This window comes from Paramacrobiotus metropolitanus, unplaced genomic scaffold (genome assembly GCF_019649055.1).
Source record: "Paramacrobiotus metropolitanus isolate TYO unplaced genomic scaffold, Prichtersi_v1.0 Parri_scaffold0000177, whole genome shotgun sequence".
Taxonomy (NCBI): domain Eukaryota; kingdom Metazoa; phylum Tardigrada; class Eutardigrada; order Parachela; family Macrobiotidae; genus Paramacrobiotus; species Paramacrobiotus metropolitanus.
This window is the reverse complement of record NW_026570397.1, coordinates 46,481-115,788: the sequence shown is the minus strand read 5'-3', so window position 1 is coordinate 115,788 and position 69,308 is coordinate 46,481. Positions and strand designations below refer to the sequence as shown.

General features: G+C 47.6%; 6 protein-coding genes across 11 annotated transcripts; 3 read left to right on the top strand and 3 right to left on the bottom strand.

Annotated features, from left to right (window-relative positions):
- Nucleotides 1-12,608: 12,608 nt before the first annotated feature.
- On the bottom strand, nt 12,609-15,421 carry LOC129600442 (uncharacterized). Its single transcript, XM_055498948.1, has 2 exons — nt 14,929-15,421; nt 12,609-14,235 (listed from the first exon to the last, which is right to left on the bottom strand). The coding sequence occupies exons 1-2, from the start codon at nt 15,337-15,339 to the stop codon at nt 14,086-14,088; spliced, it is 561 nt and encodes a 186-aa protein (XP_055354923.1). The 5' UTR covers nt 15,340-15,421; the 3' UTR covers nt 12,609-14,085.
- A 5,883-nt stretch (nt 15,422-21,304) lies between these two features.
- LOC129600434 (uncharacterized) lies at nt 21,305-29,566 on the top strand. Its single transcript, XM_055498940.1, has 10 exons — nt 21,305-21,824; nt 23,910-24,785; nt 24,859-27,188; nt 27,251-27,798; nt 27,864-28,015; nt 28,082-28,354; nt 28,421-28,499; nt 28,576-28,678; nt 28,740-28,892; nt 29,000-29,566. Exons 1-10 carry the CDS (start codon nt 21,743-21,745, stop codon nt 29,177-29,179), a joined length of 4,776 nt encoding a protein of 1,591 aa, XP_055354915.1. The 5' UTR covers nt 21,305-21,742; the 3' UTR covers nt 29,180-29,566.
- Nucleotides 29,567-30,270: 704 nt separating this feature from the next.
- On the bottom strand, nt 30,271-40,480 carry LOC129600440 (fatty acid synthase-like). The gene is made up of 10 exons (XM_055498945.1): nt 40,119-40,480; nt 39,606-39,758; nt 39,053-39,229; nt 38,886-38,941; nt 38,129-38,396; nt 37,788-38,018; nt 31,714-37,355; nt 31,120-31,419; nt 30,699-30,950; nt 30,271-30,640 (listed from the first exon to the last, which is right to left on the bottom strand). The coding sequence occupies exons 1-10, from the start codon at nt 40,279-40,281 to the stop codon at nt 30,518-30,520; spliced, it is 7,365 nt and encodes a 2,454-aa protein (XP_055354920.1). The 5' UTR covers nt 40,282-40,480; the 3' UTR covers nt 30,271-30,517.
- A 1,552-nt stretch (nt 40,481-42,032) lies between these two features.
- On the bottom strand, nt 42,033-47,137 carry LOC129600433 (uncharacterized). 2 transcript variants are annotated; one of them, XM_055498939.1, is made up of 4 exons: nt 47,120-47,137; nt 43,866-44,342; nt 43,174-43,502; nt 42,033-42,614 (listed from the first exon to the last, which is right to left on the bottom strand). In XM_055498939.1, the coding sequence occupies exons 2-4, from the start codon at nt 44,157-44,159 to the stop codon at nt 42,449-42,451; spliced, it is 789 nt and encodes a 262-aa protein (XP_055354914.1). In that variant the 5' UTR covers nt 44,160-44,342; nt 47,120-47,137; the 3' UTR covers nt 42,033-42,448. The 2 variants fall into 2 exon arrangements, with proteins under 2 accessions (XP_055354914.1, XP_055354913.1); XM_055498938.1 differs by lacking the exon at nt 47,120-47,137 and having other exon boundaries at nt 43,866-44,404.
- Nucleotides 47,138-51,347: 4,210 nt separating this feature from the next.
- LOC129600432 (serine protease 33-like) lies at nt 51,348-57,450 on the top strand. 4 transcript variants are annotated; one of them, XM_055498933.1, is made up of 7 exons: nt 51,348-51,903; nt 54,657-54,903; nt 55,480-55,788; nt 55,972-56,143; nt 56,205-56,637; nt 56,757-56,847; nt 56,970-57,450. In XM_055498933.1, exons 2-7 carry the CDS (start codon nt 54,744-54,746, stop codon nt 57,044-57,046), a joined length of 1,242 nt encoding a protein of 413 aa, XP_055354908.1. In that variant the 5' UTR covers nt 51,348-51,903; nt 54,657-54,743; the 3' UTR covers nt 57,047-57,450. The 4 variants fall into 4 exon arrangements, with proteins under 4 accessions (XP_055354908.1, XP_055354911.1, XP_055354912.1 ...); XM_055498936.1 differs by lacking the exon at nt 51,348-51,903 and adding an exon at nt 53,476-53,764; XM_055498937.1 differs by lacking the exon at nt 51,348-51,903 and adding an exon at nt 53,774-54,024.
- A 1,733-nt stretch (nt 57,451-59,183) lies between these two features.
- On the top strand, nt 59,184-68,907 carry LOC129600431 (uncharacterized protein ZK1073.1-like). 2 transcript variants are annotated; one of them, XM_055498931.1, is made up of 15 exons: nt 59,184-59,651; nt 64,502-64,552; nt 64,675-64,738; nt 65,109-65,226; nt 65,323-65,385; nt 66,437-66,497; nt 66,920-67,006; nt 67,107-67,178; nt 67,337-67,354; nt 67,487-67,602; nt 67,688-67,726; nt 67,794-67,845; nt 67,969-68,049; nt 68,194-68,245; nt 68,307-68,907. In XM_055498931.1, exons 1-15 carry the CDS (start codon nt 59,628-59,630, stop codon nt 68,444-68,446), a joined length of 1,038 nt encoding a protein of 345 aa, XP_055354906.1. In that variant the 5' UTR covers nt 59,184-59,627; the 3' UTR covers nt 68,447-68,907. The 2 variants fall into 2 exon arrangements, with proteins under 2 accessions (XP_055354906.1, XP_055354907.1); XM_055498932.1 differs by lacking the exon at nt 67,337-67,354 and having other exon boundaries at nt 59,187-59,651.
- Nucleotides 68,908-69,308: the final 401 nt, after the last annotated feature.

Genomic DNA, 69,308 nt, shown 5'->3' with positions numbered 1-69,308 from the left:
GACTTGAGATAAGTCCACATTTACTGCGACGTTATTTCGCTTTTTACCTTTCCTCAACGAATTAGTATTATAACTCGATTCGATCATATTATTCTGAACATTATTTCTTTCCGTAAACTCTTGATCTGCCAACCCGTTTTGGTTTTCGAACGACCAACCATCATTCTGTTGCTCGTTATCGGAATTATTTACATTAATTACCGGTTGAAAATTTTCCTGGTAATTATTACCCACAACTGTCGGTTCAACGGCGCTCGGATCTGCCTGATAATCATCATTTTCTTCACCCTGTTGCTCATTATCGCAATTTTCGAAATTATTATCATTTCCTGACTGATCCTCATAAGTAATAATTCCCTGAGGACTGCTGCCTAGATTGGCCTGAACATCATTTTCTAAATCTGCGTGATGACCGCCACTTTCATCGCTAAAAACTGCCCATTATCGAACACGGTAAAACTCTGACCCAAATTAATTTCCACTTTCTCAAAGTCACGCATTACTTGAATTAACTCATGCTGATTAACAATTTTCCTCAGAAACAATTTTTCATACCAGTCAAGCTTGTTCGGGTTCAATCCCTCTAACAAAATACTGACTCTCTCCTCCTGTGATAATTTCAATTCTTCAAACCACAGTATAAAACTGTCCACGTAACTGTCCACTGTGTCATTTTCACTGAATTTTCGAGCTGACATTTCTCGCCTTATTTCTTGCGACGTGAACGAGTCATTAAAATGTTCCAAAATTTCTTTCTTATAAAAATTTTCCCAAGATTCATTTGGTTTATCTCTTATCAAATTTTGGAACCACACAACTGCATTGCCTTCCAGAGCGGCTAATACTTGGCGACATGTCATATTATCATTCCAGCCATTACAAGTACGACACTGTTCGACTTGTAAAAGCCATTTCCGTACTGAACCAGAATTTCATTATTTCATTACGATCAGAACAATTTTTATTTACACTCTGTATCAGTTTCATTATTTCCGAAAATTCACCAGTATCTGCAGTTCCATTTACCTGCTGTAAAACATGGTCATCACGTGACCTTCTTACCTGATTCGGACGATTTCCGTCTTCGACTGCATTATTGTGCTGTGCTGCGTTATGACCGACCTGTGTCCTTTGCTGATTTATCCGCTCGATTGCTTCATTATTTTTCACTTGAAATCTTACTTCCTTGACCTGGGTCTCAATACCCGGTACTGACCGATTCGGTTGTTCTCCGTACTGCTTAGGTACATTCTCCCTTTCAACGGGTGATCCCAACTGGCCAACCGGGAGAGTTTCACCCCCGCAAACTTTACCACCACCGTCCGGAGAAAATTCACCCCCGCAAACTTGATATGCGCCGGTACTTCCATTAAATGGAGTTCTTACAGAGTTTGACTGCGACGTATTACTTACGTTCATGGCCTTGAAGCCTCCTGGCGAACTGCAGTTATTAATCGTAACATCTGACTGCCTGGTGTTTTCAGATATCGGCGGCCGACTACACATTATGTTAGCCGTGCTCACAGGTTTTTCTGCTTCGAAGGATTTCTCCTTACTGAAACACGACACTTGGCCAGTAACCGTGCTGTAATTAAGCCGATTACTTAGCTCTTCGAAAATATACTGTGACTTTCCCATGTATTCGTGCATTGCTTGCACTTTGTCCTGAATCTCTTTTGAAAACCCGTCTTTCCGAACACATTCCTCATGCAATCTTTCATTTTCTTTAATGGCCTCACTTAACTTTTCCTTCAAGAATACTCTGGCCTGCTCTGCCCTACTTACATTTCTATTTAACTGTTCAATTTCTCGTGCATTTCGCTCATTTTCTTTGAATGCTGCAAGCAAAGTTGCTTGGTGCACTTGCATCAGCTTTTCATTTTCCGCTTTTAACTGTTGCATCTGTTCTGTTACGAATTTCAATTCAGAATCAATTTCCAAATAACTTTCCATTATTTCTGAAAAGTTACTTTTATCAAGCTCTAATTTCTTATTAATTTGTTCTGTTAGTTCACATTTCTCTGATACAGCTTTCAGCTTTTCATCCATTAATTTGAAATCTGCTACCAATCCCGAAAATTTCTGTTTTACGACGTTCAATTCCCCGTGCAGTATGCTGTTTTCATACTTTTCACGGCTTAATGTTTCGTTTAACCTTCTTATTTCGTTTTGGGAGTCAGTTTGTTGCTGTCGTAGGATAGGAAAGTGCCTTGTACAGCGTATTAGAGTACCGGCATTTTCTGTGACTGCAGATCTCACGTCTTGTTCGGACTGCAAAGTTTGCAATTTCTGTACCACTTTAAACACTTCTTGTGGGAATTCTGTCGGTAATGGGCTGGCGCCCTTTTCCTGAATAATTTGTGATAAATCAGACGACCATTTATCTGTGTCATTTCTCGGTAAATCAACATCCAATAAGGAGTGACTACCATAAATTACCTGCCTCGATTCGTACCGCATAGAGGGTTTTGAACTTGCGCCAGCACCGCTTTGCGGTGCTTCCTTATTCAACCAAGAGTAACTATCGAAATTAGTTTCATTGACCTCGAAAATACTTTCCTCTGACGACTGGGGTCTGCCCCATATCAAATCATCGAAATTCAAATCATCATCCTTGTCAATGGGTTTAGTGCCATTGACGGATGTATAAACATCGCTCCTTTCTGAACTACTGATTTTATTCTGACTTAATGCACTGCTTACCGCTGATAATTGCGACGACAACGTATTATTCCATCCTGAACACGAAATGTTACCGCCTGAACTTGAATCATCCGACTGCCATATATTCTGACCGACATTTACACCACCACTCCGGGCGTTTGTTACTGTCGACCAATTTACTTTTTCACCAAAATTATTCACTTGGGAGATTACAAGCTGCCCATCTGAGTTTCCCACTGGTGGAATTACCACTTGTGGAGTTACCGAATTATTCGGGTTTACCACATTATATGGATTTACCACCGGCACTGACCAACCAGTTACTGACTGCATACGCTGAGAGGAAGGATTCATAATTTGTGCGCCAATGGAAGAACCGTTTGACAGGTCTACCAGAGGAGCCTTATTTACCCCGGAACTACCGCTAGTTACCGTGACACTATTAAAATGCCTATCTGACATAACCGCTGTGTTCTGAGACTTACTCTGCCTTAATGCCATTCTGACTTTTACTTCCTCCAGGTGTGAATCAAACTGCTGATTGGCCCGAGATTTTTTCGTATCAGGGTCTGCGACCGACATTTTGTTCGTTTCAGGCAACCGCGGCTGTACCGTACCGTTTAAACGGGTTTTGGTAAGCAAAAGTTGCTCTGTTCCAACTGGTTGATTACACAACCAGTTTGTATTACCCACCGACCGATTACAGCGATACCGTACCACTAAGTGGATTAAGTACACCGCAACGATCTGCTTCGTATTACCGCTTCACACGCACCTTCGCGTGCAAAAGCTACTTGTATTATTTCGTTTATGCTACTGACCTTTAAGGTTTCAGAAGCTTCACTTCGTATTTCAGTGCTACTGCTACATACCGTACCACTAAGTGGATTAAGTAGGAGCAATTGCACCGTTCCCACTGGATGACGAATCACCCAGTTTGTATTACCCAAGGGCTGACAGGACAACTGACAGAACCGTTTCGTTTGAACCCACCAGACGAAAAGCACTGCTTAACGCTGGTTTCGTATTTCGTTGTTACAGCATACACTTAAGTATGCATGTACAACTTGCTTTCGTTACGTTTCAATTTACCACAGCTGACCTTTCAGGTTTCAGCTGTTTACTGTATTTTACCGCTAGTTACACACTGTGGCTGAATTCCGCCTATCAGTGATACCGCGTTAACACAACACGAGACGGTTATATCCGCTCTGTTGATTTTACCGAAATTCGAGAATTTTCAAAATCGTAGAGTAGTGGCTTTTCCACTAACTCGAGAATTTTCAGAATCGTAGAGTAGTGGCTTTTCCACTAACTCGAGAATTTTCAAAATCGTGGAGTAGTGGCTATTCCACTAACTCAGATACGAAAGTTCAATGTTTTGCAAGGTTTCGATTTAAAGAACGGCTAAATCTCTGCGAATTTTCGCACGTTTTACTTACAAATTCCACTCAGCGTTTCCTTGCTGATATTGCCGTTCGTTTCACGAGATCACAACTGACCTTTAAGGTTTCAGTTGTCCAAATCCAATCGTTGATTTATCGTAGCCAACCTTTGTGGTTTTTCGGCTACTGTACGGTTACTTTAACCAAATTTCACTGTTAAAATGATGCTGCAAATTCACACACACTGGCGGCTTGTCGGCCCACGAATACCACACAGAATAATCAAATGATAATCAGTTAAGTTTTAGAATTATTAGTACAGCTTTCGCTTCAAGGGAGGCCTATGCTGTACGGTCCCCTATAGCCACCCTGTGCCTCAAGGACACTAGTACCTTAAGGGCACACCAGATCAAATGATCAGAAAAGAAAGTGGGATTATTTCACCCGAAGAGAGAAAGATGAGAGACAGATGCCCGGGGGCTTGGGCTAGGGAAGAGGCCCTCGGTCAGTTTTGTGGGATTACAATACCCTTACTCTGACCTGGACCAATTTTCGTTCGATCTTTTCCTTTCCCTCTTCATACCAGATCAACGTAATCTTCTACCATCTTCCGTAACAGTTTGAGACAGAGTCGCTCTATCCGACCGGACGTGGTCGGACAAGTGGATACAGTACCCACTTCACTGTGTTAGGTCTTTCATTCACGTCATGGCGCCATGACGTGAATGAAAAAAAAAACACAAAAAGAGAGCCATGACGTGAATGAAAGACCTAACACAGTGAAGTGGGTGCTGTATCCACTTGTCCGACTACGTCCAGTCGGATAGAGCGACTCTGTCTCAAACTGTTACGGAAGATGGTAGAAGATTACGTTGATCTGGTATGAAGAGGAAAGGAAAAAAGAAGAAGAGTCCGGGTCCTGCAAACACGAGAAATACACACGACGGAGAAGTATACGTTACCTGTCCGACGCTAGATGTTAGCAGAAGCGATAAGAGATATCCATCAACCTGGCGCTACAGGGCATGAAGATGATGATGAGACCGAAAGGTCACGGCAAATCAAGTGGGATCAAATGGGTAACCTGTTACGTCACGAGATTATCCGAAGATGATAATGCACGTCGACGAGATAGAGGAATGACCCCTGACAATAGGTGAAAGGTCACCCAGAGGTCAGTTTGAACAGCCTCACTTGGAAAGAGAAGACCAGAGCAAAAGCCTGAAGTTAATCAGATCGAGTAACAAGACTCTACTTTTGTTGGGATTACAACTCTTGACATTTGTGTGGGCGACGAGCGCCTTATATAGCCCTGGGCACCGCAAGTGCTGGCTCTTCGTACGCGCAGGTACGGGTCTGAGAACAATAGGGATCTAAACTCTAGCCAATAAGAGACATCTGAGGACACGTGGACTAATCACACCGCTGCATCACTACACGTGGACTAATGAGAACATGGGGTCGACTAATACACTAGAACAATAGGTTGAACTACGTCATCGAAGCGCGGTCACGTCGAAATGGCAAGTCGCGGTCAAAGTTCTCTGCTGGGGATTTCTGAGAAGTCGATACTCGGAGTCGCGGTCATGACTCGCGTAGAAGTTGTAGTAAAGCCTAGGCCTTAGTTGTAAGGGTAGAAGTAGTAAAGTAGTACCGATGTGTACTAAGGGACGCCAGTACACGTCATAACATTCAGCTCCGGCTCCTCGCAGTTACGGTACTGTCGGTACATACCGTAAGCCGGATATACTTTGATGCAGTCAGATAATAACGACCAACGTTAACGTTTGAAGGAGTTAAAATTAGTAAACAACGATTGCTTTCGATCATTTTTTCAAAAAAAGCAGTTGGTAACAAGTTAATTTCGTCCAGAAATTTTATTTGCATTGTATTTATTGTGCTTTAATGTCATGTTAACTGTCATAGCAATGAAAAGATTATGGCAACCCCGCCCCCCATTAACACGACTGCCTCTGCCCCCTAAATACAACATTGCCCCTGTGGGCAGTTGTTCTTTATAAAACACACCCCGTCATAGCATACAAAACCGGTAGAACCGTGCGTGCATTTTATAGATAGCTTTTACTGTAGCAATAATGTCCATTGGGTCACCGTTTATCACAGTTGTTTTTCATTGGTAACGCTATGGTATAGCTGGTGGCGGTTTTTCAAAGGTCAAGGATTGACCCAAAAATCAGCTTTCTGTGGTAGGTCCCCCATGTCACCACTCTCGCCGAAGAATTTTTGTTTTGACGATGGTGGCAGGGAGGACCAATGTCCGGGGGGAATGGGGGGATATTTTTGCCGGTCACACAGGTACTTTTCTCATACGGTCCACATCTTATCAGAAATTTCATCCTCGGTATCAGCCGTAGTGCAGTGGCTTTGCTATATGCTGCTGCAGTCAGACAGCTCCAGGGTCTCTTTTAGAGCACAGCCCCCAGTGCCCGGGGGTTTTTGAATAAACCGACTTCAGATTCGGAATCAGCGAATTTTTTTAATCTAAAAAAACTATCCCCCCTTGAAATCGGAAGTGTCGCCCCTGAGGGGTCTAGCGCCCCACATGCGACTGCCTCCCCGAGCGGTCGCAATGGCGCTCTTGGGGGAACGCTCTTTTTTGTGGTTTCTTGACTTGTTCTAACTAAATCGATAGCGCTGATTCTGAATCTGCAATCAGAAAAATTACGGTTTATTTAAAAACCCCCGGGCACTGGGGGCTGTGCTCTAAAAAAGTCCCTGGACAGCTCTAAAGGTGTTTATTGAGCATGATTATTTAATTTGTTGTAAAATTTGTTAAAAATTTGTTCACGGTGATACCTAACTGACATATATCGGGCTTTACAAGCTCTGCTCCATCACACGCGGGCAGTTGCCAAAACAATTTAACTAGAAAAATGCACTTTTGCGTGCATTGACAGACCGGAGCGTGACTTAAGAAAATGTCCGCTGCAGTGACGGCACAGTTCGCACAAGTACAGAATATCGTGGGCGTACGTAAAGAAATTATTTTTCTTTTAGTGCGAACTTCCAAATTTGCTGGTAGCTGAATGTACTTAAGAAATAACGTTTGGAAGAAACGTTCAAAAAGGCTCAAAATCTAAGTTTGCGGTAGAACTTCAGGGTATAATGAATGAATTTCATTATACACTGAAGTGTATCTTCAGTGTATGAATTTCAGTGTATAATTACGTTTTAATAACGGAAATGACCTGGTACGTTTCACCAAATACGGGTGCATGAACGAAAACTTTTGCTCTCCTGCACTCCTAAAAGCTTATTTGTATCGTTTTATTGTCTTCGGTAGCCAAATGATCTGTTTACTACGACGTGGAAACCGTTTGTGCGCAAAGCATTCGGTTGGGGAGTTATGACTAAAATAAAATTTTGAAGATTTCTGAAGCAAGAAGGTGAACCAAAAGCCTCATTATAGACCGATCTCCTTTTTTTGCCCAAGATCGCACATAAGTCTAAAGATCGTTTTAGTACGAAACCAAACTTCCATGAAGTTTTTCGAGTTTGAAACCGAAATTTTGAAATACGTTTTAAAATCGAAAAAAAGCCAAAATTCCGGCTCAGTGTCAAAACAATCTTCATGTTTTTATGCATTTTTGTGCAAAATGTGAGAGATCGCTGTAAAATAAGATTCTTATTACACCTGCTTCCGTTTAACATTTTGGAATATTATCTCAGCCATAACTCACCAAAAGGCAGAATGTTGCGCGCACAACTGGTTTTTATGCCAATGTACTTATACAACTTATTTCGCTACACATTGTCATAAAACAGCGCAAACAGGTGTTTTGAAGTGAGCGAAAGTTAATGTTTTTGTTCTTTTACCCGAGTTTGGCACAATTTATCGGGTCAATTCTCTTTAGTAAAACCGCGGGTTTCTCTGTTTTCACGAAGCGACGGCGGAGGGGGAGACTAATGCTTAGGCTATAACGCCAGTTGGTACAACTTAACAAGCGGACAGAAAAAAACTCCAGCACTGCAAAGGCCCCGCAACAACACGGCAGGCAGCAAAAGCATCGTAGCGGTTAAATGCGATGACGTAGCATTATTTTGCAATAAACTTCCGTACGGACAGGGTTTAAAGTTGCAGTACCGTTGCGTATCATATATACATAATGCGTCGCACCAGCCAAAAAGCGCAGCGCGATAACTGCGTCGATGACGTCGCAGTGATCAGCTGATTGACTTTGTTTGACTTTAATAAGCCCGCAAAAACACCGCAGTGAGCAGTGGCATTGTAGTGTAAATGCGCTGATAGCGCTATTTCGTAACGATTTTCTGTAAAGTAACGAAACCTAAAGTTGCAGTACCGCTGTGTATGCACCCTGTTCGCGGGAAACACAATGACGTCATACGCCAGGGCAGCGGTGACGTCATAGCGGTCAGCTGTATGACGTCATAGTGTTACTTCCGTAACAAACTTTCGTAACGAACTTCCGTAACGAGTTTTCGTAACGGACAGAAATCAACGAATGCGTTTGTTTTGAATATAGAGGACCTTCGCTACGCTCCGGTCGAAAATACTTATGTGCATCGTTAGGTTTTTCTCTTTGCATGTTTATGGTGTAACTTTTTAATGCGGATTCAGGAATACTAAAATTTGAATCTTTTGATGTGTCGGTAACTGCCTAAGGGGAGATTAAGGGGAAGGGGTAGTGGTCATTTTTACCGTGCGTATAAATCCTGCTCTAAAACCGTCATCAAACACAGATTACTAAAGATTAAACTTATCGAAGTGGTTATTCTGCCGCAGTGTTTGCGGCTAAGTAGCGAGTTGGCTATTTTGCCACACCGTTATTGCAGCCCGTCTCGCCGCGCACTTTTAATGAGCTCTGTAAGGTAAAGTGACGGAAGTTCTGTAAAACAGGGGGATTGTTTGTTTTGGTCAGATTGCATGTAACTAGCAGGTTCTTATGAACCTGCTGGCTACATGTCAACCTACGAGTTTTGCTCGGGTGAAACCATAAAATACAGCGCTACAACCATCAGGCCCGGTGCAAATCGCTCCAGATGGGCATTTTCATGCTGCTTGTTTTCGTGGTGTTCCGCCAGCTGTTCTGGGATACCGCCACGTGATTTTATGTTCATCATCACTTCGAAGCACTGCTCCGGCGTTTCTTGCCCCAGCGGTAGATTTGGTTGCTCATCTGCGGTGTAGCGTCAGCCTGCTTGCATTTCGCAAATCGGTAGCCAAATCATCCAGTCATTCATTGACGGGCTTGCTTTCTTCACGCTCGAAGGTCGAATGGTTCTTGTAGCACTCGATTGCGAAGCCGGAAAAGGCTTCATTCCGGTTTATTCATGACGGCTACATCCAGTTGGCCGTTCTGCACATAAAACCGTCGGATAGATTTACCTATCAATTTACGTCAGCTCGGTCATCACGTTTTGGAAAGGATACCGGGAATGGCACAGCCGGCAACGGCACAGCCGGGAACGGCACAGCCGCTATCGCCGTCGTCCTGTATACACGAGCGCCTAATTTCCCAAGCTGCTGTTGCTTATAAAGAGGAGCACCCATGGATCCTGGCTGCACCGTTGGCGGCGGATGCTGAGTCGAAGACGGCAGCAGCTAGCGCATTGGGGGCATTCTCTGATGGTTTCCGCCAGGATCCCCAAAGCAACCACCCCGGATATTCCAGTTGCCGATTTGATTATTCGATTTGCTAACGTAGTGTCAAATCCGATCGACATCGGCCCGGCCTCTCAGTTTCTCTTTCCGGTCGTGTCGTTGGTCTCAGTCGGCATCGGCCTGGTCATCCCGTCGACCAGGGCGCTTCGCGCCCCGGCGATTCTCGCCGGGACAGCTGTCCGGCATGATGCAATACTGAAGGATGAAATCTGGACAGCTGATCGGCCGGATGTATCAGCAGGCCGTAATGCACACGGGCTTATTGCAGCATGGACAGCAACCCGGCTAAGTCGGAGCGCTGCCTCTTTGACGGTCAGTGCGATGAACACGGTCGACTCGACCATAGATTTTTCGAGCTTTTCTTGGTACGCGTCCCTTCTTTCGTTTCCGTCCGAAGCTGTCGCTGTAGCGTCTCTAACGCTTCGGTTCTTTTGCTGCACTCCTGCCTAAGGCAGACCCCCTCGTTCACGAAAGTGTCCGCCCGTTTTTGGAGTCGGTTGGTAACTTCTGCCATGTCCGCATTCTCCGTTTTCAGGGTGTTAATTGTCGCATCCTTTTCCGCCCAGCTTGCCTTCATGCGGTCGGTCTTGTACCGGGCGGCTGATGAGCCGATAGCTGGACTCACAGATGCGCCGATTGTCTGTCTGTCGTGCCATGAACCTGGTCCGGCGGCCCGCTAAGTTTCTGGAACTGCTGTCCTACCGGCGTCTGAAATACCCGCTCGTTCGGGGCGAATTTTGACCGCCTTTGGTGTCGATTTCGGGCTGCCGTCTACTAGAGACAGTGATACAAATCCGGCTCGAACAGTGTCGCCCGGCGACGGTATGGTCGACTCGCCCGTCAATCGATCGACTGAGCTCTCGGTTGAACTCTGCCGAGTGACCGTTGATGTAAGCTGGTCCGCTCCATCCGGGCCGGGTGATCTGGGAGCCGTGCCGGGTTACGATCCACCCACTACGGTTTCCGCTATTCGTTTCTCCAGATTGTGGGTTCACCGGCTCGGCTTGGTCCGCGGTGTCCACCGGGACGCCCGGTTTACCGAGCGGGCGCGTTTGTGATGCTCGCCCTTCTTTAGGTTGCTGTCCATGCGTGTCCGTAGGGTGTTCCATCCGTTTAAGTGCGGTCTAACTAAAGTGTCAGCTGGCTACAAACGTGTGTAACCGTCCAAAACGACCGCCGGTCATTTAGACGGTTACAGACGCGCATTACGCAAATGTCGCAATGAATGACTAATATCAGTCTGGTGTTAGTTCGTTATGGCTGACAAAAAAATTGCCCGCACTGGTTGTCAGTGCGGGCAATCTGATGCCGAGGAAACCAATAACTAGTGCGGCAGTTTAAGGGAATGTGTTGGCAGAGATGCCCCTTATTACCGAGTGTCTCTTATTATAATTATCCATTTCCCGTCCGTAGTGCGGCAAAATGGCTAACGAGCTGTTTTAACGCAGTGTGCGGTAAAATAGCCAATAAGTTATTTCGCCCACCATAGTGCGGCAAAATAGCCAACTGGCTATTCCGGCGCAGTGTGCTCCAAAATAGTCTGAGGGCAATTTAGACCCCTATTGTGATACTGCGGCAAAATAGCCATAGCCTAAAAGGCTTTATTAGTAGCGCTCACCATCAAACACGGCTGTAGATCTGCGACATTACAACCAAAACCATAATCTCTGACACATGAAAAAAATTTCCAATAGCTTCACGTTATTCATGATTCATGCATTTTCATGTTGCAGCTTATCGTGAGACGTACCGATAATTGTGGCAGCTGATGTTGTGCTTGTGTTGAGTTGTACGAGATTATCGTGGATTATCGAGATTTGGCTGAAATATCTACTCAAGAGAAGATATTTTGATTCGCGATATTGTCGAGATTGTGGGTGTGTGCACAGACGGCACGAATCGTGCATCACTGAAAAATAAGCCAGTCACAACGGTTATCCTTATCGCAGTTTTTTAGTCACAGATTCTTGTCCGTTGAAAATCTCGAAATTCTTCAGTGGTGAGCGCTAATATTGTTAATTATGCCGTTAATCTTAAGGCCGCGCAAAACGCAACCTAACTATTACCATTCCTTAGCAAATACAGCACCGCTGAAGCATTCTCTTTAAGCGAACAATAAGTAATGACAATGATGCAGCTCCCATGGAGTCCAGGTAGAGGAACCAAAAGCAACCCCTGCCGTCACTTTTCCAGGATCCATCACAGTGGAAACTTCCGACGGACGATATGTCGATGCAAGCATTCAGGGCCTCTCCGACAGCAAAAGACAGGAACAGAACACCATCTGGACAACACCCTTGCAGCAATGTAGCGAATTTATTCCAGATCGTCAGCAATACGGCGAAGATGGCGGATATAGACGATTTCCCCAAAAACTCGCAAAATATGGTGACTTTGCGGAAATTTCTAGAGTTTCACCTCGTCTATGAGCTTTCAGCAAAAACTTAAATTTTGCAATTAAAGATTGCGTTACCTAGAATGAGTTCTTTGTGTGAACACTTTTTCCTCTAGCCAACACACTTTAAGGCATCTTGTTTTTGGCAACCAATCAGCCGGACTGGTATGGGGCAAAATAGCCGAAGGCCTGAAAGGAAATCCACCCCCAGACCGGGGCTGAATAGCCGTCTGGCTGCTCATACGGAGAACTGGGGTAAAATAGCCAATAGGTTATCCAACCCCAGACTGGGGCAAAATAGCCAACCAGCTGCTCCGCCCCCATTAGGCAGTACTGGGGCTAAATAGCCTTAGACTTTTCTTAACCATCAAAAACCAGCCATGGTCCAATTTGATGAGAATCACTAGAGGGCACAACTCAAAACGTCTTCGCAGTCCGAGCTTAGACAGGCAAAATACAGCCATAACCAGTGATCCACCCCCATAGCATTGCTTGCCAAAGTTGCCATCACCTGTTATAGCTCGGCAACTTACCGAAACTGCAACGCGTCGGAAACGCAGAAAATCATGGATCACAAAATCAAAAAGGCGAATATGACGACATTTCACGTAATACGCGTTCCCGTTTACCTGAGGCCTAGACTCCAACTCTGACTCTGACTCTGATTCTGACCACTCAAACTCTGACTCTGACTACTCAAAGTCGGACTCTGACCGCTCAAAGTCTGACTCTGACTCTGAAGGTTTCTTAGGTTTCTTAATAGGTTTCTTAGGTTTCTTAGGTTTCTTAAGTTATTCTTAGGTTATTCAGTCAGAGCCAGACTTTGAGTAGTCAGAGTCAGAGTTTGAGCGGTCAGAGTCAGAGCTTGAGCGCGGGCCAGCACCGGGAGGCGCCCATCGTTTCCACCGCCGACTGGCGTGATTCCCTGTGCCGCCGGACCGTCGCCGATGCGAAGTTTCATCACCGGGAACATGACACTGGGATCGGCGATCTGGTTGTCGGCGGCGATCTTCAGGAAATCGACCCCGTAGTTCTGCCCGATGGCGTACAGGGTATCTCCCGGCTGCACCACCTGGATCTTCTCCCGACCGCCGGCGTTAGGGTGTCCGCTCCATGTAGGCGGCACACTTCTGGTGGCGGTCGGACTGCCCCAGATTGCAAACTTCATCCCGGGATGGATCAGCGTCGGGTGGTGGTGTGTATGCTGCAGGGATGTTATGGTGGCTGGCGATCTGCTGGAACGTCGTCCCGAATTTCGGCCCGATTTCCCACAGAGAATCCTCAGGTTTTACTACATACGTCGTCTCCCCGCCGGTCGGACTCTGGCGACTGGTATTGCCGCCCGGATTCTGTCCGCTAGCACTACCGCCCGCGGGCGCAACCGTTTCCGTTCCGTCCTGTCGCCGAAGATGGCCTGCGAGGCGTCGCGGTAATTGTAGATGTGCGTCTGCTGAATGTAGCCGCGGCCGTAGTAGCAGTCGCCGCCCTCGTAGCCCTTGCCGGCGCACCCGCCGATCTCGGCGACGTACTGCAGGCCCTCGCTCTCGTGGTAGATGTTGGCCGGGAAGAGCGCCAGTTCCGCGCGACTGCCGATGTCCGCTTCTTGGACAGCCTGCAGCAGGAAAGGGGACTACTCCGGTCGAACCGGTCCGGTCGAACTCCGCCGCGCTGATCAGGTTGGAGCTGGACATCGCTGCCGTGCGTCGCGGCAATGCTGATAATCACAGGAGTGGCACTAACCGTCGACTAATTTCTTCCCTTTACACTTCTCATACCGCACGCGAAACAAAACATGCTAGCCCTTTGCACGGTGTTTACTTTCCGGCAAGAAAAAATAAACTGGTCCACTCTGTAGTCTGACCAGTAATCATTTAACAAAAAAATGCCAAGCGCAGTGCTTCGCGAACGTCTGGGAGACAGCTGGTTGACTGCAAGCGAGATACTGTTTAGATACTCCGGTCCAAAGTTGAGCAAGGTAGGACGGTGGCTCGCGCTTTTCAGTCGAAGAATCGATGCGCCAGCTTTTCAGGCAGTTGAATGTTGCGCCAGTAGTCCGGGTACTCGGTAGACTGCACTTGACAACAAATGTAGGAGTAATATGGCGCGCCCTTTGACACTGTCCTGGTCAGGTCAGAACTTCCGTTATTCTGCAGTTAGCCTTAATTGTCAATGTAATTAGCTTTAAAATGTTTATTTTGCTTATCCGCATCACGAGATCCCAGTTTGGCAGACCGAGTTCTCTTACCTATTAAAGCACGGATAATTTCTGTGTCACATTGAATCTGAATGCGCTAGTGCGTTTGGGCTATCTATTGAAATGCTCATTGTCAGAATTCTGTGCCCCAGAAGCGGACGAAAAACGGTTTTTGCTAAAAACGTTTTTACGACATTAATGACTACGCGCAGTTGGCAGTCTGCTGCCTAAATAACCTAATGTAGGGATTTGCATCAGAAACGGTTATACCAAAACATGCAACGGGATAAATAAATGATGTGATTAAACGGTTACACAGGTATTCTGAATAAGCGGGATATGTCAGAAATATTGTGAGCTGCGCTAGTTTCTTCCACTGTCGATGCGTTTCAAGCGATTTCCAATTTCACCATTTCATGCAGTTTCACATTTCACTTCCTTTCAATTTCACATTTCGTCCGCGTGATTTTGTAAAACGAAAGTGAAATGAAGGTGAAACGAGAAATCGTGAAAGTGTACTGTAATTTCAACCTTGTTTGGTATGCATACAACGACTGCACTGGACCACATTAGAGAGAAACCCTTGTTAGCGCGAAATGTTTACGAAGGATGAATTTACTGTTTTTTATACCATGAGCTAGCTTACCTCGTACGTAGCAAACTGTTGGCAACTCATGTTGCCCAGGAGAAGATCTAAAGCCAGCTTCCGACTGCCACTGTTTTCCCTGATCTGATGAACAAGGTGAAGACGGTGGACGAAGATCAAATTCAGACGTCTGGCTTCTAAATAGCACAACGTCTCCAGCTCGCTGGCCAACTGACGGGGATCCAGTCCGCCCTCCACACTGCCGTAGGCTGCCAGGTCCTCGTACATACTCTGCCTCATTTCGGCCCGACGGCGATCGGTGCTGCCGACACCGGGGCCAGGTCGCTGCCAAATGACGGTGCGTGTGACTGGCGCGGTCGTCGCACTCGCCGTGGCACGGTGGATGATGTCGTTGGTGGTGGAGGAGCCCGCGATGCTGCTTGTAGTGCTCATACTAGCGTCACGGTCCATCGCTCGGTAATCAGGGATAGGAGACCACAGTGCACATGTCGCAGAAAAAGAAACAAAATCAGAAAATTGGGATTGGGGATCAAAGAACAATCAACAATTCGTTCTGAGGAGAAAGGATCGATGAGAGTTCGTTGTTTACAAGATTTCACAGAACTCGAGTTGCTGGTTCTTACCGTTTACGCTTCAGCCAGGCGCGAGCTGTTGCGAAAACGCACTGTAGCTGTCGCTACAGCGGTTGCACTGGCGGCAGAGACAACGACATCGAATTGACATTCGACATGCGTATTGGGAGTGTTTCAAACTTAGATTTTGATTGCTCAGAATAGAATTGAACTTGTATCACTGTGACTTAGTGCAGTGGCACTGATGTCGCGAGAATGCTCTGTCCTCTGTGAGCTCTTTGTCATGTCTGGTCTATCATGGCAACTGCGGTAGCAGTGTGCCTGGGTTGTCTTGCTGACAGCAATCCGTTTGTTTTGTGAGCCCACTTCAGGACGTCACAAACTTGGCGGGAAGGAGTGAGTTTAGTGCACATTTGGGAAGCAGCATGTAGGATCAGTGATATCATGCCTTCGGGAGGTGGTGCTGCCATGGAAGTGTCGCGAGGAACTTGGACTCCATGGAGTACGGCTAGTTTTTGGAGTGTAGTACAAGTTACAAACCGTCGTATCAGCCATCGCACTACGATTGGTAAAACAGTGTTAACTTCGTATACACTTCGCGTCCATATTTTTGTATCAGCTTGGTTTATGTATGTAGTTTTACAGTCAAACGATTAGTGCACGTTTTAGCCTCCAAACGGTTTGTTTGCGCGATGAGTTTCAACCGATTTACTTTAATGTTATGGTTTGAAGCGTTTTGGGTTTTTGTGTTTTGTACAGACTACAGAGTACAATAGACGAATTCGAGTAATGAAAACACATGAAACACAGGATAGTTTCTTGCTTTGCACTTTCTGGTTTCCTGACAATCACAACTGCAGCGATGGGATAATCAACAGTCATATCACGTATTACACAGATATTAACATAATAGCTGGGTAATAAGTCTACAAGCCTAAATTGCCGAAGCAGAACTCTTGCAACAAATACAAAAGAAGTCTTCCTTAAGAACGAGAGGACTCAGGACGCTAACTTTCGGGCGGTGTACTCAGGATGTCGTAGGTTCTCACTGCCCCTAGCCGACTGCGGCATGGGCCGCATTCCGTGCATTCAGCGCGTCGTGGTGTGCCGCTGGAGGCCAATGTCAAAAGGAGGAAGGAAATTTTAGAGGAAGGAAATTTTGTGTGGTCAAAAGGAGGAAGGAAAATTTTTAGGAAGGAAATTTTGGGGGGTCAAAAGGAGGAAGGAGATTTTTCTGGTCAAAAAGAGGAAAGAAATTTTTGTGGGAAAAAATTATCTGTTTAAAACAAAAATTAATACAAAAAGATCTGTTTTTGTTACATTAAAATTTCTTACAACTTCTGTATTTGATACGATTAATACGAACACTGAGAAATATGTAATAATGCACTTTACCGTAATTCGGGCAATGCGCTTGAAGCCTGAGTAAGGGACAGGCAAATTTTTGGACAAAAGCCCTTTACAATGCCACCGAAGTGTGATCTTGTCTGATTCCTTTGACACTCTTCAAAATAACCAAGCTTTCCCATGTTCAGACCGACGCAGCTGACGGCTGCAGTCTAGCCGGTGGACGAGCAAAAGCGGCGACGCACATGGGTGCAATTGGCGCAAAGCATCATTTCTCAAGAAACATTTTGCTTCGTAAAGGATATCGTTGTGCAATTCTTAGAAACACTTAAAATGAAAAACTAATTGTTTTATTAAGATTTTTAACTGGGTGAGACGATCAGCACCCCTTTTACCCGCATTTCTTATAGGTGCCCCTTTTGCCTTTTGCGTCCGGTTTTACCCTTTTGTATTATTTAATTCTCACCGCATTTTTTCCGCGGAATATAGGCACCTGTTTTTAGTTTTTTCCCCAGAGGACTGACAAAGGTTTTTAGTTTACAAAGATTTTTAGTTTACAAAGATTTTTTTGACGATCTAACATTGCTAGATCAGGCCATGTTAGATCGTCAAGAAAAGGGGTGCCTGTAGCCTAAGTGGGTGCGGAAGGGAGCGCATTATGGGCAGTTTATGGCTATGCATAGAATTATACACATTTCCTTTTTATTTTTCTACAAAACGGCACAGTCATCTAGCAGCAACATGGAAGGTTACGAAACTTACGATGATAGCGGCGATGAAGACGCACGAACGGCATAAGCAAAAATGTTTCTGTGGTATTTACATACAGTATTTTGGTTTTCACAATTCGGAGGACAAGCAATTGTCTTAAGCAAAAGCGCTCTTTAAGCAAAAGCAAATGCTCTTGCTTTTTTTGCGTCTGTTTTTTCATAATTTTTTGTTGTTTCGTGTTTTGATTTGAATTTCTTGTTCTTTTTCGTGGAAAGCGGTTCCACATGTTTCGAAACGCTACCGGTTATAAAAATTTCATTCGTCAAAAAAATTTATTATACCATTGAAATTTTGTGAAACTTTCCTTCCTCTTTTGACCCGAAAAATTTCCTTGCTCCTTTTGACCCCGGAAAATTTCCTTCCTCTAAAATTTTCCTTCCTCCTTTTGACCACACAAAATTTCCTTCCTCTAAAATTTCCTTCCTCCTTTTGACATTGGCCCCGCTGGAGGTTCTCGGAGTAACTGCGTTCGCGCTGCTTCACCGGCGTCAACGTTCCCGCCGTTTCCGTGCTCTTTGACTGGACGATGCCTGCCAGATGCCCGTCCGTCATCCCCGCGCCCTGCTCTATAACTGCAATCAAATACTGTAACGCTAACCTTTCCATTGAGTTTTACCAGGCAAACTGTCTTCTTAAGAATCGTTTTAACCCACGAAAACAATTTAATCTAAGTTTTTTTTATTTAAATCACAGAATTAATCGTATCATTAATTACTTTCCTAAAAATTCTTTGCTAACGTTTGTTTGACTTCCACATCGCAGTTCTCCATGCTGTCGCCGCGGAATCCCGCTTTGCAGAGTCACTTGAAGCCGTCGCCGTTGCGGAAGCAGTGCGCGTTGGGATGTCACGTCGGCAGGCCGTTGGCGCACTTGTTCGTCAACAAACACCTATGCAACACATTAAGAAGCGTTTTGAAAAACAGAAGGTCCAAGTCTTCTTTTTCACATGTTCTCAACATTACTATAATAACAACAGCCATCATAATCGAGCTCCTGCTGCCGCTCCGCTACGGTCTCCCCGCCCGTCACTTGATGATGTATCGGCGCAACGAAACTTTCGCCATTGCATTGGCAGGGCCGTTACACCGTTACACCGGTTACTAAGCTGCAAACGAAACTCACTTTCAATAAAAATGAATTCAGCAACAAATACAACAGGAAGTCATTAATTCGGCAATGGCCAATTCAGGTAACAATTAGCTTGCGCAGGTAAGACTACTTAAAATGATTCAAAATTTAAACAGTAAAAACAGACTGACACTGCTGGCCCTCCTTGGGGGCAAACAACCACTCACGCACGCCGATGTTAGGAGGCCAGTTTTCAGGAGCAAACATTTTGTCTGACTCATGAGCAAATGAACCAACACGCGCAAACAAGCTGTTCTTGCGGCCTTTTTTAGCAGAATAAATAGACACAAATCTGACTGAGATCCCGTTTGATTCAATAACACTTTTGAGATCTTTGCCGTAATCTTCAAGTGACAAATGTTTGGTCAGTCATTAACTGTAAAAATTAAAATGGACAGTGAAAAACCAGTACCTAATGAACATAAGTAAGGATCCAGAAATTTGTTTATTACTTGGATCGCACAGATCCCAGCTCAGTACAGCAGCGCGGAATCGAATATTCTGTATGATCATCGCCTAGCGTTCGATAACAGTCATAACATCAAGAAAGATTCCTCGTGTGCTTACCGGTCGATGGTGGCGGCGCCGAAGCGCAGCATGGTAGTATCCTCCGGACACTGCAGACGGCGGATCTGTTCCGGCAATGGCTGATAGAACCCAAACGGACAAACCAAGCACCCGCCCCCGGGCCACATCCAGGAACGATCCCGACCCGCAAAAGGGCACACTGCACTTGATGGGACCCACCATCGGCTGGACACGCTACACACCGGGCGTTGTCCCCGTTCCCGGTAGGAGACCCGCGGACACTCCCCACACCCTTCCGTTGCCAACTCCTGGCCCGGAGGGGTAGTTGGCGACACACTCCGTGGCGGACACTGCCGTGCTGGTGGCCGTGGTCATTCCAGGGCAACACCGCTGACAGGCGCAAGGAGCACAACGGGCGGCGGATAGGTTGAAAAACATTTCTGGTGCTCCCAGGGGTTTGCAATCGCCTGGGGCGGTGGCGCCAGTAGCGTAGGTGGTCGAGCGAGGGTACACTCTGCAGCGGCTCTGCCCATTCGTCCTGGAAGTGTCCCAATGGACACTGGACGCAGTCGTTACCCTACGAGTTACGTAAACAAATTAAAAAATACTCAACTGAATTTCGAGCAACTGAAATGTTTTACACAAATTTCATTTAAATAAATTATGCCAAATCCATATTGAAAAATACATTTATTTAAGTGCCGGTAAGTTAGTAACCCATATCAGCTTCAAATCAATTTTCTTTAAGAAAATTAGTATTACCAGTATCGTTTACTTCTGTTAAAAAGGCGCTGAAAACCGGTAGTGTCGCTCGCCTACCTGGAATGCGTGCCGGGACTGCAGGGCACGCACTGCCCGCCCTTCAGTACATTGGCTTTATCTCACACCGAAACCTATTGTTAATCACCGTTTGTTGTAAAATCGGCCGGGCCAAATCCTCCTCGAAGCTGATCGCCGCCCCGTTGGCGGTGCACAACAACCGCTCGAGCATACTGCCCACGGGCGTCGCTTCCTTCGTGGCTGTGTTACGCACTGGCTGGCTGACCACCAGAAAGTTCACATTCACCACCACTCCGTCGTCCCGTCAGTCTGCCTTTGGGACCGTCTTAATGGTCCCAAAGGATGCTGGAGCTCAATTCGGGACAGTTCGCTACCAAACACAACGGCCCATTCAGCTGCAGCTGCAGTAATTTCCCGAGGATGTTTTCTTTCAAGAATCCCTTGGTCCAGCCACACAGGTGGCATCTGTATCGTGCCTGCCGACAGGCGGCCTTTGACCGGGAAGGTGCATCGTCAAAAGCACATGTATGGACAGAAGGGGTCGGGTGTCTTCAGTTACGCTGAAAAAGGTACCCAAGCGACCGCAGGAGTCGTGGGACGGCGGCTATAACGTCACATTAACGTGACTACTATCTGTAAATCGATGCTACCTCAACACGGGTTGCTTGTTCAGGGCTTCGATAGGGCAAAAGATTGTAAAGCTTGAGAAGGATGTGAGGTCACGAATGCGGGTATGTTATATGTATGATAATTATGACTACAGTTACGAGATTCGAGAAAAACCAGATGACTGTGCGGCCGGATCGCAGGCCTTCCAACGACTAAGAATAAAACTGACGAACGAAAACGAAAGTCAGAGTTGTGAACAGCTTGGCCAGCTGCCGATAAATGTCCTCAATTAACAAAGTATCCAAAATTCGCCAATCGTATTATCAGATACTTGTTTAAGACTTTAAGTATCTGATAATTGTTTAAGTTGCATCGCAAATGTTTTCGGTGTCTTATTTTTTGCAGTTGTTCTGATAGCTAAATCAAGTACTAGTACGGTTACCTTTTGATATGATATCGTGAATGCAAAATCGCTTACGTTGACCGTCATAATCTTCGACGTTATAGATGGACGGGTGCAATTTAGCGATGATTATCACAGATGCACGTACATACGTGCGACTCATTTGGATTTATTGATCCCTCCGGCGCTCCGGCGTGCTGTTCGTTATTAACGGCGCAGTAAAACACGAGTATCTTGTGCAGAAAGCAGCGGAACGGACATCCGACTGCGTTTCTTGCTTGTCTGTGAATCGGCCGCCGGTATAGGTATACGGTGTACATCATACCTGTGCCTGTACGGCGCACCGATAATTCAAGCTTTCTCGTTACCACAATAAACAGCCTCTGGGTTTCATTACGGCAAGTGATTATTAATTTATTTATTATGTTGGGCCGCGGAGTACAGCTACCTGCGTTGGACTAGCTAAGAACGGAGCATTACATTCAGAGCCGTGATATGTGCCTTGTCAGAATGCCGCGTGTTTACCGCTAAAGTACTCTGACACCAGTGAGGGACACCGACATCGCCCTCACTGATTGCCCTCGCCAGCGTCTGCATTTCTTCATCGCGGAATTAAATTGTACTCAGAGTGAGCCATTCCAGTTATCCAATTCCATTTCCAGTTAGCGAAATCCGCTGCGGGATTACATGTGCAAGGAAGATAAATTTTAATATAATGGAAAAATTACTAGGCGAAGGTATTTTCGTCTGCCTGTTCTTGATACGGATCCTGGTGGTCGCTGACCCGGACGGAACCGGTGCGTACTAGTACAGGCCATTCTTAATTTTTTTCCCTTAAATTGCTAATCGACATTCTTTGTAATATTACTTTGGAGAGCCGCTGTTCGCGATAAAACCAGCGGCAATGCACATTAATTTGCTTGATACACCCGCTGCAGTCTCGGATAACCCCGGTGATTTCCATTAGGGTACTCGTAACATAAATCTTGCTCCAGTAAAAGTAGGAGAGTTCTCAGAATTATATGCACACCCGTATGTGATATTTTTGTAGTGATTTATTCGCGTAATAATTGTGTTAAACACGCATGTTATGCAACTGGAGCATACTGTAATAAATGTCATTGCATCGGACAAAATCGTAACATGGCCGTTCGCATGACTCAGTGAATTGAGCCTTTTATTGGACAACAGGCAGTGTACAGATCAAAACGCTTCCGCAGATTTATATTTCCAGTTTACACTTATAATTACAAGCTAATAAAATTTAACTACTGTAAGTTTATTATACACAATTTAATGAGTCAATAAAATTTAATTCTACTGACTGTAATTAAATTGTGACTTTTCAGCTGGCGCCAAAAACCTCCATTACGCGCGAAGATACGAGCACATATCTTACACACTGTAATTAATTGGTTTTGATATCCTTGTTTTTGCACAAGTGTAATTTTCAGTACGAAGGTGATGTAAATTACGCCGTCCTGAAGCTATATGGCGAACATTCAGTGCTTTTTCATTTGTGCATTGCGTAGTTTACCCACTTCATTAGTTAATCACAACTTCATGACATAGTACAGTGAAACTAATGCAGTCTTATTAATACAATAATTTATTACAAATTTACAATAACATGCAAGTGTACAATCCAAGAATATTCGCAAGTTCTCAAATAAATAAAAGTCAGAATTCGTCAGGGTTTCGTGCCGGCAGATTTTGCAGTGCAAACTGCGAATGCAAACTCATGTGTGCCAACTGTCACGGTTCCGTAATGACCACGTTAACCATGGACGCCGCAGTTAACGTCGGCACTTGCAGTCGATTTGGCTGAATCGCAGCGAACTTGCAGGAAAGGTCTAAAGAAAATTGGACTAATTAATTGTCGCTCTTTGTCTGCGCGTACACAAGTTGTCACTCTCACCGTTCACCTTTCATCGCCCAGCCATTATACTATATGTACTGTATGTGCGAGTATAACAATTCTTTTGAGCATGGCAGCAAATAGCAATCAACAGTCCGATCCGTTCGGCTGTTTTTGTTTGGCATTTTTCGGTGAAATTTTTTGCCAGTTTCTTAGCATGGAAAACACATTTCTACATGCATATGCGCTTTCTTCCCATCACAGCCCAAAATTTAAAAAATGGGATGTGTAAAATTTTGTCATTAGAAATAGTGGAACACATATTTTGTGTTGTATGTTCTCGGTTCACAAAATAAATTTAGTGTGAAATAAAAATTATGGATTTTCTATAACAAAGCTCTATCTTCATATATGAAATACATTTAGTAAATTTACAAAGAGCGTACTTAGACAACATCTTAAGAGAAATCCCTTCCAAATAACATGGGAAAGTGCAGTTCCCATTTCCCAACACACGCTGGATAATTGTGATTAAGTAAGAGGGTTATTGTATTTTTATTGACAAATTGTACAAGCTAAAAGCCATTTACACTTGAACTTGATAAACCAATTTAGAACAAAAAGAATAAAATATTATATATATAATAAAAAAGAGAGTTATTTATTTTTACCTATCAGTACGCTTGAAACCAATTTACTACCGTAGTATCAATACGCCCGGAATTTGCTAGGAGGTGTATTCAGTGTAGCCAGGACGGCTGCTGCAACTATATATACGAGTAGACACAGTAATTTAGTATTTTTTGAGATGAGAGGCTTACGAAACTGTTAGACAGATGGACACTCACACTCTCCGTACACAAGGCCAGCCTGCGGGCACAGTACAGTTTGCACCGTTTGAAGTCTGCTTCCGCTCTGTGCGGCAGCAAATCAAAATTCCTCTCCAACTCTAAACCAACATTTTGCCTTAATTCGGCGAAAATAAATTATTTGGTTTAACAAGATGCGAACATTTTATTTGCAGCGGGAAATGGTCTTTCCTACTTCCTGCCGCAAAACGAGCCGGAACCGGTGATCCCGCGCGACCGTGAAGGCACCTACACCTTCGAGTCGGTGGTGATGCCGTCGTTCCCCGAGAGCTTCTTCCCGGGCGTGCCCAGTGAGAACGTCTTCGGCAACCTGGACTCAATGGTGCGACGCATCGCCAATCCAGACAAGCCGGCCGCGGGAGGCGGCACCGCTCCCCTGGAGGATCCTCCGCGATCGGCGGCGCATCCGCGGGAAAAGCGCAACATGGGGATGGGTGGTATGGACGGCAGCGGCGCAGTGCCGGACATGCAGGCCCGCGTGGCCATGTTTCAGGCGCCCGGGCAGAACATGGGAGCGCAAGTGTACACCGACCAGAGCAACGGTCAACAGGGCAGCGGAGCGTTTGCCCAGTCGTCCAACGCCGGCAGCGGGGCGGCCGTTGGAGGCAGTGCGGCGGCCGGCAGTGGCGTGCAGTACCAGAACAGTGCCGGCGGGAACGCGGGCGCAGCCGCCGGGACGCTGGACAACCGCGGAGGGCAGAGCGGCAACATCATGGCTGCCCAGGGCGGTAGCAACGCTAACGCCGGCGCCCAGGCCCCGATGGTTTTGCCGGTCGTGACCTACTACAACGGCCAGCTGATGCAGCCGGGTCAGAATCCCTACGGCGTCCCCACAACGGGGACATACACGCTGCCAGGAGCGGTGTTCACGACGACCGGCAGTTATGGATACCCGGTGACCGTTTCGTCCTACACCAAATACATCGATGGATCGGCGACATATGGCGCAGTGACGTCCGCTGCCCAGACGCAGGTCTACAACGGGAACACACTGGCCTACGGCCAGAACCGGTATGGTGTGCCCAGTAAAGGTAAGGCGCCGTATAACACTAAAACCAGTGTGAAAAAACAATCATTAGAAGTTTAACTGAGCTTTATTTGAAGGCGAATATATACAAAATGGTATCGAGACCACTCGACTGAACAACGGCGTGATAGAGACGATTTCCTACTACACCAAGTTCATCGACGGGACGCCCATCTTCGGCACGGTGACCAAGTCGCCGGTGCAGATGAGTATCATTCTCAACGGAGGCGGTGGCAACGCTTATCCCGGCCAGTATGTTGGACAACAACAAGGCCAGAGCCCGAACATGGGCGGAGCGCAGTTCGTGGGTCAGTTCCAGCAGGGCAGCAGTGCCTCGGGGCAGTATCAGGTCACTTCCGGTGGCGGAAATGCCGGCGCTGTTGGGGTGCAGTATCAGCAGAACGGCGGAGGGAATTCCAATACGAACGCCGGTGATTTCCGGCAGACCCAAAACATTAACGCTGGCTCCATGGGCGGAGGACAGGCCGCGCAGAATCCCGGCTCGTCTCAAAACGTCAACACCGGGAATGCGGCGCAATATCAGAGCTTTAACATGGGCAACGCCGGTCAAATTCCGGCGGGCGGCTCCATCAACCAAAACCAAAATATGAATTTCGGCGGTTCTCAAGTAACCAACTCCGGAAACGGCAACGCGGGAGTCCAGTACCAGGGAAGCGGAAACGCCAATTACAACCAGATCCAGCCGACCCCCACCAACATCCCCACCACCTTCCAGCCCTTCCCGGGACCGAACAACGTCCCCGCTGTGGGCACCTACTGGTACGGCCTGACCACCTACTACTCCTCCATCAACGCCGTCCCCGTCACGGTGACCTCCTTCGTCAACTACAACAACGGCGCGGCCACCTACGGCGCGGTGACCTACGGGACGTCCATCCCGCCCATCAGCACCTTTTACGCGCAGGGCAGCGTCTACAACGTCAACGGCGGCCTGGTCATCTGCGCCGAATGCGTCAGCAAGGGCTCCGACAACTCCTTGAAAGTGGTGGTCACTCCCGCCGTGCAGTATCCCGGCACCTACATCCCGGGGAAGGGCGACTACATCCCCATCGGGAATGTCCAGCCGGGCAACTTCTTCGACAATAACTATAACAACGTGCAGTTGTCGCTATCCACAACCACGATATACGAGACCTTCCCGACCGTTATCAATGGGCTGAGCGTCATGGGCAAACGCACCCGCTACAGCGTGTTCTACGTCCAGCCCAACGGACAACCGGCGGTGCTGAACACCCAGCCAGTACAACCGTTCCCCAACCAGCCAAACCCGGTGATCAACCAGAATCCGTCCCCGAACTCCATCGACCTGAGCAGCTTCACCAACGGCGTCAACAACGCCGTCCCCATCAGTCCCACCGGTGTCCAGCCGGCGTCGAACCCCACCTTCAACATCGCCAACAACAACCTCCTCCCGCAGGGGTACACCATCTCCGCGTACGGCGCGCAGGGCGGCGACAAGTTCCTGACGTACGGCGCCATGTCCTTCGGCTATCCCGACGGGAGCAACGCGCAGCCAACGGCCGTCTTCGACTTCCGCATCGTTCAGCCCGGCAACGCCATCGTGGGCGCCGGCATGCTGACGTCCGTCAAGCGGACGGAGCCCTTCCAGACGGCCTACCAAGGCCTCCCGGTCACCGGCACGCGCACCATCGTCAACTTCTTCTACTCGCCGAATGGTCAAGCGGATATCAACCAGCCGTCTCAAGGCGGGCAGCAGTTTCAGGGTCAAGGCAACAGTAACCAGTTTGGAGCCATTACCGGCTCACAAAACCAGCAGTCCAGTTCGCAAAACTTCCAGTCATTCCAGTCCTCCGGTACATCCGGTCAGTTCGTAGCCAGTTCAAATCCTCAGATGCCCAACGCGGGGTCAAACAGTCAGCCGTCGCAGCAGTTTGGCAATGGACAGCAGCAACAACAATTTCAACAACAGCAACAACAACAGCAACAGCAGCAACAACAACAGCAGCAGCAACAGCAACAACAACAGCAACAGCAGTTTAGCGGCATGCAGAATGACAACCAACCAACAGGAAACGGGCAATTCCAGACCACGCCGGGACAAGGTATGCAGTTATTTAATCCCCAGCCGGCACAACAGCAGCAGCAGTTTAACGGCATGCAGAACGCCAACCAGCAAATGGGGAATGGGCAATTCCAGAACAGCCCGGGGCAAGGCATGCAACAAGGGATGAATCCTCAGCAGCCGCAGCAACAACAGCAACAGCAGCAGCAACAGTTTGCCAGCATACCGAACCAGCCAACCAGCCAACAAATGGGCAATGGACAAACAGGCAATGGACAGCAAAGTGCCAACGCCTTTGGTGTCCAGGTCACCACTCAAAACACCCAACAGGCTAACTTCAACCAAATAGGTGACAACGGTCAAGTAAGTGCTTGCCCATCTTTTAGAAGTATACCGACTTGTTGCTAATTTAGCCCGCTTTGCAGAGCCCGCAACCGGCACTCCCCATCCAACCCAGCAGCGTCCAGCGCGGCCCCTCGCCGTCCGGCCCGGCGAATGCCGGCGCCAGTGGGCAGTCGTTCTCGTACTCGGCCTACTCCGTGCAGGGCACCGAGGGCTTGATGAGCATGGGGACGGTGACCTTTGTGGCGCAGAACGGGCACTTCTACACGGCCAGCGACCTGAAGACGGTGTCGCCCATCAGCGCCGTGCCGGGCATGACTCTGACCTCCACCAGCCGGCCCGAGGCCTTCTTCGCCTGGATCGGCAACAGCCGCATCCCGGGCGACCGCACGCGCATCGCCTACTACTACGCTCCCGTCACCAACGCCGCGCAGCCCGCAGCAAATGACATGCCGCGCGCCATGGCGCAGACCGGCTCCGATGGGCTCTCCAAACTAACGGTAACCATACAGAAACCTCTAGCCAAACGATCGGCCGATTCCGGACTAGATAGCGCCAACGGTCATCGGCAGCCGATTTCCCAAGGACAAGCGCTGTTGCTCACATTCTTTCAAAGCGAACATCCAAGCGAGTATGTCCATCATGTACCGCTTGCTGTGCTTTATTTAATAAGCAGAATCTTATAAATGGATAAAGGTCATTCGAACGGAAAGTGGCCGTTTGCGGAGGCAACGTCAGCGGTGCATGCCCGGCCTTAGCGGAAGTATGCCATTGGAACGGTGAAGAGTATTCCTGTGGCTGCCCGCCAGGCTACCAACCGTCCAAGACGCCCGGTGCCGGCTGCGAAGGTACGACAATACGACATTCTAAACAGTAGCCCTTTTCGTGCAATGATATACCGGTGTCCTGCGCAGATATCGACGAGTGCACTGACCCGGCGGTGAGCGGCTGCTCAGCCGACGCGCTATGCATCAACCTTGTCGGCAACTTTCTCTGCTTCTGCCGTGAGGGTTTCGTGGACACTTCCCCCGCGGGCGTCGGTTCGGGGAAGGTCTGTCGGCACAACGCCAGTGCGCCGGTGGATCCCGACGTGGGGTCCGTGGAAGGGGTGGTACGGCAACTGGACCAGCGCGCTTGTGTCGGTTATTACTGGTACATAGGCGAGAGCTGTCAGATTCACTGGCTTGGTAAGTGATACTGTACATCGCCAGTCTGCAGATCGCACTTGATTCATAAGCAAATTTTACTTGCAGCACTGGCTGTGGGACTTGCTGTATTCGTGCTGCTGGTCATCCTGGGAACCACTTGCCTGTGCTACCATTGCAGCCGAAAGTAAGCGTTCGGTTTCCTGTGTTTAGTAAACAGCTCAATACCTCACTGAAAAGATTTCATCGCTGCTCGTTGTCAGGAGAAAGATCCGTTCGGTTGACCTTTCGTACTATGCGGGCCAGAAGCCGGTGCAGATTCATCCGCTACCGGAAGTCCACGGCCGACACAGAAAAGCCTCCAAGGTATCCCCAGAGAACACCGTAACCTAAACGCTAATTTTCACTCTGTTGGTTTTATCGACAGAGAACGTCGACACAAAGCCAGAACTGGGACTTCCCGCGGCGTCTTCTGGACCAGCCAGACGAGCAAGCTAAAAGCACACGGGGCAGCACGCTGACCTTGAGTCCGTCCTTCGTGTCCAGAAGCAGCGCTGATAGTCTGGAGGATCGTTTATCGGTAGGCCACACCGCTACCCAGCTTCCAACAAATAGCAATAATTCTTATTTTCTTAATTCGACAAGCGCATAATTTCAATCCCTAATATTTGTGTGTCGCCGTTGCAGTGCGGCAGCGGTGACCAGCTGATCCGGACCGGCCACGTCCGGGACCGCAAGCGGCACGCGCCGCCGCCCTCGGTCAGCAGCAGCCTGGATGGCGGCCCCTCTGCCGACGCTTTTGATGTGACCACTCTGTACCCAGAGTGGCCGAAGCCGGATAAGCGCCGATCTGTGAATAAATGCTGAGTGATTTGATTTGCATTGCCTCCATATTGGACCGCTTCGTATCTTTAATATCGTGATTAGCCAACGCTCCATGCTTGTTGAAATTAAAGTTGATTGATTAATGTTGAGTTTAAGCTTCACTTTGCACTTGAAAAGAAATTATTTTAAGCGTTCAGCTCGGGTTTAGACTTCCGGTTGGCAGTTTAAATGTAGCCACAGCTAGCTAGACACGAACAAATGCTGGGAGAACGAGCTTGACCGACAACCGACGGCAAGTCATTACCGCCACACAGCCAACGCCTGTTGCCTTGTGACATTCATTCATTCATTCAGATTTTTGAATTGCTCTTCACAACCAGAACGAACACTTTCCGGCAACCCTAATTATTTTGATTCTGTCGACGCCGCTTTTGACACTTCGTTCATGGTTAAGCGCTTTGACCTTGAAAAACAAGGAGGGAGAGGAAGAATGGTGTCGGTGATAGCCAGCGCGCTAGCTGCCTGTCGGTTGACTGAAAGTGGGAACGAGCGGGTCACGTGGCCCTTTTTGTTTGTTGCTGAGGATGCTAAATAAATGTTCCAAGAAACTAGAATGACGATGTACGTATCTGTATTGTGATATGTATGCTACTAATAAATTATATGTATCTGTACTACGTACTATGACTATGATGTTTTCCGCAATGCAGATAGGTATGTACTTTGAACAATATATAAATTTCCATTGTGGACAACAAATCTGGCCAACATTCTGGACAACTCATGCGGAATTTCCACATGAGAAAACTTTTTTTAATTAATTCAACGATAACAATTAATTTAACGATTCATAAAAAATTATTAGATTCTTTCAAGTGTACGTACTCGTACTCGTACTTTTTCTCGTACCTTTTTCTTGCAGATCAGAAGAATATTTTGTTTTTGCAAATCAGAAAAATATTTTATGAGCACTCCCATGTACGTGTGTAAGCAGAAAACTATAAACATAAATAAAAATTTTAATTAGTTTTAAACTGGTGGTTTTGAGAGGAGCCCTGTTTAAAACGCCTGTGCCTCGGTACTCGCAAGTCGCAATATGCACCGCAAACTGGGAAAATTCAAATGCAACCGAATGAATGATGAGCTAATTTTATTTGTTTGGGCAATTACTGTACTACAGCCGATAACGTAACCGCATACCCGGTATAAAATGAGCACACGGACTAATAGATCCCTTCTGAAGCAGCATAACTACTGGCGAAGAGCTGTAACACTGAGCAATGAATGAGCTTTAAAAATGAACTGTGCACATATGGATTAACAGAGTAGTATATATAGAATGAAGTATGCGAACTACAAAGCAAAATGCAGACTGTAAAATTAATGAGAGAGCACGGACTCGTTGATGTAGTTGGCGGTGAGTTTGGCGCTCTCGCCCAGCACGAAGCCCTCGTGGTTGCCGTTGACGGTGACGGCGCGGATCTTGTCGCGATGCTCCACCACCTGCAACACGCACTCTCTGTCAAGGACACGTCGGTTGAGCGCAACGCCGCCAACTTACCTTGTCCAGTTCGTAGTACTCGCCGAGGTTGCGGATCATCTTCTCGCTGCACTTGACCAGCGTCAGGGGCCCGTTGTACTTGCCCGTCGGTTTGTAGACGTCGGCCACCATCAGGCGCTCGGCGAACTGCACCGCGGCGGTGCGCAGCGTCTCCAGGGGGATGTGGCTGAGCTGCGGGCAGCGTTGGAGCTCCTGGGCGGTCACGTCCACGCGCTCCTCGAAGCTGCGGGCGGCCTGCAGCTTCTCCGTCAACTAAACAAGCACAGCGGGACCTTTAGGCTAACACCGGTGAGTGGTATATATCTTCGTTATCTAAAGTGTGTGACCTTTAATCTACGTCAACTACGCGAACACAAAGAGTCACACCGCTATAACATAGAAGTGACCTTTAAAATCCGTGACGCTGTATAAATGTCGGTACCTGTTTGCGCTGGGTCTTGACCAGCTGCGTGACGTACAGCACGAAGATGGCCACCTCGAAGGCGGTCTGCTTGCGCTTGTTCATCTCGTCCAGCGGCATATTGGGGTCCACGGTGTAGCCACCCTTCATGGTCTTGGTGAAGGCGCCCACGAAGGAGTGCGAGCCGTCCAGCAGCACCAGGTTGCGCACGCTCTTGGGGTCTTCTTTCTGCAGCTGCAGCGCCATCTCGAAGGCCACGCCGGCGCCGAAGGAGTAGCCGCCCAGGTTGTACGGGCCGTGCGACTGTACTTGCTTCAGAGCCTGTCCGAACAAGAATAAATCGATTACATAAAAGTTATTTTAACTGGATTATACACATAATTATCATATAGACTAATAAACATGTACGTCGTGTATGATCATGAGCAGTATATAAATATACTTCAAAATATATACATCCTGTTTACATACATACATACAGCAAAGATATATACGCATATGTAAAAATAAATATATGCCGCCTATATATATTTATACGCGTATATCTTAATTATATGTGTACTTCGTACATATAGTCACACAGCGTATACTGATTTCTTGCGCTTGATCCCTTACCTTGATATAAGAAGCAGCCAGCGTCTGCATGGAGGTCATGTCGCTGGTCTGCGTGCAGTTGAGGCCGTATGTCGTCACCTGCAGATGGTTGGCCAGGGCCTCCAGCACGGGCAGCACGGAGCCCTCCATGGGGTGGACGATGAAGAGGGTGTCATTGCGCTCCTTCACCTGGCGCAGCAGCGTCACGGTCTCCTTGGGCACCAGCTCGTTGAGGTTGTAGTGCTTCTTGACGGTGTCGAGGAGCGTCGGCACCTCCGACAGGGTCTTGTTCTCGGAGAACTTGGCGGCCTCCACGGCGTTGGTGGCGCCGGACATGAGGCAGATGTCGCGCACGCACAACGAGCGGATCTCCTGCAGCGTCAGCGACAGGTTGAAGTCGCGCTCCAGGATCTTGCCCAGTTCCATGGCCATGAGGGAGTCGATGCCGTAGTCACCCAGCGACAGGAACATGTCCAGCGCGCCGAAATCCTTGATGCCCATGATCTTGGCCACGGCCTGCGGCAGGTAGGACTTGTCCTGCGGTCCGCTGCCGTCCTCGTCGAAGGCGGCGGTGCGCTGGCGGTGGACGGCCGGCGGCGGCGAGATGACGGCGGTGGTGACGGGTCGGCGGACGATGTCGGTGAGGGCGTCGAAGAGGGTCGGCAGCGAGATGGCCTTGTGGTCCTCCTCGGTGGTGTCCGGGTGGTCCGGGTCGTTCTTGTGGAAGACCACGTTGCCGACTTGCACGATCTGCGCCGGTAGTCCGGCGGCGCTGCGGCTGTCCACAACGTTTTCGGCCGTTGAGGCGCCCTGGTGCAGCACGGAGGTCAGGACGACGAAGAAGTCCAGGGAGTCCTTAGCCACGTTGCGCACGGCCCGGTCCAGATCGGTGACATTGATCTTGGACGGCGGTGTCTGGCGCTGGTTGAAGTTGACATGGTCCAGCACGAAGACGCCACCGAGGGGAGCGCGCGATGCAGCGGTCTGCAGAAGGGCCTCGGCCGTCTGTCCGTTGTTAACGTTGATCTCCACGCCCTGGGATTCGAAGAAGCGGCGTTCGCGGTTGAGCACCGGGCCGACGTTGGCCTGGCTGCTGAGCTGGATGAGGCGGGCCCCGCGGGTGGTCAGCCAGTAGGCCAGACCCACCAGGACTTCCTCGCTCTCGCCCACCACCACGTAGGTCTTGTTGGCACTGAAGTGGGCTTTCGGGGTGGCCTTGATGGGGGCCGTGTTCTCCCCGCGGACGTCCAGAACCACCGCTTCGTCGGTGACGGTGTTGATGTCCTTCAGCGAGCGGACGAGGCGCAGCGGCAACGGCGCAATGTCGCCACGGGACAGGGCCTGGGCAAGGAAGGCGGTGACCGGCTGCTTGGTCGGTCCGTCCAGACGGGTGACGGCATCGGCGACGTTCTTGTAGACGGTGATGTTCTTGTTGACCGCGGCCTTGCTTCGGTCACCGGCGGTGACCTTCGACGTTTCCAGGTAGGTGCCGTTGGGGGCGATGACGCGAGCGCTCTCCTGTAGACGCGACGAGCGGCCAGTGTTGACGATGACGCTGACACCGCGTCCGCCGGTGGCCTGCAGAATGCGGGCAGCGGCGTTCTTGTCATGCAGCGAAGTCAAGACACGTCCTTGCAGTTGTGGGAGACGGGCCACGTGTTCCGGGACGCTTCCGGATGCGAAGACGTCGGCGCCCAGGAGGACGGCGGTGCGCAGTACGGCTTCGGATTGAGCGGGAGCCGCTTCATCAAAATGCACGAGGACGGAGTGACCTTTGTTGACACGCGCCAGATGACTGAGCGCATAGTAAGCCACGCTGTACGGGAAGACGACGGTGGCGGCGTCGCGGGCAGAGAGACCCTTGGGCAGCGGAACAACGTCCTCGGGGTGCACCGCGACATGGGTGGCCACCTTGGTGGCGGGGACGGTGCCGACAACGGGTTCCCCTCGGGGCACTGTCTGACCGGCGAAGGCAACGAGCTTCTTGTCCTTGTTAACGGTGGCGTAGGTGACGGCGATGGTCTCCTTGTTGGCGGCCGCGTGTTGCACCGGCCCCTCGTGCCATTCGAAGGTGTCATGCGCCACGGCGGTAGTGGCGTCGGTCAGGACGTCCGACGTGAAGGGGACGTTGCGGGTGGTGCCCCAGTTGCGGCCATCGTGCACGTTATAGCGCAGATCCCCGGCCAGGACGCGGTCGAAGGGCGCGGCCGTGCTGAACTTGGGCAGGCCGTTGCCGGTGGTGCTGCGGTCCCCGACGAAGCGCAGACGGGACGCGTGCGGGTGCTCCCGGATCTTGGGATGGGTCAGGACGCTGGCGAGGTCGGTGCGGCCGCGCGGCGCCACCAGCCACACGCGGCTGTCGGAGGAGGCGTCGGTGTCCAGGTCTTTGAAATGTCGGGTTAGCTCCTCCGAGACGTGGTCGGCGTGCTGGTCCAGGGTGGAGCGCTCGTTGAGGTAGACGGAGTGGTGTTTGGTCGGGGGTTCGGCGGTCGTCTTACGCGCCAGGATCATGCGGTTGAAGACACCGTCCTCCTTTTCCAGGACCACGGCGAAACCCTCGGCCTGCAGCGCCTGTCGGAACTGCTCGTATGTCGGGAAGCGGGTGGGTCCGTTCTTGGCCTCGACGGAGGCGATGAAGGTGGCCAACTCGTTGACGGGGCCGTCGAAGGGTTGCACGGCCAGCAGGTAGCCGTCGTCCTTGAGGATGGTGGAGATGGTCTTGAGGTCGCCGGGCAGGGCCTGCAGGCCGTTGGTGAAGTATGTGTCCGCCACGAGGATTGTGGCCGACCCCGGGTGGATCTCCGTCTGCTGACCGGCTTTGACGGCGAGGCTCTTGAACTCCACGGGCGCATCGTGCGGCGAAGTCAAGTCGGTGACGATGTCGGCGCTCTTGGAGGGCTGGTCGCCACGCAGGAGCTCCAGAATCTGGACAACGTCGTCGTCGGTGTTCTCCAGAGCGACGTCCAAGACCGGCTGCATGACGCTTCGCTTGGTGAGGGTGTTGAGCAAGAGGTCATCCTTGAGGGTGGGGCGCAGCGAGGTCACGGTGCGGCGGATGACGTCATCGACGGGCGTTCCCGGGTGGCGGTGGTTGACGGCTTCGAAGACTTGGCGGAGCAGGTTGTAGAGGGTGGCGCGCGGCTCATGCGAGAAAGGATCGGTGGCGGGGGACACGGTCTTACCGGTGGAGCCGCGGCTGGCGGCGATCTCCTTGAAGATGGTCGAGGACGCGCCGCTGCGGACCAGACGGTCGCTCTCGGTGTGCAGGTAGTCGGTGAGCACGCGGAGGTAGTCCTGGACGTAGCGGTGTTCGGCGTCGGTGCGGTGCACGCTGCCGCTGTTGGCCAGGAAGCCGTGCTCCTTGACGGAGTACTGGTGGGTGGCCTGGAAGTCCCCGGTCACCGGCGCCAGCAGGACGCCTTCGATCTCGGCGCCGGGGCAGGTGGCGATGCCCATCTCCGGGTAGACAGTGGCCGGCAGGGTGCCGTCCGACTGCAGCGCCGAGGACAGTTTGGAGATGTCCAAGGTCACCGAGCCGATCTCGGTGGGGACCACCAGGTCGCGGCTGTTCTGGCTGAGCACCAGCAACTGGATAAGGGCGTCGACGGCGCCGTCGTAGCCGGCCGGGCTGGTGATATGGGCCCGCGTGCCGTGCTCGTTGGTGTTCTTCAGCAGCTGGAACTGCGGACCGTAGTTGTAGCCGCGTTGACGCAGTTCGTTGTAGGTCGTGTGGCGGTCCAGACGCGCGTCGGTGTGGTCCGGGATGTCCTCCGACAAGTGGGTGTTGAAGGCGTCAGCCACGCCCACGGTGCCGGTGACGATGGTCTCACCGTTGTGGTTGATTTCGAAGTAGCCGGTGGACTTGGTGACGCTGACGTCGAAGGCCATCTTGGCGCCGGGGGTCAACGGCAGGGTCTTGCGGATCTCGACGTCGCTGAAGTGGACACGGGGCGCCTTCTCGATGGTGTTGCCGGTCTCGGCGGCGAAGGCCTTGGCCGTCATGTTCAGGTAGGCGCCCACGCTGAAGACGGGCTGCCGACCGACCTTGTTGTCGAAGAGGCGGACGTTGAGCGGGTCGTTGAGGTCGTAGGTGTAGGTGTGGTGGGCGCCGCCCTTACCGCCCTTGTGGATGAAGTCGGTGGGGTAGGGGATCCTCCAGTTGGCGGAGTGGTCCCAGCGGACGACGGAGCCGATGAAGGGCGTGTCGCGGGGCGCCGGAAGTGTCGGTTTGGGGAAGATCTCGGTGACGCGGGGGTTCAGGCCGGCGACGTAGAGTTTGCCGATGGACTCCAGGAAGAAGAGCTCGTCGGCGCCCTTCTTCATCAGCGCCACGGGCGTGGCCTGGCTGCCGACGGTGGCCTTGATGAGGGCCTGCAGGAGACCGTGCGGCGCGATCTCCACGACGATGGCGTTGGACGGGACCTTGCTCAGGGCCTCGTGGAACTTGACGGTGTTGGTGAGGTTGTGGGTGAAGTACTCGGCGGAGGCGTAGCGCGCCACCTCCGAGCCCCACTGGGCCTCCTCCACGGCCGTGCTCAGCCAGCGCGTGGTGCGCATCTTGGGACTGGGCAGGAGCTTCTTCAGACTGGCCAGGTACTCGGGCGCGGCGGCCTTCATGGCCGGCGAGTGGAAGGCAATGCCGTAGCTGTTGACCTCCTTGGCGAAGACGTTCTGCGCCTTCAGCTCGTTGACGAGGGCGGCCACCTGGTCGGCGGGGCCGGAGACGGTGACGTTGTCCTTGGCGTTGTTGCAGGCCGGGACGACGTCGCCGCGGCAGCGCTTCTGCGCCTCGGCCCACGGCAGCCCGACGGCGGCCATGGCGCCGGCCTGCTGTTTGGCGTTGATGACGGCGCGGCCACGGAAGTAGGCGGCCAGGACGGCCTCCTCGGCGGTGAAGCTGCCGTCGGCGTAGGCGCAGCCGATCTCGCCGGCGCTGTGGCCGACGAAGCCCTGGGCGTCGATCTTCATGGCGGTGAGGAGGTCGACCAGCGCCACCTGGATGGCGGCGATGCCGACGAAGGAGACGGTGGGGTCCTCGTAGTCGGCGTCGGTGGAGTGGGCCAGCAGCTTAATCAGGTCCAGGCCGTGCGGCTTGAGGGCGTGGGCGCACTTGTCGATGGACTTGCGGAAGGCGTCCAGTTTGAGCATCTCGCGGCCCATGGAGGCCCACTGCGTGCCCTGCCCGCTGAAGACGTACCACACCGGCTTGACCTCGGTGGTGACGCGGTCGACGTGGATGGCCGGGTCGCCCTTGGGGCTGTTGAGGAGGCAGTAGCCGCGGTAGGGCATGGCGGCCGGCTTGGTGAAGGCCGTCTGCATCAGCAGGTAGGAGACGTAGGGGTTGTCCTGGTGCTTGAGGGCGTACTGCATGGCGGTCTGCGCGGCCTCCTCCGTGCGGCCCATGTAGACGAAGAGGCGCGGCTCGCTGATGGTGTCGTGGCGCGTGCGCGGGTTGCCGCGCACCACCAAGTGGCTGTTCTGGCCGCCGAAGCCGAAGCAGTTCAGGCCGGCGATGGTGCAGTTCCACTTGGTCGGCTCGGTGATGACCTTTAGCCGGCCGTCCACGAGCGCGGGGATCAGCGGGTTGGGGTTCTTGTAGTTCATGTTCGGGGGGATCACGCCGGCTTGCATGGCGATCATGATCTTGGCCAGCGACACCACGCCTGTAAAATATATGTTGTGCTCATTCTTCCGATTTGGAAATATTTAACAACTATGTCGAAAATTATAAGATAATTTAAACCAAACGAAAAAAATAATTTTACCATTTGGAATTTTACAAATTAACCCGGCAACTTGGAAATTTAAAATTAAGCCGAAATTCAATTTAAGGAAATACAATTAATTCGGAAATACGGAAACCAGCAAATAAATGTGGAAACGTTCGGATCTAAGATCTTCAAAATCATTTTAGAAATTGTTTAAAAATTAGTTTATAAATTTACAAACTAACGTGGGAAATTAGTAAATTCGAAATGTAACAGTAAGGCGACTAATTTGGAAACTAACTGGAAATTAAACAAACTACTTTGTCATTTAATTTAAATTAATTAATTTGGGAATGAGTTTGAACCTAAAACGTGTTAAATGTTTACCGGAAGCGTGCTCAGAGTGGCCCATGTTGGACTTGACGGCGCCGATGAGGAGCGGCTTGGTGCGGGCGTTGACGAAGCCCATGGCGATGCCGTTGGTCTCCTGCGGGTCGCCGATGGTGGTGCCGGTGCCGTGGGCCTCCACGTACTCCACGTCCTCGGGGTCGATGCCGGCCTCGGCGTACACCTCGCACACCAGCTGGCCCTGGCTCTCCGTCGACGGGAAGGTGATGCCTGTATGCACAAACGGCAAAGGTCACTATCGGGCCGGAAATGCTGCTTTTCACTTTGCTTAGGTTTCTCATTAATCTCGATCAGCTTTTGCTAAGCCTTGTGTACAGTACCTTGCTCCTTGAAGCCGTCGTTGTTGATCTTGCTGTGGATGAGCGTGGCCAGCACGCGCTTGGCGTCCTTGCGCTTCTGCAGCATGGCGCAGGCGATGGCCTCGGCGCGCACGTACCCGTCGGCCGCCTCGTCGAACACCTTGCACTTGCCGTCGCGGCAGAGTAAGCCCAGCTTGAGGATCTGGTAGGAGACTTTGGGCTGGTACACCAGACTCACGCCGCCCACGATGGCCGCATCGCAAACGCCGTTGCGGATGTGCAAGTATCCCTACGAAATACATAGAAGTATGCGTAAATCCATAATATACACATTTGTCTATACAGTAAGTTCAAAAGCGCGAAAAATATATACAAATATTGTATATAAATAGTACATTTGTATATATGGTAGTATATACAATTGTACGTGTTTACATATATACAAGTAGTATTAAATGTATATATATATATACATTACATGTACTGTATACAAATAGGCACAATGTTATTTTTGTAAACATCTGCTAAACTGCTAATCGCGTTTCTGTTCCAAAAAATAGATCTGGTCACGAGCAGCACGCGATCGACGATCAATTACAACAATATTTTTCCGGCGGAACCAGCAAACCGGAAATATTTCCAAAAACTGTGAGTCAGTCGGCGCCCGGGGCCCTGCGTGCGCTCGTTGACCAGCTGTTATGCAATAACTGCGAGGAACTGCACTATTTATCCTTGGAGCGCTTTTCCTTGCTGCTCGACATTACTGCCGTATACATACCTGATTGATAGCGACGCCGCTGGTGGCACAGGCGGCATCCACACCGAAACTGGGTCCTGTGGAAATAACGACGCATTGCATCAGCACCATATGACTTCTGACCTCGTACGCACAGAGACAACAAATGGGAAACAGCCGACTCGCTTTATTTGTACTACAATAGTTACCTCGCAAGTCGAAGGTGAAAGACAGGCGGTTGGCCAAGAAGGCGCGGTGGGTGCCGATGAGGGAGTAGCCGTCGATCTCCGAGACGTCGGGCGCGGTCCAGGCCTCGCGGGCGTCCGAGTTGGAGGTGCCGATGAAGACGCCGGTGTTGCTGTTCTTCAGGCTCGCCGGGTCGATGGCTGTACACGACCATAATTGTTAAATTTATTCAGTAACTTTTATTGACTGGCATTGCATTTAAAGTATCAATTTTATTCGGCAGTAGCCAGCACCCATTCAAATACGCATGCGCGGATTTATACTAATTAAAATGAACAAATTACAGATAGAAATTAAAAACAACAACCGTAATCGTTAGAATCGTTGGATATCTTGAAGTTCTGCATTCAGCAACAGTAAAGCTGGGTGTGCCGTTATGGGAACTAACCATAGAAGCCGGAAACATTTTAAAAAACAAAACTGTATCTTGTATTATTAATATTTTATTTTAATTAAGTTTACTGTTGCTATTGATTTATTCCTGTGCGTTTCTGTACAATTACGGCTGGCACTGACCGGCATCGACGAGGCACTCGTAGGCCACTTCGTGCAGGATGCGCAGCTGCGGGTCCATCCCGTCGGCCTGCTTGGGGTGGACGCCGAAGAAGGTGGCGTCGAACTTGCGGATGTCCTTGATGAAGCCCTGCTGCTTCGGCACTCCAAAGTGGTCTGTCACACAAACAAGTGCACTGTCATTAGCCGACGGCTACTCTGCTTTCATAAGGAAATCTGCCGCAAAAATCTCAAGACCGTTAAAGACGCTTAATTAAACTGCCGCTGACATGGCTTCGTTAGCCGACGGCTACTCTGCTGATAATAGCCGCACTACTAACGGCCGTCAAGCAGCAACAGCATAACTGGGCGTGCTATTATGGGAGCCTACCATAGAAGCCAGAAATATTTTTACAAAATCAATTTCCGTTGGTTTACACATAAACTCAGACCCACTTCTTCACACCGGCTTCATTAGAATCAAAAAAGGCTGCTAGTAAAAAAAGCAAATAAAGCAAACTATGCTGCCAGTCGTACCTTCGTCACAGCGCTCGAGATTCTCGTGGACCATGTTGACGCTGTTGAAGAGGTTGTCGGCAAACTCCTCGACGTTGTCGGACATGGCGCAACGGATGCCGATTCCAGAGATGACGATATCCTCGGGATCCTCCACTTCGGCATTATTGATTGGGCGGTGCATGGTGATCGAGTATTTAGATTAACGTATAAGAAAAACAATGTCTCACGCAAATCCGAATACAATTAACCGGCAGATAAGGAAGTCCCGCTGATTATGGTGATACTAATAACTGTCTGTCTGGATCACTCGGCGTTCAGTGCGCTTTCAAACCGACAGCAAGCGTCTCCCAGTGCGATGCGAACTGATTGTTCTGCGCGGCAACGCTTAGGCTTTTTAAGCGGCCGCGGCGCGGTGCCAGGCCGGGATGTTCGCAGGCGACGTGACTCAGCCGCGCGCTGTAGCATTCCGCCGCGGCGTGCTCCAACAAATCTGCACCATATTTTCGACAACGCTACTGGCCATCGCGACATTTCGCTGTAAAGTGCCGTTTATCATTTTTTACTGGTTATCGCTGGTTTTGCGCGCAGACCTGATTGCACTGCATTTTTGGCAGATAATGCGGCTGGTGCGGCCGCGGGCGGCGTGAGCTGGCCGGCGTTATTATGGCACAAACCACACAAACACAAGCTGCAGTGATGGACAAGCGATTTTTCATCCTAACGACGGCACATGCACACTGACTGGACCGATCGGTACGGCCATATAAAACCAAAAACACGCGGATTTCCCAATCACATTTGAAAATTATTATTACAAAAAAATATTTTTACAGCACTCAAGGAAATTGTCGTATTTATTGGTGAAAAATCCCTGGTTGATCCGCTTTGTATGTACGAAGCTGCTTACTTCCGCTTGACCATTGCAATATATAAGCACAACGGCTGCTTCAAAAATTGCTGTTGTCACTGTTTTCTGGAAGTGTTTGCTATCCATTTCAGATGTATATAAGAAGTCGATGAATGCTACAGTATTACGGAAGTGGTGCGAGTTTTGGCAAGCGGTTGTTTCGTGCGCGACGCACTGTATACGGATCTTACACAAGAAATGACCGGAAGTCAGTATCGCAGACCAGTTTAAGGCGACGGGGCGTCTGCACTCTAGTCCTGTACGTGCATTCGCGTTCTGTTCGGCGTAATTCGCTTCTCAGGCACCGCGCGTCGGTGAGCGGGAATTCGGGATCACGTGGACCAGAGGCGCGCCGGGTCGTTGGCGAAATGCAATGTAATAGCGCGGTGGAATTAGGTTACGAGTGACCTCCAGCCTTATGTTACTTATTACGCGTACGCTGAGGATCTCTCTCCAGGCACGCCTCTTTTGAACTACTAAAACTGACGTCTGTATAGTTGGATGGTCAAGTACTTCCTGTAACTAGCAGCGGAAATCTTATATACAGATTTAACCCAGTGGCAGTTATAGCTAATTGTAAGCAGTGGAAGAATGGCACGGCGTTCAGGCAGCATCCACATGCGCGCCGGAACAACTCAAACAATCACGAAGTCGGTGCATTTCAGCCGCTCAAGGCGTTTTGGTTCTACTAGCACGCTTCTCAGTTCCCTCACTTGAAAAAAACTTGACTTCTCGGCGAAATTACGGAAGTACGCAATGTATAATAATTTTGACTTTTTTATATGTTGAATTAAACACTGACTAGCTCGTCGGAACCTCGGGCATTTAACTGCAAGTGAGTCTAAAGAGCGATCAGCGCTGTGACCTTACATCGTTTGTTATATATGGTGATAGCAGAATAATGATTTAGGTATGATGCAAGGCGTTATAAGTGACCCTGGATTAGATCGATGCAAGACTGATTTGTGATTTTTTGGATAAAATCTACATGACTATGATAATTATACTTGTGCTGGAAACGGGAGCGAAACAACAGGGTATCATGACGTACTATACAGATACAGAGCAGCGGCAGCCGAACCAGCAGCCACACACCGCTACAAGACAACACACGCGCAGGCGACAAGTAAACCAAGTAAACTAATTCATAACAAACAGCTAATTAACTGGGAGGAAGATCATCATCTAGAACATTCAACACTGAAGCCGGCTCAGTCACGTACGAGGATACAGTTAAGGGGGCCGCCCCTGCCAATGAAGGCAGATGCGGCCGACACAGACAACAATAATTAGCTTAGCGGAAATGGTAACCGGAAACTGGCGCTGATTGACGCGTGCGCGCCGCACTCGCTGGCTGGTTGACAGTGACAAATAGGTTGACTCTTTTCTCTTTTCGCGTTTTCTGTCTTCATCTTGGGCGTCGCGGTGGCAGCGCGCTGCTTTATAGGTAGTTGGACCACGTCTCGGCCACCTTCTTGAAGTACGGCGCCAGTTCCGGGCAGCTCATCATTGGTTCCTCGCAGTCGCCGGTCAGCAAGCCAACGTTGACGCTGCGACTCATGCCGTCGAATCCGGACATCTTGTTGTCCATGGCCGATGATAGTGACCTACATAAGGCACACAACACACATCGTCAATTACTCAAATTTTGCCGCTTTTCGCCAAATCGTGATTACTGCTTTCCCAAAAGCGGTCAAATTGCCAAATCTTTCAAAAACATGTATTAAGTAAATAATAAATATTACAGACAACTCCACAAAAAATCTTGAAAAGTCCCTTAACTGCACGTTTAAGCACTGCACATTTTTAATTTCGCTTTGCGTCATTGTAATATATGTTGGTATTATGTTTAATTAATTGACGATTTTTATTTGACGTATTTTTTTAATATGCAAAATGAGATTGGCATTTAATACCAGACTGACCTAGTTTTTTAAGAAAAACCGGAAAGTCGGTTTCTATCGCATTTATGTACAAACAAATATCTGACATACCGTAAAAAAAATCTCGTTTTTAGAATTATAAATCTACTGTAATAACTGTGGTAGTTTTTAATTATTTTATTCGTTTATTAAGACCAAAGTTTTATATGGTTTCCGAAGTAGATTATATACGGGAATCTACCGGATACTGTACATGAAAAAGCTCAGTAGTGGATAGACTAACCTGAGGAGATCCTTGAAGATGAATCCATTGGCTTCCTGGTCACCGAGCGTGGAGGAGAGGTGGCACATGGCGTACCGGCTGCACTGCGGCGACGTGGCCAGTTTGTACAGCTCGCTGGTGCGGTCGAGGAAGCCGTAGCCGACGCTGGTGACCTTATCGAAGAGCGGCATGTTCTCGTCTTCGAAGGAGCGGAAGAGGGCGCCGTTGAAGAAGCCGTTGGAGAGGTAGTCGGTGCTGGCTGGCGAGACGATGGCGAAGAGGAAGAGGATGATGACGCCGCCCACGTAGAAGAACAGCACCATCACGAACCACACGAAGAACGTCAGATACTGCAAGTGCAAAGCAGCACCGTCATCGCACCGTACATTTAGCCGGCTATTATTTCTAATATTTTTAATATTATACTAACAACTAAAGCAAATAGATATCTTCTCAGGCGGTTAGCAATTTTTTTGGATAATTTAGAAAATTGTACTTCTGGACCGATTTTATGAAATAAAATTACGCTAAATTAAAAGATTTAGGAACCGAACTCAGAAGATACAGCTACAAAAATAAATGTATTGGACACGTTAACATATTAATGTAATTATTACCCAACTGCATTAGCGGCGATATCTTAGCAGGCTACTAGAAATTTGTGGTTGCCCTACTCGGAAAATAATATGTATGTATAAGTTAATTTACCGTACCTGAAGGATGTAGAAGAAGGTTGTCCAGAAGGACGTAGAAATGGTCAGGGTACTGGCATTCGTAACGGCTGTGTTGGTGGTGGGTATGACGTTAAGCGCCGAGAGGAAGAGGTCGGCGATGTTGACGAAGGAGTTATATCCGGCGCTGTTGGACTGGCGGGTCTTGCGCACCAGCACCGCCTCGTCGTCTTCCTCGGCGAAACTCCTCTGGCTGATCTCGGCCAGGACGAGGCTGCGGGTCAGCAGGTTCATCAGGAAGATTGTGAAGATAAGTCTCCTCCAGGACTGGGCCATGGTTGAGTATAGGACGGTATATACCGGTACAGATATGTATCCGCAAACGAGAGGCGCTAAGACTGGCGCAACACTGCCGGCTCAGAACGATGGCTGTGATCAAATCCGGCCCGAGTGAGCAGTAGCGAGTGAACTTTGCAACTGACCAGCACCGCCAAACTCTCGCTCGATCGTTTAGTTTCGCTGAAAAAGGTACAATGGATATTTTATGCGCTTAATGCGGAAGCTTTGTAGATTTGGGTAAGAATGTGTGATTTTGGTTATATTGCGGCGCCAGCGGCAATCTGCGGCAATCGGTGAAGGTCTATCAATATCGCCGGCGCATCTGTTTATGCCGGCGATGACCACAGCGGCCGGCGCTTAGCTTTCTCGGTCGCCGAGCGAGCGTGCAGCGGCTGACAGTCGTTTCGCCGTCGTTTCGCCGGCTACCGTACATCCTTGTTTGCAGCCGGCGTATGCGTATTTGGAGCGTGGCCGAAAGGGAGATTTCGCGCGTTATAACATGATTATGACACTGTGCATGCAGTCGCCGTTTCGCAGTTTGAGGACAACTACCCCATTCCAAGCACGACGTTACCTACTCACACCTTTTGTTCTCAACAACGTTTTCTAACAACTCTGACCCACGATGACTGCAATTACCTGGCGTTGGGCGGAGCTAGCGAGTTGTTATCACAATTCGCTTGATTTCGCTATATTAGTTTCTTCCGCCGGTGGCACATTCGTGACGTCCCGGCCGGCCAAGCCGCGCGACAACAATGCCGTCTCGCGTACAAACCAATAGTATAAGGAGAGTTTATCTTGTGAAATGCTGATTAATATAAACATTAGCCAGTGTTGCGGCGAGAAGGCTTGATGGCGGAATATTGTGCTTGTATGTCAGCGGCATTACTAGGAATATTACTAGTTTATGGTTATTGCCCGGAAGACGATCTCGCGCGCTTTACACGGATTTTTCATTTCGACCCAAAATCATGATCATGATGACCCCATTAGCGGCAGGTTGCACGGATTATTCCCGGCTTAGATCCTGCCACCGCTCTTAGCGGGCATGTTGCCGCTTAATTCAAGTCAGGAGCTCTTTTGGGTATAGCGCCCTAATACGGAAGTAGAACATTCGGGGCTACGGGAATATTATTCCTGCTGTCCTGAATTCGCTGCTTCCGTTCAGTCCTGGCGCGTTCTATGTATCGTACTGTCCGGCGCGTACTGTGCGTGCGCCTAGTGACCCTGGAGGCGTTTTTCCCGAGTCCGGACTAGACTCTTCCGGATGAAGTTAGGGTTCCCTTTATACTTACTTATATTATATCATCGCCCAAAAGTTTCCTGTTACACTTCTAGACACTTTGACTTCGCATTCCGCTCTGTTGTACATAATATAACGCCGAGTCGGTCTGAGGTCATTAACTGCCATGTCTGTACGTTTGTCCATTCAAAAGTAATGCCCAGTATTTACAAGGATTAATGGTACGACAATCATGATAACAAATTACGTGCCCGCGTCGCGTGCGTTATGCTATTAATTATTATGCATAACAGTCCAAGGTAAAGGGATGCACAGTTAATTTACGCGCAGCACTCAGTATTGTATTGTACAGGACGTCGAGCAACCGCTGAATCGTACCATAAGGTACCACAATAGATTTGGCAACAGGGTTTTTAATTTCGTATTATTAAATTAATCAAAGTCATCATCCCAGAGCAGCTAGACTGCAGCAGTTTAGAAAGAACACTGAAAAAACTGTCGACTGGGTTATATCAGATGCACGAAATTATATAAACGCGGATGCGCTGAGATGCGCATATACTTAAAGGGAAGTGGGCCGGTACATGGTACCAAATTCGTGTGCATGCACGAAAAGTTCACTTTCGCGCACTCCCAAATACATTTTTGTCTCGTTTTAGGCCATTCTGTAGCCAGATAATTTGTATACACTGGCGTGAAAACCGTTTGTGCGCGCAACATCCGGTTCGTAAGTTATGGCGGTTAGAAAATTCCAAAAAGCTTAAATACTTACATTCCGGTGTAACAAAAGTGTCATTGTGGAACGATCTCTTTCAAATTTTGCACGTAAATGCACCTGGCCAGGACGAGCGTTTTTACACCGATTGTCGCAGTATCGAGATCTCCTGTAAGGACGATGTCGTCACACGATCCACTGTTCTAGCATGTTTTTCAAATTTTAAAATAAATTTCAAAGATTCTAAAATTCATTTTAAAATTTGAAAAAATCATGAAAGTCTGGATCGGTGTAAAAACGATCTTCATGACCGTATGCATTTATGTGCGAAATTTGAAGGAGATCGGTCCATAATGAGACTTGGTACACCGAAATGCATTTAAACTTTTTGGAATTTCTAACACCCATAACTCTCGAACCGGATGTTGCGCGTACAAACGGTTTTCACGCCCGTCTATACAAAATGTCATAAAATAAAACAAAAATGTGTTTGGGAGTGCGCGAAAGTGAAAGATTTCGTGCATGTACACGAATTTGGTACCATGTACCGGCCCACTTCCCTTTAAGCTGCTCCCAGCCGCTTTTACAGACAAAGCCATTCAGTCTGTATTTCGGTTGGGTACATGCAAAATCAACAGCATAAAAATATCTACTTAGTACTTACATACTTTATATTTATTTATATGCACAAGTACAGCTAAACGAGAAGTGGCCCAGTACATGGGTTTATAGGTAAAAAATTCCTGCATGATGACTTTTTCCTTCGCGCTCTTTCCCCGCAACATTATTGTGCAACGTTTCACGACATTTTACAGACAAATAAATTAAACATGTTGCATTGTTTGAAAAGTTTGCGTGCTCTACCACATCTGGTGTCTTGTATCCGTAGTCACTTAAAAGCTGAGTCGTTTTAACTAACGCAAACCTGTGTAAGCGACAGCACCATGCACCATGCGTACCGTACAGTACACTTGGCTGTTGCCAAAATGCAAAACTGACCCATTGTATTATACGTGGGCGTGGAAACAGTTCGGGCGCGCAGCATCCGGTTGGGAAATCGGGAAAGTATAGGCGAAATAATAAAATTCCGGAAGATTTACATCCAACAGGAGACAGGTGTACCAAAAGCATTATGGACCGAATTCCTTCACATTCTGACAGTCAAGTCGCATATACGAGTACGTTGCAAAGTAAAAGCAACATATATAGGAGTGCAAATCGTTTCACGAGGTTCCTGACCAGTATCCCGGCAGAGCTGTATAACGCGGGGCCGTATGGGCGCCACGCGTATCCTCGACAGCGAACAGCGGTGAACCCGGATGAGGCTTTATTGCCGAATCTAATGCGCACCGTGGCGCAGCAACACCAGACTAATGAGGAAGGATCCTGCAGCCAGTGCAACTGTGCTGCAGGTCCGTCAAAACAGCGCAGCAATGTGCGGGGTGGAAATCCCCAGAAACAGCGAATAGCTACTCAGGAGGGCGGGGCGTCCCGCCCTTACAGCTGCCCGTGACAAATCTACGCCGTATTCTTAACCATTATTGTGTCTAGTGGATTAGTTTTCATGGGATTACAGACCAGTTCAAATCAAAATATATGACGTATCGGACATTAGTATTTTAATGCAATGTAAAGTTTAATAATTGGTTTCCTTCGTGCTCAGCAACAATTATTACATACTACGGTTACACATTCCAAAAACAACCAAAATCATTCCCTTCCTCAAATTTACTTCTGCCGGGAAAAGTGCCTAAAACTGCGGCAGCGTTTCCCTTCATTATCGCTAGACTAATGCGTTGTTTCAAGAAGGCGGTAGATCGACTTTCTCCTGTCTTTCCCCGAATCAGGGGTCCAACGAAGCTGACCATATCTTTCGCGCTTCTCCAAGCACACCCAGCGTTTCCACCGCAGATGGATAGAGCAGTATTTTAATTGTATTGTAAATTTCTCAGACAAAGAAAATATCTTTTATTCCTCGCCATCAACTGACCAATATGGGGTTTACTCACCGAGAACATTTTATTTAAATTTGCCCCTATCGGTGCCGTTCCCAGGACAGATGCCGCATTGCCGCATTGCCTCGTTGGATTTCAATGCTGATCCGCTGGCGCAGAATTTCTGTGCCCATCTGTTCGCCGGTTTCCTGTTGAACTTTCTCTGCAACCACTGTCACCATACGGGTAGCTCTCGGTCCCGGCGGTCCTGCCGTCCCGAAGCCCAAAGCGCCAAACAGGTACGTAGCCTTGGGAGATGTCTCGGTAATTTTTTCCACCTTGCTTTGCTCGGCCTGCGCTGCCACCGCTCCCGCTCGTGTGGACGTTGCTACGATGTGCGATTTGGCTATTATGTCAACATTTGCACTCTCTCCCATGGTGTCAAGGTAACAACATCTGGGCGCTTGTTATCTGCTGGACAGAAACCTTGTGCCTCCAGCTCCCTTTCAAAGCCAGAGATGCAAAACTGCGCTTCCAAAAATAGCGTTCAGACATTTATATTCAGGGATTCTTCCACGGCTTTTCTTGCAGCGGAGGCGTCGGCCCAATCTCCGCCCACACAACGGTGTGGGGCAATGACCGGTGCTCCAAGGCGTAAACCCACTGTGATCCTCACCGCGGAATCGGTGATGAGATTGTCGAGAAGGGCGGCTGGATATGCTCCAAGCCACGCTCTATTTCCTTTTGTGCTGACACCGAGGAACTGGGCTAGGCCGGAAAGGTCATTCCAGATTGCCGTTCGCACCCGTTGTACGGTACTATTGATACTTTCCGTGATTGTCCCTTACTGTTGGTACGGCGCTCGTCCCATACTTTTGGAGTTTTCTCGCACCAGTGGCTGGAATGTCGTTTGATCGAGTCACGTCTCGCCACTCTGCAGGAGCATCGACGCAGTACATCTCCGGGATGAAGTCGACGATCTCTCTCTAAAGTTAGCGAACTCACGGAGTACGAGGACAGGAAGGCCGTGAATGCAAGGTTCTCCAGGTTTTTTATTCCGAGATCGCCTTTTGCAACCGGAAGATTTGCTTGTAACCACAAACAGAGAAAAACATAATTATATGCAGGAGCCGCCAGGAGGTGACGTGCACATGCAATACATACACAAAGTTTCTTTGCAAACCAGTAAAACCATTTCCTTTTATTTTAAAATGAATTTTAAATTTCTGAATACATTTTAAATTTCAACAAAATGTTTGAATCTTGATTCATATAAAAGCCGTCTTTCTTATCAACCTGCGCTTTTGCACTAAATTTGAAGGTGCACAAAGAGACTTTTGAATAAAGTCTCTTTATTCAAAAGAGTATTTCCGTATAAATCTTGTAGAATATTTTTCAGATTTCACCCAGAATTCCCAAGCAGTGTTGCTGTTTTAACGCCCATATATCCAATTTTTTTGGCTACACTGTCATAAAAACTGTTTTTGATTTGCGAATATAGGGAAAGCAATTCATGCAACGAGGAAATGCGGTAGCGATCACGTACGGGGACAGCGCCGAGGAGCACAAAATTAATTAGATCATCAGGGCGCCTTTTTCAGTTTATGCTTAAATTATTGATCGTTTCTGAACTTACTGCGGAAGTTTTTGGTGAAGAGATGATAATAAAATTAGCGAAATTAGCGTGCCTGTATTTTGCTCATGATGTACTGTACCTGTTGCCCAGTACAATGTGCCAATTTGGTGCACATGCGTGAAAATTTTTACGTTCGCACACATCCAAACACCTTTTCCATATTGTACAGTAAAAAGAATGTTTTAATTTTTGTTTTCATATTTTAAAATAAATTTCAAAAATTGTGAAATTCATTTTACAAATTAAAAAAAATATAACATTTAGTCTGGTAGAAACGGCCTTCGTACCCAGGTGCGATTACACTTGTATATGCAAAAATCGCAATTTCAAAATTTGTGAAATTCATTTTACAGTTTGAAAAAAACCAACTTTTAGTCTGTGCTCGTACTCACGTGTGCTTACAGTTATATATCAAAAATAAATGAAGTATGCAAAATCGCAAAAATTTCGGTACAAATAAATGCATTTAAACTTTGTGGAATTTCCCAACAGCCAAGATTCCCAGTCGGATACTACACGCACTGTGCGCGCGCCGCGCAGTATCCGACTGGGAATTAGTTATTCCCACCAATATACGGTGAATCTAATAGATTCTATGATATACAAATCCTCCAGCTAAAGAATGTCAGAAAAAAATGCAAATAAATTCTTAGGAAATCAGACCGGGTTGTTTTCGTGTTCCTTAAACCTGTGTCATTACAGTAAGTAAATTTTTTGTGTATGTACACGAACTTGGTGCCATGTGTCAGGTCACTTCCCTTCAGTCGTGCGCGGTGTTCGCGGACGCCGGAAAGACAAAGTGAGATATCGGAAACGGTCAAATCGAGCGCAATCACAAAGCCGCCAGACCAGAGCGTGCGGCACTGGCCGAGCTTTTGATGCTGACACAGCACGCTACCGGCAGCGTGCGAAACGAAAGGAACATGCTGTGTATTGTACACTTTAAAATTCAGCTTCCCACTTAGTTAGTGAAATGATGCACTAAGGAGACCTGCCAATTCTGCATTAATGTACTTTACATTATCACTGCACGATACTCGTACTCGTACAGGTACCCCAGCAGACTGTGGTTTAATAATTATATTATCAAAGCTAAACTAGCCAGTTATACGGTATAACAGACAACATAACAATCAGACAGGCAGTGCGTAGTAATTAAATGGGAACAATCCTGAAGACTGAAGTCCTCTACTTCGAAATCGTAGTCGCACTAGGCTACTCGGCCACTGGCAGGCAGAGAAAACAGAGTGCTGGATTCGGGCTAGCCAGTGGTCAGTGGTCAGTGGGCAGCAGGCAGCAAAGCCATCGCCAACCGGCAAGCATAACAATTTAACTGGCAACAGATCGAGATCGCGATCTCGAACAACCCGGACATCACACGTACAGGTACGTACCCAAGGAGAGAGTGCAGCGTCACGGGTAAACAATGCACATAGTCACAGTGACAAGAACGGCGAATGAGAGTACAATCTTCGCGCGGAGATCGGAGAGAGAGTGTGTACCTGTATCTGTATATGTGTACGAACAGCTCTCGCTGATTTTGGTTAATCGTCCAAAAATCACAACGAACAATGCTCGCAGCCATCTCGATGACCCAGTTAGCGCGCGCGCACTGCTGACTACTGACTGAGCGAGTTGTCTTGTTGTGTGCGCCGCTTCTCACCCGTCCAGAACGGAACAGAACGGAACGCCAAGAACGCGAAGAACAGCGCTCGCCACACGGCCAGTCAAGTGTGGAAGATACGCGTCATCATCACCAGCATCTCGTTCCACGTGCTTCTGTCCATTTCGGCGAGTCCCTCCAGCGCACGTGCAACCGGTGCCGAGCGTCCACTCTGACTCACGCCGCCGCTTTCATCTGCAATAATTCGCCCGGATCGGCTGGCGTTGTAACGCTGTAATCATTGCGCAAGCGTCCTGCATGACACCGTCTCTTACAGCTGTTATGCTTATGCAAGCGGCGTTACTGCTTCGAATTGAGCGCTACTGCCGGATCTCGATATTATTTTAATTGACAACCGCTTTCATAATGTTATTCTGCTGCATTCAACGCCGGCTGTTGTTGCTTTGAGACGCCGGAGATGTCCTGAACCGAACAACAATCGCTGTTTTTCCCTCGGACGTTCAACTGGAATCTCTTGCTCTTCTGCCACCAAAACATCGCTTGGATGTGACTGCACCCACCACAGGGCGCCATAGCGACACACCGACAGGTAAAGTGCATTTTCGTGTCTTATTTACATACAGTACATACAGTAAATAAATGTTTTCTTATATCGATTTAAATTTTTTTATAACTAATATCATAATAAATAGTTATTTTATTTGATTATTTATGAAAATACTTTCTTAATTAATTATATTATTAATTGCTTACATAACTAACATTACGCTAATAAACGCATTACATTTCATTATTTATACGGCTCTGCTGTAGTTTACTGTTTTGCGTTTGTTAATTTCTGATGAAGTGCGCGTGACGCGCTGTTGCGAGGTCTTGAGAAGCCATTCCGCATGGCGAATGGCGCATCGGTGTTTGGCTCGATGAAAGTGTTTAGTGGCCTGATGAGCTTAATTTGTCAAAAGAATTCCGAGCTGGTGGCGGCGCCACAAATCCGCATCACTGGCACCACCAAGTGAAAGTGTCGCCGCACAACGGCCCATCGCATAACACCAATATCGAGCACTGTATATTCTATGCGATTCTTTCACTTTTTTTATATTATTATGACTGATTACACATGGCCCGATGGCCACTGTCGTGTATATACTGTAGTCATTATTCATGCAGGAAATTCTTTCCCGCTGTGCTGCACGTGTTATACGTGACTAGTCAGCCGGTATCAATATGTACTGCTACGAAGTACGATTTTTTCTTAAAATAATATTTATATAGTTCGATAATTACTTAATTTACGGTACTGATTGTCGGTACCCATTTTAATTAGCAGCCTAAAAATTAAAGGATTTATGTCAGAGTAAATATTTCTTATGTGGCGCTCAAGTTTTTTCGGGGTAGTCTCTAGTAATCTCTACTAAATAATAACTAAATTTGATTTGCAATATAAGAACAAGTTGCACATTTTTGAACTTTTTTATTTTATACCTTCTGTCATTCCGTACATTGCAAACTGTAGTCTACAGCGAACGCCGGTTGTTGCACACTGTAAATTCGCGGCGTGTAAATTGTACGCTCTCGTGGAGATATGAACGCCATAACAACACACCGTAATGACCGGGCGCTTTTGTGATACGCATTACATGTGCAGTATTACGGCAAATTAAGAGGCATCATTAAAAGATACAACTCGTGTGCTGCTCGGAATGTTTTCGTAATTGTACATACCAGTGATTTGTTTATTGCATCGCCGAATGAGTGGATAGTTACGAGTGCCGTGACCTGTCGTCTCACAGCCGCGGAAGGCGGTTAGTTGTTGCTCGATCGGCACAACTGGTGCAGTGGCGCTGCAGAAAAATACCTTTGCGGTATGAGTACAGGTAGAAGAAAAATATCAACAGCCTCCACGTGCATTGACATAAATTATGCTATCCAATTATGCAGTTTTTCCTGCAGAATGCGCTCTTTAAGAGTAATTATGCAATTTCCTCGAATCTCGAGCCGTCATCATGCCAAACCGGCACCACGTGCGGCGTCATTCTGTCTTTGCGAAATCTGGCAATTACAGCAAGAAGAAGAGCACCCTACGTAAATGCTGTAAATCAAGCTGTATGATTAGTGAGTTTAAATGGGGAAAAAAGCAAAACGCCGCATACGTATAATTATTATTAAAGTTAGTGTAAGTACTCTGTATGTGCAGGCTGCAGAGAGTCGCAAAATTTATTTTCTTTCTTTGCCATAAACGCGATATAAACCAGATTTGTATGTACAGTAGGCAGACGGGTGACACCATAGGAGCCTCCGAGCCTGCGGTTCATCGATATAATTATATTCGAAATTTTTCCTGATCCCTTTTACTCACCTTTAGGCTTCAGGAGGCAGTTTTCTTGAGATAGACCACTTATTTCCAGGATGATAGCTGCAGAAATACTTTGTTGCCGGTGCTCGGAATAATGGTACGGAAACGTACGAAAAAGTGTAGTCCATTATCCAATATGCAGTACTGCCAGATTACGAAACAAGAGCCGGCGCTACACAGCTGATCAGCACCATTGCTTGTTTATTGCGATTGGCGATATAAGCAGCATCCCCATTAATGTTCCCGTCGTGTGTATTTGGAACTGCCGGAATTGGCCAAACTCCAAGCCCGTAGCGTACTAAGCCGGCATTTGGCGGCAAAACGCGTTGAGAAAAACTTTTCCCCACGTATCGTGAGGTGGTTAATATAAATTAGACTGGAGAAATGGGACACCAGCAGTACGTATCGTAAACGCGGATGTGCCAGACAATATCTCTCAGCACATATGCATTAAGATATATTTTGCTACTGTATCCTTTCTGTCTAATCCATTCATGGCACTGGCCAGACCTTATTAAATAAAAACGCAGAACCGACAGAAAATTTTGCTGCACTGAATTGCGCTTTTGCTGGCTTCTAGTCTTGCATCACAAAGGTCGACCTCATTGGTGAAAAATAATCTTCGTTCAAGTGTTAAGAATTTCTGCCTCATACAACTAAAAATTAGTTTATTATTGAAGCATTAGGTTATATCCTGCTTTTTCTTATATACGTTGTCACAAACAAATTTTTTATCCTTCAGGTATCGTTTTTTGCTCCTTTTTCTGATAGCAAAGATTTCGTATCCACAGCAAAACTCTGTCCGTGAATTGTTCCGAGTAACCAATATACGTAATCTCACATGATCGCATTTACTATGTGTGTACGTCGTCGAGTTTGTGATTGAGCGAAAATGTTTTGTTTCAGTGAATTTGTTGTGTTTAATTGCGCTTTCGTTGGCGGCATGTCAGCTGCTGATGATCGTATAGGTGATTCGGCAAGTTTTGCAGGTGATTGAACATACGTTCGGTTCGGCCTTGTGATCGGTTAACGCGTCGGCGGGAAACGAACGCGCAGCGTAGCGGAAGTGAGCGGAAATGGGCGCCGTGTCGCCGCTGCAGCTGCCCGCGCAGTCGCCGGCCCTCCTGACCCTCTCCCTACTCCTCCTGCTCCCTTCCCTGCAGGCCGGCGAAGCTGAGCTCTCCAGTCTCGACAACGATGTCGCCGCCTCCGCCATCCGCCTCACCAGGAGAAACGGTGCAAACAATTTATACATACAATTTTTTATATTAAGCATACAATTTTTATAAGGTTGTAATACGTAATACATACAAGTTTTATAAGCTAGGTTGCAAGTCAAACACTATTGTACTGTACACCGAAAGCTGGCTTCTGTACAATAACAAGCAATAACAAGCGTCGCTGCATCTGAAAATAGTCAGCAATGATCAGCTGCAGCAATACCCACTACTATATATACTTGAAGTACCTATACATATTAATTTCTAATCAAAAACAGTTCAGATGGCGTTTTTTCTGTCTGATTTCTGCAGAATCCGTTTCCCCGTGCTTTTTTACATCGGAAAACGGTTTTTGCGTAATTTTAGAAAATGGGCTTCATACAGATAAAATTGGCGGGTTTGGTGAAATTTTTTAAAATACGTCAGGTGGTAAATTGAATTATTACGATAAAGCGTTTTCTGACTATTATTGTTTTTTTCTAGAATCAATATGTATAGTATTAATTTAAGGAATATAGTGCATACATATATATATTCTTTAATTCTTAATCCTGATACTTCTATACGTAACTGATGCTTTGTATTGTTGCAGACCGCGTAGCAGAGAACACGGTAGGGAGCTGCTTCCCCGACGAGTCGTGCGTGTTCAGTTGGGTGTGCGACCGGATAGGGAAGCCGGTGCGCTTCTGTTCCGGGCCCTTCTTCTACTTCACCGTCTGCTGCAAGAGTAAGGCCGGCGACGACGACGGAGTGGCGCTCAGCTTGACCGTCGAATCGGGGCCAACGACACCGGCAACAACCAGCACGACGACGACGACAACGACGACGACGACCACCGCCAGCACGGCGGTCAGCATTCCGAATCAGCCGACACTGCCGCCGCTGCGAGCACCGCCTCGAAGTAAGAATCGACGCTTTTGGTATTCGCAAAGTCATCTGCATTTTATTGCAATAAAGCGTAATTTTATTTTACGTATACATTTGTTTAAAAAGGCTCTTTAACCGAATTTGTTTAACACGCATTGTACCAAGAACATGATATCTATATATGCGAAAGCCGTAATTAAAAGGTTTCCTCTTACAGGCTGCGGACAGGCGCCACTGATCACCCGGGGTGCCCGCATCGTCGGCGGCGTGTCGGCACAATTTGCGGAGTTCCCGTTTTCGGTGATGGTGGTGATTAAAGGACAGGAGCGGTGCGGGGGCGCCCTGCTGGACCACCAGTGGGTGGTCACCGCCGGACACTGCGTGGCGCCGTAAGTCTGCTGTCCCGCACTAACCTGCATCATGCAAACGTATCAAACTTGTAAATGACAGGGCCTCGGTGACCTCCAACGACATCATCGTGCGGCTGGGCGTGTGGGACCGCACGCGGACCAACGACATCCTGCCGGTGGAGGAGCGCCGGCTGATCAAGTTCATCCTCCATCCGCTGTACAACTCGCAGCGCAGCTTCTCCCACGACGTGGCCCTCCTCAAGCTGGACTTCCCCGTGGAGTACGCGCCGCACATCCAGCCGGTGTGTCTGCCGCGGCCGGGCGACGACTTCACCGGCATCCTGGGCACCATCACCGGCTGGGGCCGGCTGGAGTTCCGCGAGGACCGCCCGGCCATTCTGCAGCACGTGGAGGTGCCGGTGATGACCAACCAGCAGTGCGAGGACATGTTCACGGCGCAGCACACGCCCGAGAAGATCATCCCGCAGATGATGTGTGCCGGCTACGACAACGGCCGCAAGGACGCCTGCCAGGTGGGCTGCATATATCCAATACATACATTATGCGGATGACCTTTTAATAGTTTTATATACGCGCGCGCTTTTCATGGTTTTCTCATATATATACGCGGATGACCTTTTCATGGTTTTAGGGCGATTCCGGTGGACCGTTGAGCATCTTCCGCGACGGAGCGTATACGTTAATTGGATTGGTCAGCTGGGGTTATGGTTGCGCTCTTCCAGGTATGAACTGCACTGTTTATCATGATAGCAACACAGAAATATGTTTAATAGTAATTATTTAATATGAATTAAACTGCATTATGAATTCGTCTTTTTCATCGGCATCTTTTGCACTTTTTTAGGTTACCCCGGGGTTTACACACGGATATCGATGTTTACGGGCTGGTTAATTGAGACGATGCGGAGGGAATCCAGTTAATAAAAAGCCCCTCTTGATGCCGACCAGTACCGCAGCAGGGACCGACCCAGCCGCCTTCCGCTTCTAGCCGGAAACCAGCCGCTCCCCCGCCTGCACCTTCCGTTCCTACGTTTCTCTCTGCATTGATGTGCTTTTCCCAATGACTGTGTTTTCTACAAAATAAATCTACTTTGGCAAAATTTATGAACTACCTACAGAGTACAATACATGTATTCGGTGCGTGCGCTGCGCGGACGCTTTGTAATTCCCTCTGCTCAAAAACGTTTTTATTCCACCTATTAGCCCCAACATTCAAGTTCCAGTTCAGCTTAAATATGTTTACGAAGTTGATTTTCTTACTGAGGTACTAAATTTTGTTGGATTATTATTGACATATTTAAATCAGATTATGTATGACAACAACAATGCGTGAAATCATAACGTCGACTCGTGTACTTAAATATTCGATCTCAAGATATTTCGTATATAAAGTAATAGAATACCACCATAAAAGTATTAGTTATTGTCAAAATTACGGTATATATACATTAAACTAAAATGAAAGCCGCTGCATACAAAGCAGGAACTCAAGTAAATTTTTTTTTCCACGACGAGACAAAGTTTAATAACTATTTTATTATACCCATTCCGCTTATAGAAAAACAAATAAAAACACATCGAAGTTCACTCAATCAGCACAAAACAGCCTCGGGAGGTCTAAGGACTGAGAACAACTGATCTAAATTCGCTCCCGGTGGAGCCGTTCCCTGAACGGAGGCCGCGTTCCCGCTCTGGATTTCTATGCTGATCCGTTGGCGTAGATACTCCAATGCTCGTGCCTCGCCGGTTTCTTGCCGAATCCTCCTACCCACTACCCACTCAAGTAATTATTCGTATGAATTGCAATGTACAGACGTATTAATTACGTACTATGATACCAACCCTACTCGCAGTCTGTTTGACTGCATATTATTATTTAGAGTGTCTCGTATTTCATAAATATTTATTATTTTGCATCGTACGTAATTACATATTCTATAATCATCTCTGTATGAATCGCATGATAGAAAAACTACGGTAAGTTCCGGGATCGGCGACCTTTACATCAACTACTATTTTATTATAACGCGAACGAATAGGTATTGTAAATTAATGGAAAAATTTTACTGCAGCGTAATGTTGCGAAACGTAATGTGTATTTTAATATCGATTACACAGTGAATTGTTGTTGTTTTTCCAGTTTCTTAAGTTGAAAATCACAATTACTGATTATGCACGTAAAAAATGTGCCGGTTGTAAGCAATTAAATCAGTGTCAAGCCAATGGAAAAGCCATGCAGGACACTACTTTCCTTGGGGCGAATACGCACTCGTTTTATAGCTGTAGATTTCAAGCTTACATACAGACAGTTTTCTGTAATTCAGTTCACGCACGTATAAAGCGATGAAATAATAATACAAAAAAAAATATTACCCACTACTTTAGACTGGCAGTTGTTGAAGGAGACATAGCTGCAGTTTTGGGGATACGTCAGTTGGGGGAACACGATTAAATTTTATTGTACAGAAAAATCGCGTGAAAAAAAATTTTGTACAGCAAATAGTGGTTATGAACTGCTATTTAATGTTGTTTTCAAATATCTAAATTTTCATCATTTTAATTAATAGCTACCTGCGCATGCTTTAAGTCGGACGCGAACTGGCTATTTTCGATTAAAGTGCTTCATTAAAATTAGTAATAATAATTATTGGTGCATCTGTACTGTACGGTAGTACTAGTCACTGCAGTGCCTTTGATAATCGACGTACAGTATGAGGGTGCGTATGCAGCTACGTAGTACGTACGTGCGGCATCGCTATGAATCATAGAAGTCTGCTGTCTGCAGCAGTGCAAAGCTGCACTCAGCTGCGGACACTTGAGCCGTAGTCAAGCTGAACAGACAGAGCTATTTTGTATCTGTACTCTGTATCTCTCTCTGTCCTCTATTCAGCTAGACTACGGCTGAGCCGTGACTCACATCTCACGTACGAGTACCGGCCACTTTTTGACAGCTGAACACAGTCCAGCAGCAGCTATACCGGAGAGTGCAGGCGTATTAGCAGCACGTATTGTACGTCTACCAGTACAGCGCGTGCCACTTGCAGCGGTGTAAGTGTGCGTGTGTGTGCAATGTTTTGAAATCTTCGGAAAATCATCAGCTGGCCATAAACTTCCACGAATACGAGCAATAAGCGCTATCTACTGCAAAAGCAGATACACCGTCCCAGCGCAGGCATTACACCACTCGAGAGACAAATTGTTGGAGCATCCAGCACTTTTATCGAGCCGAATACTTGGTACATTTTGCAGCCCATCACACGGCATTTGACGATTTATCGAAGGGATTGCTTTCTCCATTGCGATTGCCGCCGAATCGAGCCATTACCATTAGCCGCGATTGATAGTGAACGATACTGTACTACAGTAGTCTGACTGTTGGGCGGAAATTGCAGATACTGGACGACGTGGACGCCAGTTACGCAACTGTGCGTTCCTGCATAATCACGCTGCATTCTTGCCAGGATTGTCTAGACAGGAGCTGCGCCCAGTGAAGAGCGGAGAGATGGCTGACGAGAATTTGGTGCAGGTGAGGGGAAAGTAAAAAGTTGGCTGTAAACTCTTGGTAATTGCCTTCATAGAAAACGCTGCGAACCTGCACGCATGTGTTCTCCGGTGGGTGTATGTTGCTTTAGCTTGCTTATTAGCCATTACATTTACGCATGACACACTACACAGTAGTGTGTGCAAACAAACGCGTTTTTCCACCCAAACCTGTCCGATCAGCTGGAAACTTACGAGCTGATCGACAAATATTTTATTGATGTGCGAATTGCCATGACGATCACACAGTAGCGGCTGGTAAATATAATTCCTTGACTGAAGCCTTCCCGTGGAGGGCTTTCCAGTTTTGCGTGTAAAGAGGTTAAAGTTGAGTGCTGACCGATCCGCAGATTCAATTTCCTAATATAAACAATTTAATCACCGCCATATTTTTATGGCACTGAAAAAGTTGCGATATATATCGATTTGGCAAACTCGCAATAGATCATAAATGCTGGCAGGATTTCGGAAAAAAATTTTAGAAAATCGATTAATTTAAATTTGCGTACAGACGACTCCGATGCTGAATGTTATGCTTAACCTTATATTTATTGTATTGGGTACTGGTTTCTTTATTTTAATGCCTAACGTTGTGTTTTATATAATGCTGAATGTGATGTTTAAGTTAGTGGTAAATGTTATGGGCAATTTAATTGGTTTTCCCGGAATTTATTTAACGAGAAATGAACGATACAGAGAAATATTAACTATCCTTAATGTGCATTCTGCGGAGTCTGGCCGAGCAGCGTAATCCGAAGCGGCGGTCTGGAAATGTCGCTGCAAATAGCGGTGTAATTTCTGTCAAGGAAAACGGGCGCATTGGCCGCGAGGCGGTGTTTGTTGGCAAGCGTGGAACTGCCGGGTGTTTAGAATACAGTAATCTGGGCCTTCTGGCCCGTATTCAATCAGGCTGCACGGGATGGCCATCGATTTTTCCCGCTGATTATCCTCAGATTACGCCTGCTTTGTAATCTGACCACTTTTCTGTGCCGCCGTAATTAAATTCCTGTACAGCATATCAGGTCGTAAAAAAAATGTATTATTGTTTTTGTGGTTTCGCGGTTCTGCATCAACGAGCACCGCGGCCTTTTGCCGGTGTACACGCGGTGACGTCACTGTCCAGCACCGTTTTTGTAGCGCGTTGGGTTTCCGCCGCGACTGTCAGTGTTGGTAGCGGCTGTTGTGTTGAGTGACAGTAATCGGAGGTAGCGTGGACAGCGTCGCTCCTGAGGGGAAGTTGTTGTTAATTGGCCCAGCTTGATGGGAAGCTAGGCGAAAAAGGGAGAGAGCTGCGGCGGCTGAAGTGGCGCCGAGATTGTTGTTGGCGGGCAGCTTAGACGTGGAGCGAGCGTTACTGTGCGCACACTGCAATTCGCACCGGCAACGCTCTGCCAGTGCCGTTGAGCTGACGATTTCCGGGAGCTGGGAATTAGTGTAGGCACTGTGAGAGCCGGAAATTGGATGGCCAGCTAGCTAGTAGTAGTAGCTGGCAGGCTGCGTGTGCCTGTGTTGCTGCACTTGGAGTGTGCCGTCCACGAGTGCACACACCGTCCTCAAGTACGCATCAACTGTCAGCACTCGCTCTCCAAACAACTCACAGATTACGCCGACTCCACTCTCCTGTATCTAGGCACCGAACAAAAAAACAACAAATTGGAACAAATCTTCATTTAGTCGACACAGAAAATAAATTGTAATTCCAATAATTATTTTATTTTTATGGAAACTAGTTTATGTAATTCTATAGCACGATAAAGACATTAAATTCTACTTCCGGTTACAAAACAACGTTTTTGGATTTTTTCGACAGGACAGATAACGGACGCGACATTATCTTGTTGGTTTGTCATTGCTACGAGTTTCGTTAGTTTTCTGTTTCATTAGTTTCATTAGTTTCATTAGGTACAGTTTGTACAGACGGTATTAGCATTCTTGCAGAAAATTTCGCCGTAAATCGTGCTTGCCTTGTATAATTATTTTTGCAATAAAAAAATCCAACACACTGTACGTAACACATGAACCGCGCCTCGTCGAATCGTGCACCCGAGTGGCCATTTTCCCAGATTCCCTTTGGGGAGTAGTTTATTCCCTGCTTAATCTGCTTTTTCCGTGTCCGATGGTTTCTTCCTCAAAATCATATCTGGAGCGAACGTCGAATAATTTAGCGAACGTAGCGCCTATTATGCCGGCAGTACGCGTACTCGTATCAGTAGAGTAATGCATCGACCGGCGCGGCGCTGCTCGGGGACAGTTATGTCGTTGGCCAGCGCGCAATCAATAGCGATTCAATAGTAATAACTGCCGTTAAATATTGCATCTAAACAAATCCGCCGGCTTTTGTCGCCGTCATGAGATGTGTTTGCGTTTTTGGAATTTCCCTTTCACCACGCGGAAAAAGAATTTGCAGTACACCGGCGATCGTCGCCTACTGTACACTGCCAATTCAATTACATTTCTTGCCGTTTAAAGAATTATCAAATATTTGACCAGGGATTTGCCAGTATCATCACTTTGCCAATCAAAAAAATTTATATGAACAGTAGAACTGGTTAATTTCTACCAGACGCACATATAAAACGAATTATTTCTCGAGAATACAGTTTAAACACAAATTATTGTGGAGACAAGCGGTGTGGAAAGACACACTTCTTTATTTTTTCCCATTTAAAGGAAATTTGGTTTTTGTCTAGTCGATCGCCAAAATTATGATACTGCGAATTATTTTCCTTAATTTTATGCGAGCACTAAAACCACCAGAGGCTCTCATAAAATTGTTTGCTTTTTGAAAATAAATTTTAACAAATTTTATTATGCAGGCAAGCGGCATAAAAAATGTGTAGAGTTAAAATTAATGGGTAGAAGCAGGAAAATGCGATTTTATGGGACCTCTCAGCTGGATATCTCGCAGCAGCAGGCTCTGCGTGAGGCAGCGAGCACAACACAACTGAACACCGATAAATGCGCAGTCGGTGTTGATCATGAGCGAGGGAAATCGGTTTCTTCAGCCGGAAGAAGCCTGCCAGTTCGGGACAGTGTTGACTGTTGTGTGTTGCAGTTCCATGGCAGTCGTCGGTCGCCGTGTATATGTATCTAGCTGCGCGGGCTGTTTACGCGAGCCGGCGCAGCGCTCGTAATCGTTAAGGCCCGTTTTATAGGAAATTGATAAGGTACTAAGCGCCGGCTGTTGGCTCCGCTAATCAGCTGTAAGCCGGGCCTCGTTAAATTAATCCCCGCTGATAAAAGAGTTTACACGCGCGCAGCTTCGGGGCTTCCAGTTCCTTCGGTTATAAATTGTACAGTCTGCCGTTCTTTATTGGTATTTTGCAAAACGGCTGCTTCGCAGATTCAAGTTCGGCGTTTTGAATTACATGGCAAATAAATGTGACATATATCGTTGAAATTAGCAACACTAAGAAATCCTCTGCATAAACCAATTGTAAATAAATCAAAAAATTTTACTTCTATGCCAAAATTAGAGAGTCAGAAAAATTACAGATTTGAAAAAACCACTAGGAAGAAAAAGCAACAAATTGTCCACTTTTGTATAAGGGATTGTTTTTCTTGTGCTAGCGCGATTTCTGCGCTGCTGTTGTGAAGTTAGCTTTATCAGGCGGAGATTTGTACATAATAAAATTTTAGTAGAGTGCATAATAAAATAAATTTAATTTAATTTGTACATAATAAATAAATTTAATTTGTACATATTAAAATTTTAGTAATTTTTAAAATTTTTATGTCATTTGCGATTTGCGTACCGAAACAATATCAGTGTTGCGCAGGCATATAAAAATTTTGGGAAGGATAGATACAGACAGATACGTACATTTATGTAAAAATTGAAAAATATTACTTAGTAATGTGTCGATATAAAAATAATACGCGCGCCTGTAATACATACTTTCATACAGTACTAGTACGTGTAGTATATAATATATGACTGCGTGGAGAAAAGTGAGTAGCGTAATTGAAATGTGACTGTGTGTTTGGGAGTATTGTGCGGGATGTGTACCGAAGACATTATCCCGCTCGGCCGCGTCCACACTGGGCCCGGCCCGTGCGGTTCAGATTAGCTGCGCAGTGCATACACTGCATCCCGCTGCCGCGTACACTGATCCCGGCGAACGACTGCATCAGCCGGTGGCGCGAACAATAGCGCCACACACTGCCATCGATCCCGCACGCACAGGCACACGGCCCAGGCGGAAGCTGGGCGCGGGCCGCGTTCACGGCACAAAAGCGGCCCAACACGCCGCTTTTCCGGTCCGCATAGTCTCCGTCACGTACTTGACTGCTGTGTAGATATACCGCATATATCAGTGCGTCGACTGTGACTGTCCACGCCTCGCTAACTGCCGTCGCACTGCACACAGGCACACAGGCATGGCATCCCGATTAATTATGGATAGTGCCCATTTCGGCTGATTTTTTGCTCCCACTAAATCAACTTCTTCCCATTCATTCGCCGCGGCAAAACAGGCGCAGTGCTTGACGATGAACCCGCCCGGATCACTCTTATTTCGAGTACTGTACACATTATTATATATACCGCTCCTTAATCTGCGTAATGAAGTTAATTCTCATGCTGTCCTTATTCCCGTTCTTTGTGCTGTACGGAATATTAGTGTGCTTCTTGACAAGTCAAGTGCGGTTGAAGTGTATCTCACCGCAGCTGTGTGGAGTGGCAGCTATGCGCTGATTGCGTCGTTTATTTCATTCCCTAATTCGTTGTTTATTTTGGAGCGGAAGTCATGGTGCTTTAACCGAGCGTAGCCTGTAGCATGTAGCCACGCATGGCGTCCATCATAATTATTAATACTTTGCGGTGTATCGTTGCAGAGGGTGAACGTCCACACCAGCCACTGCGGCGATGTGTCGGTGCACATTCTGGTGGGTGAAATTGTGAAACTGATAGGCGCACATGAAAATAATCATTTAATGCCCCAATGGCGTAATCCGCAACTGGCAATGGCCCGTTTCACTAACGCCGCAATCTCTGTGCGCACATCCAGGGCGACTACAAGAACATCAGCCAGAAGGCCGTCTTCATCACCGTGCACGACTTTGGAGCCAATGGTGAGCAGTCAAACAACAATAATTATTCAGTCAGATGCGTATCTGAATTTTCTCTAGCTGCGCGATAATGTATTTCTTCAGACTTTTAATGGGAAATAATTAATAAAAATTCTGAAAATAGTTTAACATTTTTGTGACAATTTTATGTAATAAAAACTGAATGCCGGAAACTTGTCGTTGATCTGTCAACTTACTGAAGCGAAATGTAAATTGCATGCATGAATTCTGTTTCCCTGCATAACGATACGTACAGTATAAGAATACATAGTTTTTTCATATGTAATTTCCAGCGCGAGATGAAATTATTATTCATCGTTAATTTTCAATGGGAATAAATTAATTGTGTCTGTGGTTTGTTATTTATCTGCAGCGACGAGCTTCGACCGCTTCATCAACCACGAGTCCATGACGGAAGTGCGCGCCAAGTCGGTGTGGATCAACTTCGAAGTGCCGGGCCAGAGCCCCAACGCGCCGGATCTGCCGCACGAGTAGGTCGCCTCCGTTGCGTTGTTGTTGCGGCGGCAGTTGTGCCCCAGTTTGAAAAGGTCACCCATTACCTTCTTAACGTTGCTCTTGTGTTGCAGTTTCAAGTTTCCGTCGCTGCAGGAAATCGGCGAAGATCTCGTCGAGGTCCTTAATCAGCTGCAGTAAGTTCACCGCAGTCAGATAAATGCTATTTCTATCATTTTGTATGAAGCGGTGATACATATTTTAATTAATAAAGATATTTTTATCATACATATAAAAATTTTGTAATAATATAAAATGGCCACAGACAGTCCGCTCTTGATTGTGCGCAGAACGTAATCGCTTTTTTTCTGTTATGCCTTTCTTCGTTGCTGTATGCTATAATTATGTAAATAATTATTATTAATTATTTTTTGCTATAATACTATAATTATTATCATAATTAGTATGCTATAATTATTATTAATTATTTTTTAATTCTTAACTGTGCAATGATGGCCGTTGTTAATGGAACTATGACTGTAATGTCGCGATTTGAGAATATAAATTAATGTAAGTGAAAAAATTATGTAAAAATAAAAATCACCTGTAAACAGTATTAGCTAACTCTGAAACGATCACAGAGACACAGACTTCTTGCTAATCGTGTATCGATTTCATTAATTTATTAGATATTTTCTATTTATTTATTTACTTATTTTTTAATTTTGTTTAGTATTTTTCCCTGAATTTGTTTCTTCTACTAACTAATCTTATTATTTTTTCCATAATAGTACACAACTGATTTTTTTTTTAATTTTGATCTGGAGTACAGCGTAAATTGCAGCAAATTACCGCTGCTGCCGGTAATGCGATCCGGCAGCGTAGAAACCGAGCGAAACGTTGACACTAGCTGACCCGGCAGTTACTAAATATTTGATCTCCAGCACAGCATTACAATTCGGCAATGAAAACTGTTGCAAGAAGCGATTATATGGTGCAGTTATCAAGTGGCCGGGAGCCGGTCCGGTGTAGCGTTATTTAATTCCCCTTTTGCCGGCGCTCATTCAGCGTTTGTGCTGACGGAGACGATTTGGAGTAATGCGATCGCGGTTGAATGCGGCCGCAGTCAGCCGGGGTCGGCTGTACTGTATACAGTATACCGCGCTGTAGCGTTAGTTGGCGTGGCGGAAGACGGCCTGTTTGCTTTAACCTATAATATTGTGCTATAGCGGCTGTTTGTTTGTTTAGCGTCCAGTATGTGGTGGGATTCGGAGAGGGCGCCGGTGCCAACATTCTGACGCGCTTCGCCGTAAGTTGCTCGCTTTTTGCTAGTAATTACCAGTGTTCGCAGCCAGCACGTCGGCGATCATGTACACCCGCATTATTCATCCGGCTGATGATTTATTGCCGCTGTGCTAACTGTCCGACTCTAACTGGACCGCACTAACCATTTTCTGCTATAGCTACGTCAAGTGCATCCAGAATTTTTATTCTTCTAAAATATTCATCCTAAATTTTTTGAAATAAGTGTAATACCGACAGCTTTCTAAGAAGAAAAAAATAAAATAAAAATTTTTGCACGTGTTTTATCGGTAAAAAAAAATTCGCGGTTGTCAAAACAAGATGGGTACAAAATATTTATTAAGCGGTGTCTAGAATGTGTCGTGTAATTATTGCTTATGAGACGTGACGATGGAAAAGAAACATAAGATTTTGTTGGGTATTTTGTAGATGACGTATCCGACGCGCGTTCTGGGCCTGTTGGCCATCCACCCGACCGCCACCTCGGCCGGCTTCAAGGAATGGGTCAAGGACAAGGTAGTTATGTCTGCAAAATAGCTACTCTATCAAAAATTCTCCATGACGCTGGTGTCCATTTTTCGCCGATGTTGTTATTGATGGAGGCTACCGTTGACAGATGATGAGTTGGAAGATGAAGAACGCCAATCCGAGCGCGGAGGACTACCTGGTCATGTACAAGTTCGGCAATGTAAGTTAAAACGCCGCTCGCTTCTCTTCCCCCACTGCCTCTAGGGACTGCTGTGGTGTGACCTTTTCACTAAACTGTCTAACTGACCTAACATAATTCTTTTCCGTGGGCTTGGTGAAATGCGCGTGATGTCCTTCTATACTCTAACGGCATTGCAGAATAAAGCCTTCGACGAGGTACAGTGTAGTGTGAATCGGTGTGATGTGTGATCATGAGTGCCCACTATATCTGTCTTCGGTTTCTGCAACCCCCCATTATAAATATTTTTTATAACATGCATTTGAAAGAACGTGTCCTGTGCTGTGTAGCAAATGGAGCGGTCGGAAGTGGAGAACCGGGAGAACATGATCCAGCAGTACCTCAGCGACATCCGCGGCAACACCAACTTCAAGAACCTCCACGCTTATATGGACGCATTTCTCAAGTACGAGTACAGTGCCGCGATGATATCCACTTCGCCATTTCCACGAAAGAGCTCACAGTTGACCATCATGTTTTCTGCATTGCAGCCGAAATGACCTGACCAATCAGCTTAGGGAACGACTGACGTAAGCGCAACTCCTTATGTTGGTCCGTTAGCAATTAATTCAGTTAAAGGGAACTTCTCGGGAACAGGTGCGATACGATGATCGTCTGCGGTACCAAGTCTTCATTCCAGCACACCGTGGTCAGTAATACGCAATACTTGCTGTCTACGATACAGAAGATGCGCACTCATGTTGTTATTTATTGCCTTACCGGAAACAAATGAAAATGTGCCGGTTAATATTCAGCGGCCGTATTTGTACAGGTGACCATGTACTCCCACCTGAACCCGCAAAAGTCCAGCCTCCTCAAGATCGACAACGTCGCCGACGTCCTCATCGAAGCGGTAGGTCACCAATTAACACTCTGCACGAGCTGTATTTTGATTGCCTGGAAGAGGCGCTCCCAGATGCATACGCACAGCCTGACAGGCAGCGGTCCGTGTTGCCCCATATTACATAATTAAATGGTTGACCTTGTGGTGCTGCAGCCGGAACAACTGGCCCGCGGACTGATCCTCTTCTGCAAGGGCCTGGGCCTGCGTAAGCGCCGTTTGATGCTTGTCGACCTTTTACCGAAATCTAATGGTCCCCGTGTGCGTAGTGACCTCGGTGTCGACGCCGGCGGAGCGCGCGCGCTCGCTGTCGCAAGGCATGGACGGAGCGCCGCGCCGGCGCATGTCCATGCAGGAGGCCGACGTGCCGCGCCGGCTCTCCACCTCCCGTCCGCCGGAGATCCACTAGCCGCTCCGTTAGCGCTCGCGGCCACCGGCAACGGGTTCTTCGTGGGCCCTCCGACCGACGGGGATTGGACTCTTGCGATGTTTGTTCCATTTAGATTTACACTTGGTGTGCTTGTGGTTGTGGTTACTTTCTTTCTCCATGTCATAGTCCACGTGTACTCGTATCATGTACAGGATAATATTTACTTCCGGCAGCTGATTGATTCTTCGCTGTTGAAGCTGCATTTAGATTCCAGTCGATGCTGTATTGCTGTTCACTTGTTGCTTTAATGTCACTGTTCCGCGGCGCATTCGCTGAATGTTCACGCCGGAGCGGTCTCTAATAATCGCGCTGTTCTTCACTGCACGTCTTCGGGAAATTATACGCTTGGGATTGGTAGTGTTAACTGCGAGCTGCGAGTGTAAAAGAGTGCACGACCAATTACGGGTAGTGTGATATTATTACAGCAGCCGTCACCGCGTCTAGTGTCTCTGTAATACCTGTAACTATGTACACTGTATTGATCGGTATGGCGACCGCGACCGGCACTGCTGTACCGGAAGCCGTGAGCACATCACAGCGGCATTAATTGTCTTGGTTGTGGTAATAAGGCGGCAAATAAGCACTGTATAACTTTCTTCTATATGAGTCTGTGACAGACGCGTCTTTCTGGGAAAATGTCAGTTTTCAAAAGCAGATTCCATATTTTTAATGGTCGACCGGTAAGTGACGGCATCTACAAAGTATCATTCTGCATTCTGCACTTTGCGGGGACAAAAGTCGAAGAAAACCCGTAACTGCCGCCCTGAGCGGGTCGCGCAGCCCAGACAGCCAACCGGAAGCTGCAGAAGCCGGTGCATTTCAGGAGCATTCGGTAGCTAAA

Bases quoted from the DNA above. Each gene is read 5' to 3' on its own strand.
- LOC129600442 (XM_055498948.1), bottom strand. From the start codon at position 15,339: ATGGACCGTGACGCTAGTATGAGCACTACAAGCAGCATCGCGGGCTCC. The intron at 14,236-14,928 runs GTAAGCTAGCTC...GGCTAACTGCAG, and splicing joins AACAGTTTGCTACGTACGAG to AATAACGGAAGTTCTGACCT.
- LOC129600434 (XM_055498940.1), top strand. From the start codon at position 21,743: ATGGAAAAATTACTAGGCGAAGGTATTTTCGTCTGCCTGTTCTTGATA. The intron at 28,500-28,575 runs GTAAGCGTTCGG...GCTCGTTGTCAG, and splicing joins TGCTACCATTGCAGCCGAAA to GAGAAAGATCCGTTCGGTTG. The intron at 28,679-28,739 runs GTATCCCCAGAG...TTTTATCGACAG, and splicing joins GACACAGAAAAGCCTCCAAG to AGAACGTCGACACAAAGCCA.
- LOC129600440 (XM_055498945.1), bottom strand. From the start codon at position 40,281: ATGCACCGCCCAATCAATAATGCCGAAGTGGAGGATCCCGAGGATATC. The intron at 38,019-38,128 runs GTACTGTACACA...TTGTGCATACAG, and splicing joins CGACGGCTTCAAGGAGCAAG to GCATCACCTTCCCGTCGACG. The intron at 37,356-37,787 runs GTAAACATTTAA...TATATTTTACAG, and splicing joins CCACTCTGAGCACGCTTCCG to GCGTGGTGTCGCTGGCCAAG.
- LOC129600433 (XM_055498939.1), bottom strand. From the start codon at position 44,159: ATGGCCCAGTCCTGGAGGAGACTTATCTTCACAATCTTCCTGATGAAC. The intron at 43,503-43,865 runs GTACGGTAAATT...TTGCACTTGCAG, and splicing joins CCTTCTTCTACATCCTTCAG to TATCTGACGTTCTTCGTGTG. The intron at 42,615-43,173 runs GTTAGTCTATCC...TGCCTTATGTAG, and splicing joins ATCTTCAAGGATCTCCTCAG to GTCACTATCATCGGCCATGG.
- LOC129600432 (XM_055498933.1), top strand. From the start codon at position 54,744: ATGGGCGCCGTGTCGCCGCTGCAGCTGCCCGCGCAGTCGCCGGCCCTC. The intron at 55,789-55,971 runs GTAAGAATCGAC...TTCCTCTTACAG, and splicing joins GCTGCGAGCACCGCCTCGAA to GCTGCGGACAGGCGCCACTG. The intron at 56,638-56,756 runs GTGGGCTGCATA...TCATGGTTTTAG, and splicing joins GCCGCAAGGACGCCTGCCAG to GGCGATTCCGGTGGACCGTT.
- LOC129600431 (XM_055498931.1), top strand. From the start codon at position 59,628: ATGGCTGACGAGAATTTGGTGCAG. The intron at 64,553-64,674 runs GTGGGTGAAATT...GCGCACATCCAG, and splicing joins ATGTGTCGGTGCACATTCTG to GGCGACTACAAGAACATCAG. The intron at 67,727-67,793 runs GTAAGCGCAACT...TCTCGGGAACAG, and splicing joins CAGCTTAGGGAACGACTGAC to GTGCGATACGATGATCGTCT.